General features: G+C 42.6%; 3 protein-coding genes across 7 annotated transcripts in view; all 3 read right to left on the reverse strand.

Moving 5' to 3' along the window:
• med25 (mediator complex subunit 25) overlaps nucleotides 1-7,115 on the reverse strand; it is a 19,740-nt gene extending 12,625 nt beyond the window's left edge. For all 4 annotated transcript variants that reach the window (XM_061090846.1, XM_061090845.1, XM_061090848.1 and 1 more), the window contains exons 1-11: nucleotides 7,005-7,115; nucleotides 5,738-5,887; nucleotides 5,598-5,643; nucleotides 5,372-5,496; nucleotides 5,188-5,286; nucleotides 4,891-5,011; nucleotides 4,555-4,711; nucleotides 3,264-3,388; nucleotides 3,039-3,114; nucleotides 2,425-2,687; nucleotides 977-1,072 (exon numbers count right to left, since the gene is read on the reverse strand). In XM_061090846.1, the coding sequence (XP_060946829.1) occupies nucleotides 977-1,072; nucleotides 2,425-2,687; nucleotides 3,039-3,114; nucleotides 3,264-3,388; nucleotides 4,555-4,711; nucleotides 4,891-5,011; nucleotides 5,188-5,286; nucleotides 5,372-5,496; nucleotides 5,598-5,643; nucleotides 5,738-5,883 (1,254 nt within the window). In that variant the 5' untranslated portion in view covers nucleotides 5,884-5,887; nucleotides 7,005-7,115. The remainder of the gene's footprint in view (nucleotides 1-976; nucleotides 1,073-2,424; nucleotides 2,688-3,038; nucleotides 3,115-3,263; nucleotides 3,389-4,554; nucleotides 4,712-4,890; nucleotides 5,012-5,187; nucleotides 5,287-5,371; nucleotides 5,497-5,597; nucleotides 5,644-5,737; nucleotides 5,888-7,004) is intronic.
• A 9,078-nt stretch (nucleotides 7,116-16,193) lies between these two features.
• Nucleotides 16,194-39,989, reverse strand: syt3 (synaptotagmin III). The gene is made up of 10 exons (XM_061090410.1): nucleotides 39,842-39,989; nucleotides 33,389-33,784; nucleotides 31,692-31,800; nucleotides 30,833-31,009; nucleotides 24,806-24,932; nucleotides 21,443-21,661; nucleotides 20,166-20,286; nucleotides 18,002-18,173; nucleotides 17,160-17,289; nucleotides 16,194-16,283 (listed from the first exon to the last, which is right to left on the reverse strand). The coding sequence occupies exons 1-10, from the start codon at nucleotides 39,987-39,989 to the stop codon at nucleotides 16,194-16,196; spliced, it is 1,689 nt and encodes a 562-aa protein (XP_060946393.1).
• Nucleotides 39,990-65,735: 25,746 nt separating this feature from the next.
• The window catches only part of si:ch211-51c14.1 (protein kinase C and casein kinase substrate in neurons protein 1), a 20,148-nt gene continuing 13,794 nt past the window's right edge, over nucleotides 65,736-72,089 (reverse strand). For both annotated transcript variants that reach the window (XM_061089866.1, XM_061089867.1), the window contains exons 5-10: nucleotides 71,660-71,815; nucleotides 70,638-70,813; nucleotides 69,336-69,456; nucleotides 69,130-69,200; nucleotides 68,911-68,990; nucleotides 65,736-68,317 (exon numbers count right to left, since the gene is read on the reverse strand). In XM_061089866.1, the coding sequence (XP_060945849.1) occupies nucleotides 68,205-68,317; nucleotides 68,911-68,990; nucleotides 69,130-69,200; nucleotides 69,336-69,456; nucleotides 70,638-70,813; nucleotides 71,660-71,815 (717 nt within the window). In that variant the 3' untranslated portion in view covers nucleotides 65,736-68,204. The remainder of the gene's footprint in view (nucleotides 68,318-68,910; nucleotides 68,991-69,129; nucleotides 69,201-69,335; nucleotides 69,457-70,637; nucleotides 70,814-71,659; nucleotides 71,816-72,089) is intronic.

Here is a 72,089-nt window from a genome sequence, read left to right on the forward strand (position 1 = left end):
ACAGTGACTAAACACATCTCCCTTCAGTTATAAGTGGTTTAAAAAAAACACATTCTGAAACATTATCCCACATTTTGCACGGCAATATCTTTCCAGAATAAACAGATTGAAATTCAGCCAAAACATCATCATACTGATAACACTGTGAAGAGGAAACAGCTGATTATGAGCAGCGTTTCCTGCTCCTATTCTTCCCTCTCAGGCTATTTTGCGACTGTACATTTTAATTTGCAAGATTTAGAGTTTACTGAGGTTTTAACTCTTATTGCGGTCCATTTAACCGACTTAAATATTTTTTGACAAAGAAGATGAGAGGATGAGGGTGAAGTCGATAGAGGGGATTGATCCGAGTCTGTCCTACCCAACACAAACACTTAAAGGCCTTACGAGTGTCGCATAAAAGCCATTTAACATCCACTCTCCAAGATCAGCACAGCAACTGTAAACTAAATCAATTTGACCTTGAGCTAAACCAATAGAAATAGGATGGCATAATGATGTGCAATTAATCACAGTGCATAACAATCAATGACAAACGATTATTAAAGACATACCACAGCGGTGAGGATCACAGTATGTTGGCAGAGCAGTCGATACCAACTCAAGTTTTGATTTCAGCTTTCTACCACAGGCAGCTGGGACATCAGGCCAGGAAAGTTAATTAAAAATAAACAGTTTGACGTTTTGGGGAAATATTCACTTTACTGCCGAGAGTAGGATGAGAGGATCAATACCACTCTCTTATCTGTCTCTTAAATATAAATCTGGAGCCAGAAGCTTGTTAGCTTAGCTTAGCATTAAGACTGTAAAACTGTCTGAAGGTGACAAAGTCGGCCTGCCAGTGAAGCTAAAATCCAGTTCCCAAATAATTCCATTGGGAAATTCCATTCTTTGAAGGTATCAGACATTCTGTTGATGGGAGTCCTGTTTTCACTAAAAATTATCTATTTAAAAGATAGACTTTACTGAGTGTTACCTCTTGCCACTCCAGTACGCCAGTCCATGCAACAATCTTATTGGCTACTCCTTGCTGCTGTCCAATTGCATTGCTTTGAGGTCCTGACACACCAGGCTGTCAAATGAAATAGAGGAGGAGGTTACATGTTGTCAACAGGTGCAATTTAAGAACAGAACAGAACCTCTACCTGTCAAACACTTTTGTTGAAGCACATACTCACAAAATAAATTATATTTCTTATCAAGTTAATATAACAAAGCATGTCATTCTGTAGAGTGGATTAAAGTTGAACATCATTCAATATTAGGTTTGGCTCATTTTAGACTGTTGAATCAATATTAAAATAAAATTCATGTTCTTCTACTAGAAAGAAGATTCAATGAAGGAATTTGAAAACAGAAAGAAAACAATGACTGTACCCTCTGTGCTTTTCTAGTGAAAGTGGAACATGTTCTGGTTTTGATCTAATCGTAGTACTAACATTTAAAATTCATTTTGATATCAGACTTCAGACAAGTGTGTTCGTCTGCAAATTCCGCTCTCGGCTGCTGGTGATACAGCATCACAGATCAGTGAAGTCTTGGTTGTCTGACTCAAGACTTAAGCTGGGCCATTTCCATATGATTTAAGCATTAATATTGTTTACAAGGGGGTGAAAACAGCAAAGCAATTCTTCCAGTTTGGAGGAGCTTCCTTTAACCTAGAATTTGTATTTGTTTCTATTTTATATTCACAAAAAAACTGCACACCACACTAGAGGAAAAGCAACACTGAAAAAGCACCTTATTCCAACTTTAAACTGTAACTAAAGCACAACTCTTAATCTAGGTCAATGTAATTGTTTCTTCTGTACATTAAAACAAAGATTAGATTATTTCCAAGCACAATTCCAATGTAAGACACAGGGGACAGAATCTACAGTCCTCGTTCTGTGCAGGTTCAGTTGAAGGTAGCATCCGGTTTTAGCAGTCTGAGCTAATCAAATCAAGCCAGTTTCTTCCAAGTTACTGAGTCTTTTGTACAACTTCCTGCAATGCGTTACGATCCCTCAACTACTGCTCCACAAGGAAACACAGAGAGGAAGCACAGAGGGAATCTGGCACAAAGCAAGACTCCTGTAGAAATGTATGCTCTTCATTTGTCTAGCTCTACTGTACTTGGACACTTGAATAGATTAGGGGATTGCTTTAAGGCCAGTATAGACAGGAAGAAGGATTACAGCAACCAATCACCGATAGGGGTATGTGACAATTATTCTAAGAGAAACTTTAAAAGTGTTAGCTCTAGGTTCTGCTTTTTGTTATGTTTTGGATATATATAAATTTAGGTTCAGGAGTTCAAGTGATAAAACAACATGTGACAATGGCTATAAATTGAGTTAGGTGGTGTTAAGCTTCTGCTCTGGAGGTTTTAACAAATGGTATAATTTCATTAGTTTAATAATATTGATTCTTGTCAGAACTTACCATGTTGGCCTGCACTGAAGGCGCTGTGGGCTGATTCGCTGAGGGCTGCTGCTGAGGTGGCTGCTGTGGTTGCTGATTGGGTAGAGGCTGCCCTGGGGGTGGGACCGGCTGCTGCTGATTTGGAGGAACCTGTTGCTGTGGCATCATAGGCTGCGATGACGTAGTGACCGTCGATATGCTGGGCTGACTGAGCTTCACCCCAGGGACTGATGGGAGGTTTGGCTGACTGTTGAACGGGGGGCCTTGATTGACCATTCCTGGGACTGGAGGAGGAGAGAGAAAAGGGTTAGTCAGATCATACACCATATTTTAAAAAATGAACATTATTGATGGTACGAGACAATAAAGCTCTGATGCCCCAAAACAATCAATTGCGTCAATTTTTTTCTGTCATTCTGGGCAACAAGTGAATAATCTTAATATGCAGAATTAGTACATTGTCACTATTTTGAGAAAACTATTGTCCAGTAAAAGAGACCATACTGTGAAAAACAAAAACTAAAAAGTCAAAACTAAAGTCCCACTAAAAGTATGTGAACACAGAGGAAAGGAAACTAAAATGTTGGCGAACATGAATTGTTCACAGATGCCCACAGAGTCCACTGGTAACTCACAGCGACTCTTCTGGACGTTGGCTGCCTCCACAGCCATCTGTGCAGCCACCTGAGCTGCACTCATGGCAGCCGAATTCTGTCAGCAAGCAGATGAAAGGGAAAACAAAGAAGGGTGAAACTTTTGGGGAAGGAACTTAAACACCACAGTCTGAAACTGAGCCAAAAGCAAGAGGCAGGAATTAAGTCTCCAGTCAGCCTTGCGCTGTATGGCTTCTTGCCCATTACCTGATAAGGGTGGGGTGTGTTTATGGGTGGAGGGGGCTGTGAGGGTCCAACGAGAGGCTGAGAGACAGGTAGCGGCTGCGGAGGGAGGACAGGTTTGAGCGGTCCGGGTCCTCCACCTGAGGAAACTGGAGACAGTCAATAATAGATGCTTAGAACTTTCACACAGTTTGGCAAGGCAAACTTGAGAACATTTAGAATTCACAGTGTGAGAGACCAACAGTGCCTCGTTATTGGTAAAAAATAACACATAATTATCAGGGAATTCTCTATTCATCACTAAAAAGTGTAGGAGTAGCCAATGGGACGAGCTCAAAATGGTTTTATTTATAACAATGGAAACTAACACAAACTTAACACATTTTTTTATATCTCCTGCAGCAATTAACAGATGTAAAATTAGCAACTGGTGACGTAAAGCCATATATTTATGGGGATGTGATTAAAGGAAACTGGCAAGAACGAAACGCAAAACTAAATCAGAGTGGAAGTTGGAGGAGTTTGATGTTGATAGAGGAGGTATTATAAAGAAATGGGCAATTTAGAGCCTCAGTTGAAAAGCACAGACAAAAAAAAAGATGGACAGAATAAGATTCACAACATTAATGCCGGGTTTACAGTTGTCATTTTTAGCCTGAAGAAGTAGAAAACAGCAGAGTACTGTGCTAAGAAAAATGGAAAACTATAAAACTCCATTATTCTGCGTAGTGCTAGAGAAAACAGTACACTAGGCTGAATCATCAATTTAAAAAATCGCTCTCTACCTAAGAAGTTGTCATCTATCTTTATACTGTACGTGAGTTAAGTTAAAACGTCATTCCCATATTTTTTGTTAATTGGCATTTCAGACTAAGTTACAAATAATAACCAAGTTAAGACACCATTGCATTGCTAAAGATAAGATAACAGTGAACTTACAAAGAATTAGGTCATGTGGTATGTGATGGTATACTGTGTGTACCTAATATGGTAAAGATCGGTTAAATCAGACAGAATTGCCCTCGTGTTGGGGGACGCTGTTGAGATATTTTGCCACTCAAATTTCTAATTACTCTAGAATAATTACATTTTCATCAGGCCAGAAGCACTTGCAAAGTTTGGTGAATTTTTGAGTATGTTCAAGCCATCAAAAATGCGATTCAAATTTACTGAATAATCAAATGAAAAGCAATAGGGCTATCAATGAATATATATTATTAAGAATGTCCTCACAGTCTAATGCAACCCTGTTCCTTTCAGAGGACATTTCAATTGAACAAACAGACTGATAGAGGTTTTAATCATTGTTTCTCACCAGGAAGTGAAATTCCTCTGACTAGGACCATGTGGAAAGGGTCCTGGCTGTAGTCTGGATGGGGTTCGACCACGCCACCTCCAGGAGACGCGCGCTCAAACAACGACCTGAGAGCCGGCAGCTTCCGAGGAGCCACCACTGAGAAGTGAATTCCTTTCTAAGAAAAGTAGGAAAATAAAAACACATTCAATGAAACAAAATAATGTTGTTCTTTAATAAGCTAACACAGCGAACAAAAAAAATATTCTGTTCTAAGAATATGTATAATAAAAAATAATGATGCAGTTAATTTTGCAATTAAAGTGCATGATGGAGAAAATATGACACAAAACTTACATCTCTAATGATTTTGACCAAGTTGTCTGCTGTGCAGCCGGTGTAGCTGACACTCTCCACAGCAGGGAGCAGATAAGGAGGAGAGTTACACAGCAGCACACACACCTTGTGGGTTTGACCTCTGGAAAAGGCAAAAAGAGAAAAGGCAAAATAGATGAGATTTTCCCCATGTACCTTCTGTTACAATGATAATAACTTTACTTTATTATGACCAAACAGGACAAACAATAGGCTGAGTGATGCATAGTTGTTGAAAGATAACTTTGTAAGGAGTGTGAAACAGAAAGACTGTCTTACATTTGCTCCCTCATCTTCTTAAAATCATCAAAGAGCTGCAGGGCCACAGAGAGGCCCTCTGCAATTAAACTACAACTTTCTGCTCCACCTCCCATGAACCTGTGTGGGGAAAAAAACAGATAATATTTAATATTTAACCATTTATAATGTCTGCTTTCAACGGCTTATAATAAAAGAGCATTACTGGATGCTGTCAATCCATGAGACAAACTCAAAGGCAGAGCTTGTTGGTGCGTGGCATTGGACGTATGACTCAGGAGCACAGTCCACTGTGTTGAACACCACGAGGCCATACTGTGTTCCTCCATACTGGAGCAGCAGAAAATCAGTTTATTAGTAACATTCAAAAAACACTTTTTTAAACTTCACATTAAATTATTTTTTATTATAAAAAGGACAAGAAAACTCACATCTCCACCAAAATCTGTTTCTGCTGGGGGCCCTCCATTGAAATATCTATAGTAAAGAAAAATCAGAAATAAATCAAAACATAAATAATACATGAATTAAAAGAGAATTCCTTTGAACAGGAGAGCCGCTGTGTCCTTACTCAATAGCTGGAAGAATGTAATTTTTCCTTAAAGATTCAAAGTAGGGTCCAAGGTTCGCTGTCCCTTCGATGACAAACACCACATCGGCCACCTGGTTGGTCCCAGGCTTAGCTGACGGCTCCATGAGTGTCGAACCTGCCACCATGGAACTGGGGAAAGAAGGAGCAGATTTGACAAGTTATGAGATGCCTCCCCGGAAAAATTCCTTCATCTGTTATGTTGATTATCGGCAAAGAAAAGGAACAACTGGGAGAGACGGGCAGCAGCATGAAATCCGACTACAGTGATCGATTGGGTCATTTGAACCACCATTGGATTTGTCCCTGGTCTCAATTAAGGGCAAAGCTTATTTTGATGAATACACTTTTAGCGGGGACCCAGTGATTTAAACTGGTAACATCTCCCTTGACATATCATAGAAAAATAATTCTCATGTCAATTTAAAGCTCTATTCCAGCTCCATATCTATCTTAACAGTGCACTATCCTGAATATAAAAGCATACGAGTGATTATAACATTTAAAGTTGAATCACAAAAAAAAGCAGTTCAACAAAATTGGTAACATTTTCCACCAGGTTGATTTGTAAAGTCATCAGAACATCCAGCAGGTCTTTGGTTTCAGACTGGTTGCTGGGAGATCATTGATCATCTCAAGTAGCATCACAGCATGGTCAGACCAGAGCACGTATTTGTTGATGGGCTGGGAATGATCACGTTTAAGCTACATATCAATATAATTTCGTTCAACACACGTACATAACTGTTTATAATAAAGTAATAAGCCTGGTGATTTAACATGGAACTACCCAACATGCTTTGCAATACTAGTTGAAAAATAGAGCGACTTCATCTTACTGGACATTTTATTCCTCTGATGGCTATACAACCAAAAGTATCACACGTGTAATCAAAGTTTGACTGTTGCAGTGTAACCGCTTCCGGTTCCTGAGAATGTGATCCTACTTAGTGTAATTTGTGGATTAGGTGTGTGCGTATTTGTTGTTCCCAAAAGTTAGTGAGCACTGGGGCTAGCATGCTAACAAGGTAGCGTCCACCCTAGCACCTAAGACAAAGCACTAATGTCCTTATGACTGATATTGTCTATCTATTCACGCGCACACACAATACAATAAGAACACTGCGCGACCACAACAGGGTTTTGACGATGGTTTGAGGATAAACGTCCGGGTACGATTTGAACTAACTGAGCTAAAGCAGCCTGAGCTAGCCAGCTAGCATCCGGCTGCTACATGCTGTGCACTGACCTGATGGTGAGCGGCCGCTTATGTAGACTCGGGCTCAGAAAACACACACAAATAAGGAAAAGCAGAGCTTGAATCGACAGTAGACCGAAGCGGAACAGCTAGCATCAGCCATTTGTTGTATTTATGACGGAAGTGACACAACGACACGCCCACAAAATATGACGTTGGGGTCATCTTGTCCGTCTATTGTGCAGATATGACGCACCGGGGCGGAGTGCTGCCACCTACTGGTTAAAGTCTGCAATCAAGATGGATGCAAAACAAAAAGACTGATTCACAGATGTTTGTTAAATGCTGCTCATCACAAGATTATAACAATAATAACATACATTGTGTTGTTTGATTATTTAAATGTTGATTTCACTGATTTGCTGTCTTGCTTATTGTGAGGCACTTTGCAACCATGTTTAATATTATTCTACAATTATTTTTACATCTAGAAATACAAAATGTTACTAGGTTTTATTGATTGGGATTAACAGAGTTCCTACCTTGGAAAATCTGTGTAAAATCATGATGCAAACTATCATTGTGAAAACTTGTTTTGGTCATTGGGCCAAATTCATTTTACTGAAGACCACAGACATCCAGTATCCTCTTTTATTGGTCGGCAGCATCCACTACATTTAAAGCATCTCTGTGTCATGGTTGTGATAATGCCACATTATCGTCATTTTCAAGTTTATTTATTTGCACTTTTAAATACCAAGGCAAACCAAAAGGCTTGTCATGATACTTAAAATTTATTACATTGAGGTTTGCAAAATGTAAAGGAAAAATAATTCTTGAAAACATAATAAAATAAAAATGATACACAGGGATATAAAAAAAAAATACTGCTCAGAGACAGTGCAGTATATATGAATAATGGTTACAGATGTAAAAATATGGCAGTGGCCAAAAGAATAGCTTTGAAATCTGCTCGGAGGTTGTTGGAGATATTTGGTGCATAAAAGCCTATGTGGGGCTTTTTGCCTCTGGGCATTAAACACAACTGTCTCAGAAGAAATGACATCTGGACGGTTCACAAAATAGGACATTTTGTTTTGGCCCCAAACCATCCAACAGTAAGGTTTTGTTGTTAAAGTATTTTATGAAAAGAGAGAAAATGCATAGAAGTCTGAGAATTGGTAGGATGTGTTCCACTTTCTTGAATAAGCTCATTGTCAGTGACTTTTTGCAAAGACCTCCAACGACACAATGAGCAGCCAAGCATGTTGGAAATTTAAATTTTGTATGCTTTTTCAAGGGATCATATCTACAATCTCTTTGAATATAATTTGGCCAGAAAATTAACTCAGTTAAACTGTAAACTGTAATGCGCAGCCCTTCTGTATTTGAGGGGGCTATTTATTCATGTGCATCCAGCGAAGTTGAATTGATTTCAAGTCTATTTGCTTTTTTTCTTTTCAAACAAATGCCCTTAGCTGTAGATGCTGACATTGAATGAAGCTCGGAAGCGCCAGGTCATCACTCATACAGTATTATCTTGGATTAAACCTTGAAACCTCACTCTTTGTAAGTGCTCCTCCGGTGGCATTAGTCATTACAAAGGTCATCTGTTATCTTATCTGCTTCAAATCCATCTAATGGCCATTCTGAGGCAGACAGGGCAGAGGGCCAACAGATGACTTTCGACAAGGGTAAAACTGGAAATCTGTGCAAGACATTCAAAATCCTTAATGACTGTGAAAAGACTGCATTGCATTAACCACTGACTTTTAAATGATTGCAATGACAGAGACATGATATTCAATTCAGTTTTGCTCTGCTGACCAAGTGTAGATCATGTACGGATGTGTGGTTATATAATAATCTAACTGATGCTGGTGTGATGCTCGGCCTGGATGGGAGAGAGAAACCTGACATGATGCTGGCATTACGTGAACAGCAGCAGAATAGATGCTGCTTCAGGACCTGCTGGATACCCAGCCCCTGCTCGAGATTGACCTTGAGTATGTTTCTTGCATAGAAAGCAGGGCGATGAGGGAAATATGCACCATTCAAAGACTAAAATATTCTGGACAAAACAAGTATAAAACTACGGGTGTCGGCTTAAGATTCACTGAAAGCAAACCTACCATTATGTCCCGTGAGAGACATTCACTGGTGAAATGAAATTTGTATTGTTTGTATGGATAACAGGTCATACTGCTGAGTGTGTTTTCCTCCTTCATGTTTGAAACAACGTTCTCAGCACAAACACTGGAGGTTTCCAAATGCTGTTGAGCCAGATCTCCAGGAGATGTCAGCAAATATCTACAGTAAATACAGTAGATGCTGGTTCTTGATGTTACACATTGTTACTCATAGGGCCTTGCTCTTCCCGAGAGCCGGAAAGCCTTGAGATGGATCTATCTTTAGAATGTATGTGTTATGTTTAGACTAAGTAAAGTTACATAAAGGAAACGCTCCAGGGACAAAAAAGCAACAACAGCCTGATCCTTTGGTGGTATCTCATTTGATTCTTCTTTATTTTGTTTTTAAATTAATAAAACGTGTTGTGATTTGATAGAAACACTGAAGCTGCCTCATGCGTTGCTGGTTTGCAGCTTTTCTATCCCAAACCATATCTCCTGTACAGCACTAAACCTCCCTTAAAGCTTCAGTGTAGAAAACAGGTGGATACTCACTGCACCAGCTCACAAACTGTGAACCCGCTGTCAAATCAGTGGAATACACCAGGGCCTCTAACCTGTGGTTGTAACACATTGGCAGCACTGTTTCTGTGGGTCCAACAATAGCATCATCTCCCCTGTGGCGAAGCCAGCTCATCTGCTCAGCAAAGCAAAGGGCTTCGGAGCTCATCAAACTCAAAGCCTCCCACAGAAACATTGCTACATGTCAATTTAACCCAAATCCTGTGAAGGCCAACAAGCTGTGGGCAAGAGCAGCCATTTAGTCAATGAGCCAGGGACAGGTGACCTGAGAAGAGTTCATCTGAGTAGGGTTTGTGCTTAAGGCTACCTCCTGCATAAATGCAAACACAGACACCCCCCACCCCCCCCTCGCCCCAAAAGAGCTTTTTATTCTGACTGAGCAACATGGCCAAATTAAACTGACAGAATGGCTCATGAATGTTTCTCAGCGTGTGTGTGTGTGTGTGTGTGTGTGTGTGTGTGTGTGTGTGTGTGTGTGTGTGTGTGTTTATGTGTGTTTATGTGTGTGAATGTGCCTGCGTAGGCAACCCTTCACTTTGCAACTCTGATGCTTTATGCTGCTCAGAGGAATATACTGTGTGTCTCGCTGCTTTGAACTTCAACACACACAGTGCCGGCAGTTGCCAAGCAATTACAGAAAGCCTGCATTCCTGGTGCACCTCCGGAAAACTGCACAATTTCTGTTTTGTTTGGTCAGAAAACGACATAATAAAATATGAATGAGGAATATGGCCGGTGCTGCATGTCTGCAAGGTCCAGGTGGTGCGGTGGAGACAATCATTCTCCTGACCGTGGAACCCAGCTGGGAGGCTGAGGGCCAGATGGTCCGCTCACAACAGGTAATCACAGTCAGCATGCTGATACACTGACAGCCACACAAATGGGTTACCAGAACCACCCAGAGCATTTGGGATGCAGGGATAGTAACCCTGTCCTGCCTGTCTCTGGGGCTGTTTCTATCGAGTCTGGCACTGGTGTGGTGCAGCTCAGGTAGTGAGTAATGAACAGAGCTTAAATATGGATTTTCCTTGGCCTCAGTTTCTTAAATAGCATAAAATATTTAATTCATTTGATGAGAAATCCTGCAGTCGTGAATTTCTCTTTAGGGTTCTTTATTCAACGCCGTGGTGCCTGAGACGTGGTGTCAAGGGATGTTTCACAAAAGTTTCTGTTTGTAAGGTGAACATCATTAAGTTCTTCCTTGAAAGCAATTTATAGAGAAGGTCAGATCCCGGGGCCCCACTCCTGTATTAATACACTGTTCCCCTGCAGAGGCAAGCTACTTTAATACTGGCTGAGGTTTCCACTCGCATGCATTCATTGAATTCATTATTTTGAAAGGTTTTGAGTATTATTTATAGTGATGGAATAAAATGTTAAAAACTGTGTGCGGGGCATAATAAGGAGTTTGATGAAGAGGTCAGGGTCCCGTTACGCAAACAAAACTTTGGCGTTAGAGTCACGGAAGGTTTTATGGCGTGCAATCTCATGCTCTTAAATACATTTGAACATAAAGATACATGTAAATATAATAACACGAGTATCACCCAAAGCTACCGCATCCATCTTTAATGATGCCAGGGAGTTCATTATCAATATGTGCTGTATAATAATCAGTTATATTAGCAACAAGAGGTAATGCCTCTGTCAGCCCACTTGAGATAAATCCCTCCAGTGTGATCCAAACAGCTCTATATAGCACACAGACACACACAGACACACACACACACACACATACACACACATACACACACACACACACACACACACACACACACACACGCACACACACACACACACACACACACACACACACACACACACACACACACACGCACACACACACACACACCTCCCCTGGTCTCTAACTTGCTCCCCCTCCCTCCCTCTTTGCCTCTTTCAGCTCACTGAACTGAGTGAAATGTCTTTCCGACTAAATGAATTTTTTTTTTGCACGGTGGGAACGTTGCCATGGAGACAACATCCCCCCCCCCCAGTCCCTCCTCCCACTTTTTCTCTCAACAGTCCACAGCATTAAAGCTGTGCTAACTGCTGCGCTGTCACGTGTGTGTGTGTGTGTGTGTGTGTGTGCATGTGATCACTGTTTGTGTGTGTGTGTGTGTGTTTCCCTCTTCTTGAACTGTTAACCCTGTCAGTATGCTGCAGGTGCCCCATGATGAGTGTGTCTATATACGGAGCCTCTCCTCCTCCACCTCCAGTCTCCACTCACATCCTGCATGCAGCCATCTCCTCTCCTCGCCAGGTTTTCCCATTTGTGTCCTCCTCCTGCTCCACCTCCTCACTGGCATTCTCCCGCTCTTCATCCTCTTTCATTTGTTTAATCCTCTCCCACTCCTCCTCCTCTGTCATTTCCCTGCACATCTTAGCTTGGTCTTCCTCTTCTCGCTCTCGCTCTCTCTCTCTCTCTCGCTCTGTGTGGATTGCTACTACTGGGCCTCCTCACATAAACAGGAGATAATAGCCACATGACAAATAATAATAAGAAGAGTGTTTTTAAAAATAAAAGGGGATGAAACAGATGTGGGGGGGAGGAAAGCACACAGGCCAGGCCTCCGTGCTCCATTTTGCATTTAGGCAAAAACGCGGCCACAATAAAGAATTCATGACAAAGTGGCTGAATAATTACACAGGACTTAATGCACAGCAGAAAGTCAGAGCTTGGTGGTAAAAGAAATTTCAAGTTCATGCTATTTCTGTCCAGGAGTGTCTAACCTTCCATACCTGAGTCACATATAGAGACTATGTGCGTCTGAATCGCTCACAGCTTTGTTTTTTTATATATAGCTCACCACCTGACACGTGACAGAGGCCTCACCACCTTGTCTACCTTCTAAAGCGAGCAGACGAAAAAAGAGGCGAGAAACACGAGGCTGGATTATACATATCCTTTATTTCCATTATCATTGCTTCAGTCACACTGTTACTTACACATTCACCAACATCCTGCGACCTGATACAGCTGTCCTGACTGAAACAATCCCCCCCCCGACTGAACCCCTCACTCAAATTCTCAGCAATAACCAATAAAAAAGTAAACCTCTTGAATAAATCATATATAAAAAACAACGGAAGATCAAAAAAGAATACCAATTCCAGAAAGATAAATACAGCATAAACAATGTTTTTTCATCATTGTTGTTTCTGACCACAGAGATAAACAATTGCTAGGTCTCCATTGAGTCGTCATTAGTAGTATTAGTATCAAGTTCATTGTCAGATTTTGCTTAAAGCATCACTTATATAATTTTTCATTGCATCAAGTTGACATCATTCATGTTAATATAAGCATGCAAACATGTTTCCCCATGACCATTCGGAACTGCACTAACACGAGAAGACAGCGAGAGAAAGAGAATAGAGAGGGAGGGGAGAGACGCGGAGAAACGAACGAGAGAAAGAAAGAGGGCAAGATGGAGGGATGTGGAGGGAGCGGGGAAGAGGGGGAGAGGGGATGGCGGTGAGAGGAAAAATAGAGCGAGAAAGGAATAGGTGGAGGGAGAGGGAGAGGAGGAAAGGTAAGGATCGCTGGGGGAGAGAATGAGTAATCAGAGAGTAATCAGACGGACAGAAAAAGAGATGGGGGGGAGGCAGGCCGAGGGAGGGAGAGAGAGAATAAGGGAATGTGCTGGTTCCACTATGAGTTCTGTAATTTATCACCAGGCACTAACACAAGGGCTAAATAGGGTAGACAAAAGCAGAGACGGAGAGAGACTGGGGAAAGAGAGAGAATTATGGAGCCTGGAGACCGATGGATCGATACCATATCTACTTATACAAGCAGATCAATAACCCCACAGCTGACAAACCCACCCTGAATACTTGCTGGGTATTATGCGGGACGTGTCACCTCCCGAATACCTGATCAACCCGTAAGTCTCGCTGCACTCTCACGATCCAAAGGTAAAGAGAAACAAACACACACACACACAAACACACGTACACACAAAGAACCGGTGTGTGTTTTCGTGTGAAACGATGAGAGAAGGGGCAACGACAGCAATACAAGTAGCTGTAGTGAGGTGTCGTACTGTTGTTTTGCTGAGGTTACAGTAGGAGTCGTAGTAGCAGTGACAGACATGGCTTTATAAGCCTGTATCGGTTCACACAGGAAGTGCAGAAAGATCCAGTCGCCTCTTTTCTCACAACACCTCCTCCCTGATGTCTCGCTGTAAGGGGAACTAAATTTGTCATGATCTGTAGGCCGCAACAAATGAGGCTTTTTTTTATTTTCCTTCTTTTGCATTCCTTCTTTCATCAAAACACACCCAACGATTTAATTTTCAACCAACTGTGCCTTCAGTTTTTTGTTTTTTTCTCGCACATACAGTACACAAATTACTGAAAGAAGTACACGGTCAACACAGTTACTTACATCAGGCAAAGGGTAAGAGAGGAAAGGAGGGTCGAATGATTGGCAGCTGAGACGACATAGACAATACAAACTAATGTCTATGAAAGACAGTGTTCCCCCACCTAGTGCAATGAGGCACGTATAGTACACACATACACACACACACACATGCTCTCTCTCGCAAACTTACACTCACACACACACACACAAAATGGCTCCTTGTAAAGACACGGGTCAGGAGACACGTTTGGCCCCGAGACGAGCGTTTGAGTCTGTGGATGCCGGGAGTTTGGGAAGTGGGGGAGGCGACGACAGAAGAACGGACGAGGGAGGCGGGGAACACAGGAACGTGTCACACACAAGGTCACAGTGACACACCCAGGCATACGCACACACACAGAAAATACAAAACAAACACGCTCACAAACACGGAAACACACACTAATAAAAGCAACACAGACGTGTGTCTCCTTCTAAAGTCTTGTCAGATGAGGATGAGGATGTGGACTCGACGATTACTATTTCTCAGTCGAAGCTGGACGATGACTGTTTTTGAGAAAAGAATTCGATAAGTCCCGGAGTGATAGAAAAATAAAACAGAGTGGTGAAATCCTTTCCTGTGGGATTATTCCTCCAGCGAGTGCACTCCAAACAGATGCTGGTCCGATGCTGACCACAGGCTGCGGTCAACCTGTGTAGATCTACATTAGGAAAAGTCCGCCACTTTGGCCAGAATCAAATAAGTCCAGGTCTCTCACTCACCTACAACATCTCATCCTCAGTGGATGATTCCAAAAATGACATGAAGAAACTCCTTTCCTGTTGAATTTATTTTCTATGACACAAAAGACGGAGAAAAATCATTCGAAAACGCATGACGAAGAGGGACACATTTCAAGGTTGTGTAACATGCTTAGACCAATGAGTCTGTTCTGATTTTTCGCTCCTCTGACATCAATAAAGACCACTGGATGCTTCGTCTTCTTTCCTCTGGGGAAAATAAGCGAGATAAGTCCAAAACCAGATGGTACGGAGCCTGGAGTAGGCGTCCAAAATGGCCGTGAGAATCCTTCAATGGATGCTTTGTCCGTACTGTGCAGGAAAATGTCTGCTTTCCTGTACATTACGGCATTTATACTGTACAACAATGTTGCAAAGAAAAATATCGACATAGTGATTTTCTTCTTTTATAGTCTGTACAAGGGCATGAACCTTTGGTCCTGGTTGAAATGACCATTCTATGATGGCTTTCTTTTTTCTTTTCTTTTTTTTGACGAGAGACCAGTTTGTCACATCACACTCCTCCTAGATGAAAACTACACTAATGTGAAGCACACATGAACTACGCACATACTACAAACTCTGTGTGTTTTTGTGTGTGTTTTTGTGTGTGTGTGTGTGTGTGTGTACGTTATGTGTTTGGTAGATCCCAAATTTACACCTGATATCAGCCCCAATTTTCCGTTGAAGGTCTGTGTGTGTTTGTAAATGTGTAGCTCAAAGTGTAGATTGTGGTAGATGTGTGTTCCGCCTCGGCTAAGTCGGCACAGGACGTGGAGGATTCATTAGCAGGAGCAAACAGCAGCTAGCAGTCGGACACTAGCAGTGTCTCCACGTCTCTCTTTCTTTGATGGAGAGAATTATTCACAGATGAGAGGAGAGAAAGAAACGTCTGGAGCTGGAGAGATGGTAATGACCTGAGGAAAGAGGGAATAAGGGAGAAGAGGCAGATTAGGCGAGAGAGAGACAGTAGGGGGCCGAGAGAATATATAAACAGTATGCAGCACTGTAAGTTTGGGGGAGGAGGGGGCGAAGCGTTACGTAACCTGTGATATCTAGATTATACAGATGCTTCTGCCTTGGAGCTCCTACATCTGACAGCTCCACAGCCTCCTCTTTATCACACACTTACAGTCAGGTCATGCTTTTACAGGCTCCACCACGTCTCTTATGTCAATCTGACTGGGGAGCATCTGCTGCTCACTATGTGAATGCGCACCATACTTCCAGATTCCAACTCAGACACTGCTCCTTTTTTTTTTTAACAGCAGAAATCAAGGCGCTAGTGGAGCGTTTGAAGAGTGGGGATACACTGTCGACTGGAAATGTGTAAAACCAATGCTGTAAAACACCAAAGTGGGGGGGGGGCTCACAGTTTTAATCAGAGTGAGGACTGTCCACGACGATGTGAGGCTTGGGCGAGGACTCTGTGGTGCTCTTCGACACAAATGTACCAATCGCTTTTTCCTGCAGGGAAAGAAGAAATTTCATAAATGTCAATGCCAAACAACAACACTTTTGATTTATTAGGCTGAAATCATTGACAAATTATAAAGGACCAGTGTGTAGGATTAAGTAGGATCTTTCATCACACACGGAATATGATATTCAGTAGATTTTGTGTTATCCTGCTAAAGTCAGAGAGAAATCCATGACTACAATAATGCCCCCCCGGAAAACACAACTTACAAATAAACACAGATGACAACATAACCTCCCCTGCAAAGTAAAGAGTAGGGGAATGACCTGCAGTAAATGGTTAATCTAACCAAGCAGGCTGCTCAAGCTGTATGGGCCTATGTGGTAAAAACCATTCAGCTACTGGGTCGTCCCAATGTCGCCACGTTTCTCCAGTAGCCCATTTTGGAAAAAAACTAACATTGGCTCTACAAAGGGCTTTTCACTTTTTTTAAATTACCTGAAGGCCACCTTAGATATACCTACACACTCGGTGGGATAGGGTGAGAAGAGCGGTATTCACTTTGTTGCATTTGGCAACCTCAACACTAGACATCACTAAATCGTACACACTGGTCCTTTAATATGCAAGTTATAGTGAAACATTTGAAGATTTTGGTAATGCTTATATAAAGTGAACACGTGAATAATTCATCCACCACTGCTAATGTTAATGTTCCAATATTTCAATACTTCAATCACTACAACTCCTGCTATTCTTCAAATTTCACTGCTGCTGCTACTTCTAATGATAATCATATGATGAAATCTGTTTGATTATATGCCCAGTACCAAGCTCCTCATAACATATGTGGTATGAGATCATACTTATGACACATGAGCGATGCACGCACACACACACACACACGATAATATGATGATTACCTCCACAAGCTGATACCACTGCTCTATGGGTTTGCGTGGATTGGCCAGCATGGCCGTCCAGTGCTCTCTTCCTGGGCCTTCCGCTTCGCTGCCTACACGACACATCCCTATAACCTCGTTATGACCAATACTGACACGCAGCAAGGGATGAGGGATGGATGCATGGACAAGAGAGACAGAGAAAGAGAGTGGCCGGAACAGAGAGTATGAGAGGGAAGGGGGAGGAGAGGGAGATGGAGGGAGGATATAAAAAAGCAGAGAGAGAGAGGGAGAGAGCGGAAGACAGGGCTGGTAAGAAACAGGCATCGAGAGTCTCATTTATCAACCTTGAGTATTAGGAAAAGAGTACAGCGGCTGAGGCAGGATATTGAATAGCAGCTCACAAATACACACAGCGCTGTGTAAAAGCTTGATGTCAGCAGGGGGAGCCGGCACGAGCACAAACATAACAAAAGCACACACCTATGGAGATGCCAAATGGAGGGCAGACTATAATAGGGAGGGTTGTGCGTCTATACACAAACACATCAGCCAGCCAAGTGTTGCTGCGAGCGACAGACAAACGCTGGCAGGGTTACGCATCTTCTTCTTACGCCATTAGCATAAGCCATGCGTATTCATGAGGTGCCCGTCTTTGTAAAACAGGGAAGATCCACCAGGAGGCTGACTCATGAGGGGGGGCCCTTCGCGAGTGTTCAACACGGCCGCAACACCACCAACATTTGACGAGCGTGATGCAATTGCAAACATCACGCCGCATGTGCAAACACACATTCAATAAACAGCCCACTCCAACAGTAATGATCGGTCCCCAGAGCATGCAACAATATGATCACACTCACCAGTCGTAGTCCATCACCGCGATGATGATGGAAACACTTTCTATATTTTCATTGGGAATGTCAAACACCAGCGCCTCGTTGTACGTGGGGTTCAGCGTGTTCTTCTTAATGGAGGTCTTCCGCTTTTTTAGCCTTCGCCCGTCGCAGACCAGAGAGGCCTTCACGTACGGGTCTGAGGGAGAATCATAGAGAGACAGAAAGAGAGAGAGAGAGAGAGAGAGAGAGAGAGAGAGAGAGAGAGAGAGAGAGAGAGTAAGGGGGAGAAAGGATGGAGAAGAGGATGAAGAGGATGGAAGAGAAAAGGGAGTGGTGTTCAAAAGAGTATGGAACAGGGGATATAGGATATGAAACGATGAGGAAGAAAGAGAAGAAAAAAAGAGAGGGAGACACAGCATAAGATAAGGTGGTGGTGGTGGGGGGGGCTCATGCAAACACTGTTCACGATCATGCTCACAGGTTTCTGTGACTGGAACATAAAAGGCATGAAAATCAAGTCACCTTAGCAAAGCTGGATTAAGAGCACAAAGAGAGAAAAGCAGCGCAGGTTGAATCACTTTAGTTATCCATTCAACATATGCAGCTCAGTGACAACACACACACACACACACACACACACACACACACACACACACACAGACACACACACACAATAGACTCAATTTTCAATGCTGCATTTTTCAGCAGCGGCAATTATCCTGGGATGACTGTGGCGATAATAGTGTGTGGTCATTATCATTTGAGATCTAATTTCATCTGAGAATTCATTGCCGCTGCAATCATCAAGTCTTTAAGTGAGAGGTAACTAAAGACCAAAACCTGTATATAATAACATTGTTAATTCAATATTAGCATTAGCAGTCGTGTTTGTCTCAGGGGTAAAGCTATCGATGTTTCTCCCTCTATTTCTGCAGAGGTGCAGTAATTGCTGCTCCACCTACTCCACCTAATATGGGAGCACATTTTTACTGGATGTCATTTTTACAACAAATGAAGTTTATAGCTTTGGGTAATATATTCATAATGTATAAACTCTACCTCTATTTCTTGAAGGAAAAATCTACCCCAAGATTCTCTTACGAAATGATCAATCTTCTGATGCTCAGTTCATTCCAGGATTTATTTAGCAAAGATTTAAAGTAATTTACATTTTTTTTCGCCTTTCTGTTTAGCATGCTTCGTCTTCTTCTACTTCAGTTGGTGATTTATTAGGTTTTGAAGAATCGCTCTCAGTTTTCGTTTTGTCTGTAAACTTGATTTCACTCGTAGAAGGAGGAAACAGTTATGATAATGAGAATACATATCAATGAGTCTTCCAACAAAAGAGAGGATGTATTCCTGAAGCTAAAAGCAACTTGTTGGGTTTCTTGTATCTGCTTTGCATTCAGGTTTATTACCTCCGCCTGGGAAGCTATGTTTTCATCTGCGTTTGTTTGTTTGTTAGACGGATTATGCAGAAGCAAATGATTTCCATGAAATTGTGGGGAGGGGTGGGGCACGACATTTTGGTGCAGATGCGGATCAGTGGACAAATTCAAGAACATTTTGTTTTACTTTATTTTAATCAGACCCAGTGAATTTAAAGGGAATGAGGGAAAATCCACTCATTATCTACTCACTGATGAGTAGATAATGAGTGACTGAGGAGTGGGTGAAGTATTTGAGTCCACAAAAGACTTTTGTACAGATTCTTTAAACATAAAAAAATTAAACATAAGATGTCTCCATACTGCTCCATAGTCAAATTTGAAGTGGACTCAAACCCTTCACCCACCCTTCCATCAGCCTGAGTAGATAATGAGTGAATTTTCATCTTTGGGTGAACTATCCCTTTTTAATTTGGTTTCATTCAGGGAAAGGGCCTTGGCGGAGGTGTTTGCTCTAATTGAGACTGCACACTGTGGGGAATAAAAGGTTATGTATATGTATTTGTTGTTGAAAGGTGAATTTTGAATCTTTTTTATTTCTTTATTCCGGGGAACTGGCACCATAATAACAAATGTTTAAAAATATATCTGCAGAGCTACGTGCCAGATGTTCTAAATCAGAATATGATTATAGCAGTGAAGCTTTTTTCTGTCATATTTGACCCTCAAGTGACTTTCTGGTCATGACTTGCTGAATGTCTGGCAGCAGCAGGATGTGTACGAGCGTGTTAATCCGTTACCTGAGAAGCCGGTCAGGTCCATGGCTTTGAGGTTGGTGGCCTTGATGATTGTAGCAGTGAGCCTGCCCGCAGTGGGGAGGTAACACAGCGAGAAATTAAGCTCCCCGAGATCAGCCTTCTCCTGTGGGTCACCAAGCACACACACACACACACACAGACACACACACACACGCACGCACACACACACACACACACACACACACACACACACACACACACACACACACACAGACACACACACACACACACAGACACACACACACACACGCACACACACACACACACACACACACACACACACACACACACACACACACACACACACACACACAGTTAGGGATCAGAAATGGAGCAGAGACACTGCGATCACACACACACTTAGTATCAGAAACAAATGCTAAAAAACGCTAACGGGCAGAGATCCCTTGGTTTTCAATGATTGTGTGTTGCTTGAAAAGAGCTGCTGTGCGTCTGTGACTGACGCTGAGTGACAGCAGGCGTCCTCATGTGGACAGGCAGAGTGTATATAAAGGGGGGTGTTTCTTTGGGGGGCTGCCGTCACTGTAAATGAATCATATGCCAATCTGTCAATGGCCCCGAGTGGAGGAAAGTGCTAAGTAGAGGTGACGATACTCCAGGCTTTTTATATCCCTCCCTCAACTCCCATCTACTGATCCCCCCCCCCCCCCCCCCCCCCCCCGCCTGTGGTCTCAGTGCCACCACGGTAATGACACCGGTGATATTCGGGTCACACTGCGGCGTGATGACTCCTCGGAGGCTCTGAGCCTCACTGATCAATATGTCCCAACACGTAAATACACAGAGTTAGGGATCAGTGTTTTAAACTTATTTAATAAATGAAACGCCATTGCCAAACATTTTAAGACTTTCCTCTATCTAATTTGCTAATAGCCTTCTATGAATATTTCATATAAATCTGCTTGGACACCGCTTGATATAAAGTTTGAACGTGGCCAGCAGTGCCTTTCCAGTAATCTGTCGGAGCTGGTTTTTTTCACCTAAGCAGGCTGAATTAATCCATAGGCCACTGCAGGCAATTTCCAGTCTGCACAAATCATATACATCCTTTTTGCACATCCAACATCTGAACACAACAAACAGTAATGCCTATATTCCATAACATCCCAAGAAAATCATTTAAAGTTTTGCCGTTTTAAAAGTGAGGACAGTTAAATCTTGTGGTTGAACTTCAACAATCTGAGCATTCATTCATTTTGTTGATCTAGTCAAATCTAAAGCAGGAATCTCCTCCTTACCGCGGTGCCCTCCACGATGTCCCTCCACACGGGTTTGTCCCCGCTGCCCTCGCTGAAGTCCAGCAGGTTGTCCACCACCACCTGGCCGATCAGGTCGTGTCTGGAGAAGCGGTCGAAGTCGTACACAGAGAAATGCAGCTTCCTGGAATGTAGCTCACTCAGCGGCACGCCGAACTGAAATGTCTCGTTGAACACTGGGTTTAAGGTCTTTCTGTGAACCTGAGAGGAGACACACACAGTGAGAATTTATAATAACACCTGACAAACCAGGGTAATGCTTTGTGGGTATGGGGGAATTAGGAAAGGGAATCATGGTGCAACAACCAGCAATATTATTTGACATAACATAATTTCACTTCACAGCTCACCCACTACATACTACAACAGTTTCAGCTCTTTCTTTTGACTCTGAAGTTCTGTCAATAAACAGTAATGTCTATTACCTAAGCTGAAATTGCTCATACATATGTTTCAAAAAGTGTTAAAACAAAAAGAAAATAAATATTTTATTTGTTAAATTAATCAATATATGTTATCCACTTAACTTTATCTTTAGCATGTGTGGACCCTTGTTTATGATCAGGTAATATGAAAGAACATTAAAGCTGGCTCAGGGTACTTTATTTTATCATCATTTTACACATTACCAGTTCATAGCTACAGCTACAAAGATAAACCCTTCCTTGCAGAATTTGTTCACCTGCAATAAAAATAATGTCTGCTATATTAATGATAATAAGTTCTCTATATTAAAACACTTTATGTTTTTTGTAAATATTCCATTATTTTAATATAAACTAACTTCATTGCAATTTTATAATCACCAAATTGTTAATGCACTTTGTAATTAATATATCCTCATTAAAACAAAATAAAAAAGAATGAAATAAAATTTAATAATCTCACTTTTTCAATCATTAGTACTTTTTTTCCCGCCAACTTGTTCTACGTTTATTATTTTTCCTTAATTGCAGCAGTCGTTCATATCATTCATTGCTTTGGATACACCAGTATCTAAACTGTACACCAGTATCGTATTCCCTTCTACTTAAATATGATGTTAATATTTTTCTTTATACAATTACAAATTAGTTACCACTCTTATTTTATGGCTGAGCACCTATTTGTTTTTTTCATGAAACTGTTGTTTTTAGATTCAGGACTTCTGCATTGACAAATGTGAGCGATGCTGTTTTGAAGACACAATCCATGATCCTCAAAGACGTTGATATTTTGCTGTTGTGAGAAAAAAAACCCTAATCTGCTGAGCAGTTAAGTCGATTTCTCGTCTCCATTTCTTCAACATAACAAACAGGATGCTTTTATAGAAGTAGAATGGAGGAGTCGCAGAGGATCCTGGATGTGTCTTCACAGACACAGTAACGGCTGTCAAACGAGCTGCTGGAGTTTCAGTCTGTGGCTATCAATGCAACGGTCTCATTTGAGAAAACACCACTTTACCTGAGAAGAACAGAATAGGTCAAAATGCTTTCCTCTCTGCTGTTATGTTTCTCTTTCTGAATCTGTATCGCTGCAAGTGATGTTTTGATTTGTTCCTGTTTCCTGCCCCTGTAAACCACCCAGCTCTTTTTCAGCTCCATCCAGAACAAATAGGAAACATAGAAAGGCATCACTTCCTCACATATCACAAAGCCTTAACACAGACTCCATGGGAAAATAAAAACTTTGATTAACTGCCCCCAGGATGATCACATTGTGCTGAAAGCAGCAGCAAATATATTTTCACATGTAAATGTCATGACTGGGTATTTCAAATTGACTGAGCAGCCTTCCTTCAGAAACAAAACACATCAAGATGCAGAACATTTCCAAAGGGTTTGATTAATAGCGCGGCCGTGCCGACTGAAATGTCCTCGGGCAACCTAATTAACCTTCAGTGCACGGGCTGACCTTGTTCCTCAGCCGCAGGGAGAGAAGTAAATTTCACCTTTTCATGAGACGAAATATCAAATCAAACATGCTTGAACGAAATAAAGAAATGAAACCTGAATTTAAAACTCAATATTTTCTTCCTAGACATGTTCAAGGTGAGGCTGTTCTTTCTTCTCAATGTTTCCAATGGGTAACTGTGTTTACTCTACAGGAGTTTATGTCTTATTGAGACTCAGCGGTGCCTTTTTTCTGACTTCTCCGTCTGTCGCCTCCATAACAACTCAAATAAAACGGATCCTTTTAAATCAGAATAAGCCTGATGGAAAGAAAGCTGCTATAATTTCCTACTCATCATATTTAAGCACGTCGCGGACAGCATTTGCAAATTTGTCTTCAATCTCAATCAGTCTCATGGAAAATTTTTGTAGTGTTTGCTGATTAACTGGTGGGATTAAGGTGCCATGAAATCATTTGGTGCGAATGCCGTCATGTAATAAAGCTGGCGATAATTAAAGCGTGACACACTTGATATTCAAAATCCAACTTTTGTTGCTGCATAAGTGGGTCTGTCACTCTGGCTTATTAGCACTTGATGATTACTTGTTAGCTTTGGATTAAACCGCGGCTGACGGAGCCGCGGCGCCTTTAGAAACCAGGAACACAAAGCCCCGACGTCGACTTGTAGGTGATGTCTATGTCGCTTTTGATGGATAAAAGCGTGAATGGAGAAAGCATTCCGTGTTAATGAGGACGTGATTGAAGTCAGACAATCGTCTAAATTCGAAAATAAAAAGAGTGGTTTATGCAAATGAGCGAAGCATTCATGCTTTTCAATGGCTTTTGTGATTTACAGGAGACAGCCGCACAAAGGAGGAAATAAAAACCAAAGGGAGGAATTTCAAACTGGTGCAGCTTCATCATCACTGAAAGACACTTTACAGTCTTCCCTGCTTTACAGTTCAATTCTGACACTTTTGAGCTTCAGGATTTCTCCCTGGCTTATTCCAAGGCTGTAAAAAACACACTATGTTATTTACGGATATACAACAGAGCACTACAACTCATATTTGAGAAGCCACTGAGCTCATAGGCCTTGAGCCTCTGTGCAGAAAATACATTTTGAGAGAGATTTTCTTTCTTTTTTCGAGGGCTAAGGATACATTTCCAGGTACAGAACATCCCAGAAAGTACTCAAATATTGACTCAGCTGTCCTCAAACACCAGAATAACACAGTGGAGCTGAGTATCAGGGCCCTGTAATAGTCTGAAGCACATTATCTTGAATAAATTATACACCAGATTATATTTACGCCAGTGAAACTGTAATGATTCTCCAGGAGGAGGCTGGGTCATCAGTGCCACAGGAAAACAGCAAGTCACAGGTTGACCACGGTTAAAATGTAGAGGTGGGGTTTTATTTTTCTGTTTAGCAGCCAGGATACAGGTGAGTGTTTTGGGAGTGGGAGGCACCTTGGTCTGGAATTTCTTCTTCCTGTCTGGCAGTAGGTAGATCTTGACGTACGGGTCAGAGAAGCCGTTGGCGTCCTTCGCTGGCAGGTCCAGAGCTTTGAGGATCTTCACCACCAACTGCTCCGTGCTGAGACGCAAACACACAAATAGAAGACTCCATTAGACTCTCACATGCTCGTACAAAAATGGCAGGGGGGGGGGATGGGGATGCACAAAATTACAAAAATACACAAATGCAACCCAGACAGGATCAACCCACACTCACAAACACCTGAGCAGGGCTTTACGCTCACATAATAGCGTGGGTGGTGCTGTGTCTCTGAACCAAGAAGTAGCAAAAATAGTTATTGTGTGTTTGTGTGCGTCATTCCTGCAGCTGTATGCTTGCACTATGTAAATGTAAGCATAGATGTACAGACAGTGAGACAGTGTCTGGATGAAACTGAGCTCATTAGTAATCCTTTACATGGTACCTCTTATTCTATCGTCCCTTTCAACCTCATGCAAACAGCTGTTAACGTGTAAGAATGCAGATGAGGAGACTGGTTAATTAGTCGATCAAAAGAAAGTTCATCAGTTAATTATTTTTCAATATTTAATTATCAATGATATCAATATTTGATTATGGTGGGTTAACGTTGAGCCTTGAGGAAGAAGGGGAATCACAAACGGAGGATCCATTAGGGCATTATTGCAACTTGCAGCTCGACTGAAAGTGGAAGACGCAGTTAAAGGACTGAACATCATTAAAGGGGTAAAATTTAAGTGGGTTACCAGTTACCTTTTATTATCAGTGTCATGTACCTTCACAAAGGAGGTTAAATTCCATCTGCATTTGTTTGTCAGTTGACAAACTACCATGAAAGTTGGTGGAAGGATGAAGTGTAAATTATGGCTCAGATTTGGATCAAGTGACCGACCAGAATTATTGTACATTGTAAGATACATTTCTCTTTTTTTTACATTAAAAAAAATAAATAAATGGATCATGATGAAAAAAAAATCAGGCATATTAGGAGGACTGATATCTATGAGTGTGTGAATCTGGTGCAGCTTGATTGAATTTAAAGAACTGTTGGGTCTTGGCTAAGTTATGTTCTCAACTTGTTGCTTATTTACTTATTTTGAACTATCGGTATCTCATATGCATGTTGATGAATATTTCATATACCATTTACAGTTAAACACACCATTTATCCCTTGTGTAGAATGTTCTCCAAGTACTTATACTGTATATGACTGAAGCTAAACTCTAATTGTAAACATACATGTCACGACTGTGCCTATGTCAAATGTAAAATAAGTTCTCAAGGTAACATCCTCAAAACAGCCATTAGCAAAACTCTCTCTTATGCTAAATGGCATGTTTCACTGCCAAGAAATAAGCCAACATTACAACATTATTACGTACATATTTTTGCCACAAGATAGGATATATAGGGGAAAAATGTGAACCTTCACTAACAATAAATAACAGCAGCATTATTGTCCCCTACAGCAACAAACCAAGCAAATACACAAATGCAAATGTAGGCACTGCAGCAGGACTGCATGTCTGTCTGCCTGCACATACACCGGCGAGCGGGCCGACACACACATGTTTACATTCGACCGCTCCATCCAGACTGTATCTCACGCGCCATTTATTATGCTTTTAATTACCAGATGAAGATGAAAAAGGCTCGGAGGCCTTTAATCAGCCCTCATTAGACTGTGTCTCCCTGTGTTAACCAGTGTGTCAGCACTTCATTAGCTGCTGCAGCAGTGCCGCGTGAACGGTGGGGCTGAGGAAGCATCGGCAGGGCAAACAGCATCAGTGACCCCGGCGCTGATAATGTCTTCTGTGCACGAGCACCGACCACAAACAAGACGCTTGTTGACAAAACAAGCGTGGCCAATCGCGGCACGTGTTTACCTCTGCATCACATCCAATTAAGGCAATTAGACAAACATGCCCACTCTGCAATCACATCAAATCAGGGAGGTGATGTACAGAGCAAACTGTAGCAGGAAATTACATTTCCAGCTCAGCCAGAGACATATTTTATTTGAAAAACCCTGACCAATTCAATTATGTGTCTAATGATCATTTAGTCCAGTATAATTTCGTGACGTGTTGGTTGTGGAGACTCAGCCGTCACCAGTGCTCCATGTAAAAATAACACAACACGACGGGAAGCTTGTACACAACAAAAAGAGACACCTCTCTCCTGATCATTGTGAAGTTTCCTACAGCTGTTGGTTGTTTTTTAACAAAGACACGCTTGCAGATTTCCCTGCACTCGCGTGTCTCATTACAGCACAGGGAGTCTGGAACAAAACCCGACGCATTTACACAATCTCTGAGGCGTGCTGCACAGAACATACCTGTGACTGCTGGAGCACAGCGCGTAATTCACGGCCTTATTCCTAGTGGACAATGCCCGGAAGCTAGCTGTTATTCCCATGGTTGAAATGTGTCGGCTTTTAATGGGATTGTCAATAGAAATGCCTTTCCCGGAGGGGCTGAGGAAGATTGACACTGTTGTTGTGACTGCTGCTCCCGATAGCGCGGTATCACACATTAACATACCAATCTTATCCCAGTCCCAGCACTAACACACCTCCACATGTGTCTCTGCACACATAAGCACACACTCGTCTTGCAGCTACATCTCTAACCTTTCTCCTTTATTCCTCAGTCGCTCGCTCTCTCCTACTCCTCTCACTAAAAACGATTCCCCTCCAGTGTAATGACAGGCAACTACAGCACGACATAAATTATCCTGTGACTTTATAAATGGGGAGAGAAAGGACACATGAATGGTTTTCATCATTACCCTCCCTCGCCATACAACCCTCCTGCTAATTCTCCGTGTCTGCATAGCTCCGGCTATAACACAGTCTGCTGTTATTATGTGTTGACAGGGGGTGCTGTTTAAAGTGGCTCCCCATTTATTATTCATGACTGAAACGGCCTCTCGCTCCCTCTCGTTTCTGACCATCAGCACTTTCGCCTGTTGTAATGTTTCTACATGTCGGGGCAGGCAAAAAAAATGGGCGACTGCCGGCTGAGCTGCAGACAGTGAGCTGCACGCTGTTCCCCACGAGCCGCCGCAGCTCACAGTGTGAACACACGTCCTCGCAGTCCTCACAGCATGGCACCCAACCAATTACTTACTTACGTGGACCCAACTTCCAGCAGAGAATGTTCAACGAAGAATTCTCAAAGGAGGCCAATGAAAGGAGCTACAGCAAACTGTGCCACACAGTACATTAAAGACATTACCGCTGCCATGTCACTTACATTTAAAAGAACCATTTTTCCTATACTTAAACATGAATTGATTCATTTAGTTGTATTACCACAAGCACACACGAGACCACATTGGAGCCATGTGTGATACTATCAACATATTAAGATGTGTTTTTCAGAATGATTATGAATCCGATGCTCAGTGCAACAAACTCGATTTTCTTTGTGTCTAGTGAATAATGCAGAAGGAGATTATTTTGGTCAGACCTGTTCACAGCGACAGGGACATTTCTGGAGCATTCAGGCGAGGGGCGGTGTCTAAGCAGAGCATGCAAGAGGAAGGGCATGCTGTATCAAATCTGACGTGTACATTTCCTCGGAAAAAGGGTAGTGGAGGCAACACATTTGTTCAGATGTGGCAAACTTTGCAAAACCTACCCCCAGGAGTGTATTTCACCCGAGTGATGAACCAGTGAAAAACAACCTTCCAACACGGAACAAAAGCCGTTTTCAGACATGAGCTACTTCGACTTTGTCTTTCACATTCGAGGAACGCAGCAGGAGATTGTGCGGGTCAGACATTCAACAGGAAAATATCAGGAACATTGTTGTGGAGCCTTGGTAGAGCAGGCAGGAGGCAGGACATCACACAGGACATGTTTGGTTTACAGCACATCCACCTCAACCTTTTTCCAAATTCTTTGTTGTCATGCTCCACGTGGTTTTCATCCCGATATATTCGTATCGATTGTCTCATTCTACATCTACATCACAAACAACGCACGAGATCCCATTTATGCTACATCTCATGCCACAATTGTGTTCTCTTTTTCCCATTAAGGATGGATGCTCCAATGCTAAGTGCGGAGGATAAACACGCTGAAAGGTATTTTCCCAAGAAGCACCCTGCTCTCTCTCTCTCTCTCTCTCTCTCTCTGTTGTGCGCCATAAAGAGACGCCGCAACACCAGTGTCTGCTAGCAGCCGTCTGACTGAAGAAGTGTGATCAAAGTGGTGCAAAAACAGATGCATCAACATTCACAGCAGACATGCACAGCCATAGTGTAGGCAGTAACACCCAGTGTTGGATTCATCAAACGGTGTTCAGGTCTCGTTTAAAGGTTTAAATTCTCCTCACAGCGCTCTGCTATCACTGTAACCAACACAATACTGACTATCTGTTTGTTGATTTTTTTTTTTTTTTTGGCCTGCTACGACTCCATGGACGGCAGTGTCGGCCAGAAGGCATTGGAGATAGAATATATGTGGCTCTGTGATAAAAAGTCAAAGGTACATTAGAGTGTTCATAAAAAAAAAAACACACAGAGGTAAACATTATCTGCGACTCCCTAGGTGCATCTAATCACTGAGCTCAAAATTCTTCAACATGAGCCGATAAGCCGAGCGACAGCTGGATGTGACTTCTGCTGAGAAAACTGATGCTGCTTAAATCTGTTCATTTTAGAATTTCGGTGTCATTTGTGGGTGAATTCTTCAACTTGGTGCTCCGTTACCTTCTGAACTCTCATAACAGAGTCTCTGAGATTTGCAAATGCTCGGATTCGAGTTTCTGGCTTCTTTGCCGTGACAATGGCAGCAAAGGCTTGTGGGTAGTGTTATAATAAGATCCTAATGTTGTACCAAAATTAATTGAAATCATTCAAACTAGTGGCCTGAACATAAACCCATCGAGTCATTACATTGGTCCCATGTTTCTTTATTAAAAAATGATTAATTGTTAATACTGAAACCAGTGAGTCGTTTCTATGTTTGCATGCTAATGATAGCATTTAGCTCAAAGTACCGCTGCACAGCTCCACACTAGAGCTCGCTAACACGCCTGTAGGCTTCATATATTCCAGACATTTTTTGTTCCTCTCATTCCAAAAAGATGTAATGAAATTGATTGGATCTGCCAAAAGTACCGGATGGCCTCCGTGTTATTCAGTAAAACCAGAACAAACAAGTAACGTAGATCACATCGATTGACGGTGAACACATATTTTTTCACATGTGGCAAAATTAGTAACCCCAGCTCACAAACTGCTGAGAAGAGGATCTTCCAACATGACACTAAAGCAATTTCCAGACAACTACTTTGACTTTGTCTTTTACATATGAAGAACAGAGCAGGAGATAATCTGGATCAGACATGTTCATATATAGGAGAACTTCTGGAACATTCAGGCGATCACCTTATCACCAAAAGCTCTCGAATAACATTGTCTTTCTAAGATGACATCTTCCTTTTGAGTTTATATATGCATCTACATATTTGCACTCTTCTAGTTTTGCACCCGTCGTGTGATGGACACGTCATCAACACGCCTACTTGCCCACATTTTCCACACATTTACCAGGGGGCGTTGGCGGGAAAAATGTCCAGAACAACTGACTCCTGAAAATGTCTGGACATTAGTGCACGTCTTACAGCAGCATTCGTGCTCTGTTTTTAAGTCGCCTACAGTCAGCAAATGTCAAAATAATTTTTCCAATTTATAATTCTGAGGATACCTGGCATGACAACAACATGATGTCTGGTAACTCTCTGGTGGCTTATACATTTCTAAGTCTCAAATATATGAAAGCTTGTTTTGTCAATCTAGCTCCTGGTGGGAAAATGGGAATAAGCATCACACACACAGATGCAGATGCAGAACCCTAGGGTGAACATGGTGGTGCTGTAACAGTTCTAATCTATGCAGGTAAGACTTTAGATCTTAAAATGATTCCTGCCAATGAATTAATATTATTATTATTATTGAGTAGTTGGATGTTCGGGTGTAAACCTACTTAAAGGCGTAGCGCAGGAGGAAGCTGATCTTGCCACAGTTGTCGCCCTGTTTGCCTTCGCCCTGGTCGCCCTTGGGTCTGTAGAGCTCCGGCTTGATTTGCCCAATACTGGTGACCTGCTCCTTCTCCTCACCGTGGAAATCCGGACTGGAGAGCTGGTGAGTCATGGGCTTGGGCCTAAACAGACACAGAAGAGCTCAGAGGGTGAATATTAAATGGAGAGCACAGTACAAACACACACACACACACACACACACACCCACAAACACACACATACACGTACTCTGTTATAAAGCAGCTTAATCAGAGATCCTCTAGTGGCTAAAATCATCTAAATGAGTTTACCCACTGTTTACACTGCATTTACAAAAGAGTTGACACACCATTTCTACATGCACTGAACTTTTAGTTAGTTGTATGATGTTGGTTCTGAGTTAAAACCACAAATTACACAGAACTACACAGCAGAATGTGCTGCATGGACCTCGTTGAATTATCTGAAGATCGGAAAATATCAAAAAATATAAATAATATGCTGTTCTAGATGAGACCAATTTGGACAAGCTCAAAACAAAAGTGATTTTTTTTGCTTTTACGGACCCTTAAAAAGAAGCCTTCATTAGAGGGAAGCAAGATTAAAGCCAGCATCTTCTAAGAGCAATACCATTACAAAACAACTATCAGGTCATTTTTCCTTCATGTTGTTTTTAATCAAGCCTTTTCCCATGGATTTCCCCTTTATTGATCATGAGCCTGAGATTAAAGCCCAACCCTGGTTTTGTTCACTGTTACATCTCAGACTTTAAAAACAACACACAACTAGAAACTGCTGGATTTGATTAAAAACACATACACTGACCGTGGGGTGACCGGCTGCTGGGAATGAGCGTTGGGCAGGTCTTTTGGTGGGTGGGCTCCACCCTCTGGGTTGGGCACATCCGGAGACGTGGTACTCAGCTTCAGAGTTCCTACCACAGGGGAAAAAAACAGATAAAATCCTTCTTTTGTGAGCGCTGCTGTGGAGTCGCTTGTTACAGCGACTCTAACAGAAAAAGCAATGTGTCTTTTCGTAACCCGGGGACGGCATCATTGATCTCATTGATTTTATTACACTGATTTAACAGACACTGATTTAACAGCGCAGAGGAGGAGAGAAATGATCAGACGTATTTACAGCAGCAGAACGTGAGCCAGCGTGAGTGCAGTACAACCTGAAGACATGAAAAGAGCGAACATCCAGCTTCAAGACAGACAGCCAGCAAATATTTGACTGTGAGCGATGATAAACAACCTGCACTGGTGTTGACAGCCAGCACAAATACAACAACAGAATCAACTCAGAGCTGCTGCCTGGGCCCATCTGTTTAAAACATCATTTTACTGTGACATTCGCTTTTGCTGTAATTGTTTGGGTTGATGTTGGACTTTTGTAGCCGATTCCAAACACACCAACATGTACCTGCTTATTAACTCATTTAATTGCTTGGTCTATTGTGGATTTGGTCTATACAACATAAATAACCGAACACTGATAGTGAATGCAAGTGAAACTTTGTCTAGAGTCCAAGGTAATATAATCATATATCTCGTTTTCTCCAAACAACGGCTCAGAAACAGACAATATTAAATTTACAATCATGTAACACAAGGGAAAGCCGCCAGTTCTCCCACTTGAGATGTGGTCAAACTGTTGAATGAGTGACGTGAAGCGGCTTGATGCCCACCAGCTGATTCAGCAATAAATCTGAGTATGTAGTCCTCATGTTTGACGATTAAATCAAATGACTTTGTGTAATGTGGAGGGGTCGTTTGCAGTAACAAATCCACACAGAATTATGGGCCAATGCTGCAGCTTTGGCGAGCTCATTGTTCGGGCACATTTAGTCTTCGGTTCAGTTTCACTGCTCACATCAGCCTCGTTTCCAGCAGCGGCAGCAGGCAGCAGTGTTCTGCAAACAAGCTCTGAAAAAACTAAACGGTGAAGAAAGGTAAACGTTTAGTAGCTAAAGAGCCATATTTTCTCTGGAGTTTACAGAGACCGAATGCACAGCTGAAAGGAAAGTGAAAGGTGGGGCCATAATCACCAGGTGTCCACACGTCTTCTGGCTGCAAACACATTATCCAACAACCTTGTGAGGTGATTAGATATCGGTCTGTTAGTCTGTTAGCTGCACCTTACGGCCAAACATTCATTATGCAGCTATGAGGAATAAACAAATCCATCCTTCAATAGAAATGTGGGCAATATTTGTTGTAGCTGAAACTTTTTACTTCTGCATAACTAAGGGTCTGTAATGAGAAACTAGGCCAGTTAGATGCAAAAGTGATAGTACTGGTGTACTGAAAGAAAGTATATGTACTGGAAGAAAACCCATTTATATGAACAATAATGGTCAGTATGCATCACAGTGGTGCAACACAGATACATTACTTTTACTGTATGTGGATAAATGTGCTGAACTCACTGCTGTGAGCTTATTAAGAGAAGAAGTTATCTGCCACATCTTCACGGTCAGACTGGTACTGATAGTGTCTAATGTCAGCTACCTTTCTCACCAGCGTTGTTGGGGTAGGAGTCCATGTCCAGGTAGGAATGCTCCTGGGTCTCTTGTGGCCCACCAGCAACACATCCAACTTCCCCCCTCTCCAGCCCCACCAGGTCAGAGAAGTGGGGGTGGTGCTGGCCCTGCTGGCCCAGTGAGGGGTAGAGCGAGGACGAGGAGTGGCCCTCCTTCCTCTGCAGCAGAGGCGGCAGGAGCGACGACCCCCCCGTGCCGCCGAGGCTTCCGACGCCGGCGCTTCCGGGCAGCAGCCCCGACGTCAGGCTCAGGCCTCCGCCCTCCTTGTCCCGCCATGGCAGCCAGCAGAGCTTCCAAGAGACGAAGAGGGAGACGGAGAGGAGGACGATGCCGCAGAATGTCACGATGACCGACAGCAGACTGACAGAGATTTCTGCAGAGGGCCAGGGAAGAAGGTAGAAGAGAGGAAATACAGAATCAAATGTTTATTTTCACTCAGAAGGAAGAACCATCTCAGCAACAGATAAGCAACCAACCGCGACGAGACGGCAAGTGAATAAGCAGCGAGCGTTTCAGTTAAAGCCTTCAACGCACACAAATGAGTCTTGCGTGAGTGTCTGATCCCCTAATGGCTGCGTTGTTTTTGTTTCACATATTTATTTAACGCTCATCTAATCAAATCATATCTAACAAACAAAACACAGTTTCTAACCAATCAAATGTACATTAATGTGAAAGGGGAGGCAGAGGCAGCTGCTGTAGTTGTGGATTTTATTTCCTGTGTACTGTCTTTAGCATTAATAGCTAGCATGGCACGTAAGCATGAAAGCTGGCTCTGGTTTGTCCCAAGCATTAGACTGGGATTCAGTGTAAAAACCACAAATGTGAAACTCCTGATCAGAGTTAAGAAAAAAATCAGAAAATCACCCTTGTCAGTAAGTTGCATCATCTCAGAAACATGAATGCGGGTTTAAAATTTCTTGGCAATCCATCCAGCTGAAGCAACACAACCAATACTGCTGTGCTGCCAGTGACTATGTGTCCTGTATTTACACATTTAAACATTATGCAGATCATGGGCCTGACAAATCAACTGTAGACCATGCAGCCGCATCCCCAACACCACTGGATGTCAAAATTACACATTATGGAGCAGGAGAGGGAGCCTGCAGTGGGTATAAAATCATATATTGCAACCATCCCCAGGAGCTCATATCCCACGTTTAAATCCTGAGCTTAAAATGGGGGCAAACGTCGGTGGAGTGGATATTATTAGGGGAGGAGAGGAGGTGAGGCGGGTGAGTCGGATTGGGGGATTTTGCAAATAATTAAAAGAAAAAAAGAAAATACTAACACCCCGCGGGGATGCCTCCTTTCAATGTCGGCCTGTTTTTCCTCATGGTTGTGAGCGTTTTAATCTGTAACGGCTCAAGGATTGTGGTTGAGGGGTGGGGTGGGGCGGTGGGGGGGTGGATGTGAGGGTGGGGATGTGGGTGTTTGTGAGGGTGGAGTATGACTCATTGAAATGGTAAAAAAAAAAGAAAGTAGGCTACTAAAAAGAAAAAAAGCGCCGTTTCAGCACCAGACTGCTGGACAGCTCCAGCAGCAGCCTCCACCAGAGAGGGAATGAAAGAGAGAGTCCACGTCAGCTCCAGAGCTCGGGAACTTTTTGTAATTTCAGCCTGTGGTTTGGAAGGACACGACTGCATGTGTCTGAGCTAGGGTTGCAAAGGGAAAGTTTCCGGTAAATTTCCGGAAACTTTCCAAGTTTAGCTCGGGAATTTGGGGAATTTTGAAAAAATAAATAAATACGCAAATTAAACGCTGAGCAATAAAAACATCATTCAAAACTCAATTTTAAAGCTGTATTGAATGCAGCATTCTTCCATCACATGCACAGATAATTCCCAGCATCCTTCACTCTACAGCAGGGCTATTGAGGCCTGCTGTAGTGTGCAGGACTTGTCAGGTAAGTTTAGATGATATTACTGGGGAAAATATATTAGCATGCTGATTGAGGATTGTTCATCTGTTCATCCAGACTATTTCCATCCATTTATCCATCAATTGTAAAATATGTTTACAGATGTTTCCAATTGTTTGGCTAACTATTTATATCTCTGGCATTGCATTAGTAACTTTTTTCTCATCTTATTCTACAGAACAATGCCACGTGCACTATCTCATGTATGGAGACATTTTACCCCATCCAATGTAGAAGGAAAGGCTGTGTACATTTGCAAATACTGTGCAAAGACCTATGTTAAGAATGACAACGATGCAGAAGCATATAGCATATAGTGCCCAAAGTTTCCTCAGGGCTCAAATCAGCCTATAACAAAACAAAATGTTTATATTTATGTCTGTATATGACAAGGTAAATACAGTTAGTATAAATTATCCACAACATTTCCAGTTTATTCCTGTTAATTCCCGTATATTCCCGTTAATTCCCGTTAATTCCCATGGAAAGTTTCCAACTTTGCATATTCCCGGAATTTTGCAACCCTAGTCTGAGCGTATGATATGTATATGAATGATGAATTCATAAATTGGTAAATACCCAAAACGCCTATAAATAAATCGACAAAACATACATCGAAAAATTATAAATATACTAAAGCCTTTTTCTTTATGAGCATGTTACTAGGGTAAAAAAGTTATCAATCATAGACCCCAACGAACTGTAGACACATAGCTCTGAACATGAATATTCTATGTAAGTAGACCAGGAAGAGAAGATACAGATGCAGCGTCTAATGGGGATTTTTCCCTGTCGCCATCCAGACCAGGGGCCGACTAATTAACAATTCCTCCAGTCTGTGGGCAGGACAATCATTGCTGTAGTGTACTTAACATCTGAGGATAATGTTTCCCGACCCCTCCCTCCCACCACCACAACACGCTTTGACAGTGTCACACAAATGGCTCCTTTTTTCCTGAACCCATTTTTTTTTCTTCAGTTTACTCAAATTCAGAGCGAATGACAACGACATTGTTAAATCACACACAAAGAGAACGAAGTTTTATCTGTAACGGAATGAAAACACAACAGCAGCAGTCAACCCTCGGGCCCTTGGGTATGTCCTCTGGAATTTTGTTCGCTTCCGTCTTTTCACGTCCCTCCCTCTCTGTTTCCTCTCTCACACTCTCCTCTATATAATCCCCTCCAACACCCCTCATTCCTCGCTGTCATTTCTTTTTCCATGCTCTCTGCACGCTCCGACTTTCCTCCTCTCCCGGCGACTGCCTCTTTTGTTTGTCACCCTTACCTTCTCCACCACCTCCTCCGCTGCAGCCTCCCTCTCTTCGCTCTGTCTGGTTTGAATTATTCATCAGTCTGTGTATGTCATTAATCAGCACTTGTTCAAAAGATATGATTGGGGGAAGGGGGGGAAGGGGGGGGGGGATGGGCGATGGGGGACATCGATCTGTCACGGTGGAGAACAAGAAGGGGTGGGGAAGTGAGCGACAAGAGACGGAAAAGGAGAGAACAGGGGGAAGCGAGAGCGAAGGCAAGACAGTACGTGACGCTGGAGATCCGGAGACAGGAGGATGGAGAAGTGATGGAGCGCCAGGAAAGGAAAAGCAGGCAAGGGAAGGTAGAGGACTAGGTAGAAAAACAATCAGGGAAGAAAGGACAGTAGTGATGAATCGGAATGGAGGAAAAGGAAATTAGATCCGAAGCAGAGAATGGCCTGCAGGGCTGGGATAGACGGAAAAAGAGGGGTGAAAATGGATTGGTGAACATGTTGGAACGGACATATAAGCTGACTGGGTTTATTCCCCTTTTCTTGTTTCCTCAGAGGTGGAGGAAGAAGGGGGGGAAGACTGATAAAGTCGATCCAACTACCACAGCATGTGCGAAAGACTTGACAGTGATATAGAGCAAAACATAAAGAGGGGAGGGGTTTAAGGATAAGAAAGGTTAATGTATCGATCTGGAGGGGGTAAAACCCAGCGAGGAGGCAGAGGAGGAGGTGGAGCGCGGCTGGCAGATCAGGGTTCGCTGATAAGACTCGGCTGTGATCAAACGGGCACAGGGACTGTCGGAGGCCAGAGCACTCTCCTCCATTTCTCTCTCTTTAGGGCAGTCACGGTGCCTTCCCAAGCACTGATCCTGCCAAAGATCCGTTGCTAATCCACAAAGCATAAAGAGCGAGTCAGCGGGAGGGAAGGTGGGTGGGACGGAGGCCTCTGAAGAGCCACCGAGACTCCCTGTCAATCAGCGACTGATGCAAGTCCACCGGGAGTTTTACATTGCTCCACATCAAACACTTCTCTGCTGCTTACACAAGCCATTTCGTTGACAGCTTTCGGCGGTCGCAGTCCTCGGAGGGACTCAGAGACTTCCGTCAGCAAACACCGAAAAAGAAAAAAAAAAAAATCACAGCTGGCAAGCGGGGGGGGGGGGGGGGGGCAACGCCTCGAACCACGGTGTGCCATTTCTTCACAGAGCCATCCAAATCTCCTGAGGCGACACGCAGCCAATCCAGGCTAATCTACACTGAGCCACAGATATCCACGCTAATCTGCATAACAGTGCATTGCATTTCCAAATGCCTCAATGAGAAACCACACAATGCACCCTGCACACGGTACACTTCACAATGCAGCAACATCCATCTGCTCAGTTTGGTAAAAAAAAATATATATACATACATATATATATATATATATATATATATATATCCATATATATAAATGTGTGCGTAACCTAACTCTATGATAACAATCTCCGGGTTCTACTGAGACTCTTTTGAGGCTCGTAAAAGAAATGAGATGGACTTGTACCGTTGCCATTTCAATCTAACAGATGAATATTTCATAGTTTGTTGTTCTGAGTGCAAAGTTTTGTAACTTCCTTTTAACATAAGCACTCCTTAGCATTTGCCTTTTCAAACCGGAAAGTCTAGCGTACACTCATGTTGCTGGCAACCCTGAAAATGATCTGTTCACGTTATATGTGTGGGTTTTCTGAATGTTATTGTTTCCACCACAAAATCACATTAATTCAAATCAGGGTGGAAAACTGGAAATCTTCACTGAAGCCCAGAAAACAGTTCTGAGTGATCAGTTACAGCGAAACACAAAATCTTTTGGTATCAACGATTCGCCCCCTGCAGGCTTGAAGGGTGTCTGTTAAACTCATGGTTTTGTTTCTAGCAGAGCAGCTCATTCTGATGCTTGACAAGCTCCTCTGGAGGTTTTCACACCTCTTCCATTGTTGAAGCTTACATTCCACCTGACACGAATCCAGCTGACCACAGCCTCTGTTCTGAGTGACGGAGGAATCTACTTGCTGTTATAAGCCACCTTTCAAGTCTGCAGGAGATGACCCTTTACTCCTACAGTGGGGTACTGCTGTAGGCAGGATGAGACCGGCTCGACAAACTGTGGAGTCCTTTCAAAACAAACGCGATAAAAGCCCCTTTTCCATTTGTGATACATGAGCATACAGGCAATTGCCTGGGGCCCCGAGCTAAGAGGGGGCCCCAGGAATGGCTGATATTCTGTGATAATCTGATAAACCTACAGCAATGACAAGTTTGTGAGAACCTGAAAGGTGGGGTTAGCAGCTTTATTCTAATACTTTATTTATCAAAGTCTGCTCATATCTCCTCACTAGCTACATGCTGTGCGTACGCTGGAATAACAATCTGGTTTAGATTCACAGCCCCGGCTCTGTTTTTGCGAAAACAAAGAAAGCTGGACTATACCCGAGCAGCATGACACCTGTTCCAGCCAATTAGCAACAAGGATGTTTGTGCTAGTACACAGGAATGTTATCATTCCTACTGTTGGGGGATGGGAGGACGACTTGAAAAAGTGGCTTCAGCTTACGTAACACTGCTTTCTCACAAGTACACACAGTCATTTCCGCAGTTTTTCGTCCGAATGCTAAGTACAAGCACCACAGACTGCAGCTCAACCACGAGACGAAATAACAAATGGATGAAGATCTCCATGAACATCTGCAAGCTGTATCAACTACATCGATCAACAGTGCAGATACCATCATGAGTTAAGATGAATGAAGAGGTTCCTGTCTCTGGTTGACAGGCGGTAACATTCATTCTCATTTGTTTGAATTTGGTTCAGTATTCTGTTGTCCCATCTGCTAAGGTTTGTGGTGGCTTATTCCAACTATTTGAGATCTGTGATTTGCTTGGCGATGCATGTTAATACCCTGTATGTGGGGGGCTGACCAGGCAGTGAAAAGAGGGGTGTATTTGTTTTCAGTTCAAATATCAACAGTCGTCCTCCTGAAGCATTTACCCCAGCTTTGAATTCTATCTTTCAGCCATATACAGGACACAACACCATGGTCAGATATCCCCTAACGAGGCCCCATGACACTAACTTTGTAGCTTTGTTATTTTGAAAGTTTGGTTGAAGACTAAAATGTCTGGTGCAGGTTTATACTTTAAGTTTAGTGTTATGTTCTGTATGTGTGTGTACTTTCACACTCCGGGTGGCGGTGAGTTACCTGTGTCCAGTCTGTTGCGACCTCTCAGCAGGTAGGTGAACTCCTGGCAGCGTTCGCTTTGGCTGTAGCCCCTTGGGGAGTTGAAGCACAGCTCTTCCACCAACACCAGCGCCTTCTTACACAGGTCTTCATCCCAGTCCCCCGACATCCTCCAATCCGCATCGCACTCTCACCAGCAGTCAGCCAATGACAGCGCAGCCCTCGCCGCCCTCACCTATCGGACGGCGCTCGGGTAAGTGGAGTATTGGCCCGGTCCACCTTTTACAATGTGTGAACTGAGGAGGAAGCTGAGTGAGGGAGGCAGCGACGGAGGAAGAACACAAGCAGCTCTGCAGGGTGTCTTGGTCCAGATCACAGAGACCAGACTGAAGTGTCCATGAATGACTGAGCGACACCCACCGCCCACACTGAAAAAGATAAAGGGAGAGAAACTGGCAGCGTGAGTGTAAGAACATAAAAGTGTACAAATCAACTTTTTGGCAGATTGGTCACCTTAACCATTAAAGTGGGAACACCGATGCCAAAACCATTGGTGTGTCCCCGATAGATCATTGGCTTCAGTGCTACATAATATTGCTTTAGCATTCACTATACAAAGTGGTGCGTCTCAGGGCCTGGCATCAAGTACAAGGTGAGAACATTTGGTCTTGTTGCAGTCACGTGTCTCAGTAAAGCCACAGTTCAGCGTGGGTTGGGTCACTCTGTGTCTGCTTCCTCTCGCAGTCCAAAGACAGGGCTCAGGTTAATGAGAGCTCAAACCCCGCCCACAACCCTCAAAAGCGGAAGCTATATAAAAAGATGGAGGGATGAGTGGTTGGTTCAGTTCACCCAAATTATCCAAAGAAACTCATCAAACCACTTGTCCCACCAGAGGCTAAACATTTGGTAGAAAATATAACTTGATTGAACAACATTGACAACAACATCTGTGGATTTGATGTAATTGATTAAGGGATTGTTGAACAACAAAACACAACTCACGGCTTTGCTCCTCAGCGTTTTTTTCAAATCTAAAATGAATTTTCATTTCCCCCTGTGCAGGGCTGGCGTTGAAAGGCTTTTGGGCAAATGAAGACACCGTACAGTCTTTGTGTGGCTGGAAGAACCAAACCCGATGAGTTAATGAACCTTAAATTACCCCTTGAGGTACGAATAAAGTATTCTGAGTCGAGCTGAATTTAAAAGTGGCTGAAAGCTGCAACGTTATGCTCAGTTGTGTATTGATTCGTCTAGCGTTCCAAACACAAACCTTCCTAACACATATTACACTGAGTTAATCATTTATTCTCCCAATTTCCTAACGGACATGTTTCATACCAAAGGCCTCATTTTCACTAATAAATAAAAGTCAATCCTCATACTTTGAATAGCACCAGATAATTCAGTTCTCACTCTGCGTGGTACTTGATTGCACAGAGCCATACTGGCAGTGACCTCCTGTGGAGCCAGTGACGAGTTGGTGTCTAAAACTGACCAATGAGTCAATCATCCTGACACTTTATGTAAAATGTCCATGCAAAGCAGTGTTTACTGTAATTACGGGGTAATTTAGATAATTTTGAGCTGTCAAATCAAATCCATGTGAGAGTGAGGGACACAGGCTGCTCAAACAAAATCCAAAAGATTAGACGAAACAGATTAAGTGTCTCGGCTGAAAGAACCACCAGCTTCCACACATTCAGCTCCACAGTTTCACCATTAACTGTCGATCTAAAGGGGGATGGATTCCAAATGAAAGCATTTTATTTGCTTAAATATGGTTATAAAGCCAGATTTAAGGTGTTTTACCTTTTGCAAACCCGAGCGGGGACTTTCTCTACATGTAATGTTTTCTATCCAAATGTATTTGGCTGAGAAATGGAAAGCTATGCCTGCAGTGCATGCATAACCTTTAGCTTGTTATTTTCCTCTAAATGTTTCCCAGCCCAGAAACGGGCGCCGGGAGACTAGTTGATCTTTTTGTTTTTCCTCACTTGTTTAAGTTGGTGACGGAGACGAGCTCTTGGTGGTGCAGCTCCAACAAGAAACTGCGGAACTCGTCGCTTTCTGTGGTCTCATCAGCGTTGATTTGGCGTCGCCGGTGGATTTGTGGAGACTCTTTTTTTTAAGCTCTCCAACATCACCTGGAAAAAAAGAAATCAATGAATCAATAGGACACACAGAGACACGTGCAGCAGAGACAAACAACAGCAGGAACAGCAACGTTTTGAGAGGGACAAAGTCCTCCAAAACATCAGATTAAGGAATAATTAACCGCATTAAGTCTGACTGTCTGAATGTGTGTGATCCGAGTCCTTTCATCGAAGAGAAACTTCTTTAGCATACTGTCTTTATTTTTGAACTCATTCTTTCGAAATAAAAGCGGGTCAATGCCCAAACTCCAGTTTTTCACAGTCTGTGAGGCTCGTGGGACATTGTCTTAGGGGAGTTTATGCAAAGTTGCCCCTAATAATACAGATTGGTTGCAAAAAAAAAATCCTTGTATTGAATGTGCCTTGCCGGGGAGTCCTGCACATGCCCTGATCTGGATCGAGAATAAATCACTGGAAAAAAACAATGTTCATGGTGAGAGGTCAGCTCACTTCTCCGCCGAGATGCTTTGTCCTTGTAAAGCGACGGGCCTATTTCTCAGGCAAAGGGCCTGGTCGACAGGGGAAGGGCTATTGATCATTTGATGTATGTTGCTCTGTGAGGTGTCAGTGTCAGTCTTTGTGCATTGAGTAGTTCCTCCCCTGCAATGTCCAACTTATGTGTCCATCTGTCTTCCGGCCATCAATCAATCACCGCATTAGGCAAAGACACATTTCACTCCCAACGAGAGCCGAAACAAGAAATACTTCCACTCCCCCTCAGAGTTTCCTGTCTCTCCTGCTGAGGACAGGATCACACTCCTCCTCTCTTGTCTCCCGCTCCGTCCTTGTCTCTTTTTGAGAGGCTGATTGTCACATTAGGATAGTGTGTCAGTCTAACTCAGTCTTACTCAATTTATTGCAGAGTCCGTTTATCTGTCCATCACAGCACAGCCTACCGCAGTGAAGTCAATCCCAAATAAGCGAATCAAAAAACGCCATCCTCACCCAACATCCGCACGCTGGCGCTTCTCTTGAACCCCCCCCACTGCAACCCTCCCCCCACCCTTCACTCCCCCCCCCCCCATTAAGATACTAAATCTGTCTGAGTGACTTTAAAACCCAGGATATCTCAATCTGAGGAATGGCTGTCTGGCACAAAAACTGGCCGCCTCAAATGCCAGCGAAGAGCATCCGAACGGAGGGAGAGGAAAAGAAGAGAAGCACGAGACGGACAGAAAGAAAGATTGTGTGGTTAGAGACGGAGGGAGAGAAAGAAGGGGAGGGGAGGGATAAGAGAGATGCTGACATTAAATTGGTGGCGAGACAGATAAAGAGGGAGGGAAAGAAATTGGAGTACAGATGGGCAGAAACAAATCACATAGGCAGCCGCCGGCGAGGGTGACACAGCAACAATGGTAATCAAGGGTTTGAGGATGCAAGTTACAACGGGCCACAATATTTACCGCGGCTCGTTATTTACTGATAAATGCGTCTTGGGACACGTGTCGACCAAACTGTCCACTTAGAAACCTTCATGCCCAGAAACACACTTTTCAACTGAAGTGCTGAGAACAACACTAAACCTCCCACAGATGCTCCCATTGACTGCTGCTCTGCCTGGGATCAATAGTCCCGGGGAACAAATACGCCACAACACAGACCAGTCGACCAGTAAGGTCACTGTCCAATCGGGCAGATGAGACCGGACCACCACGTGCAAGGTCGCCATCTAATGACAAGATGGAGAAAGATGAATCTGTGTTCGCAGGTCGTGCAATAATATTGTCTTTTGCATACTGTCTAACAATAACATTACCATCATATCATCAGTGCTATTACCATCATCTTGCCACTGCACCTTATCTACCTATTTATCTGGTGTTTCTGTTTTTGTTCTTTCTACCTCATTATTTTTTATTTTATTCTATTGTATTTTATTGTATTCAAATATACCCGCTGCTATGACGACTTAATTTCCCTTCGGGGATGAATAAAGTAATCCATCTATCTATCTATCTATCTATCTATCTATCTATCTATCTATCTATCTATCTATCTATCTATCTATCTATCTATCTATCTATCTATCTATCTATCTATCTATCTATCTATCTATCTATCTATCTATCTATCTATCTATCTATCTATCTATCTATCTATCTATCTATCTATCTATCTATCTATCTATCTATCTATCTATCTATCTATCTATCTATCTATCTATCTATCTATCTATCTATCTATCTATCTATCTATCTATCTATCTATCTATCTATCTATCTATCTATCTATCTATCTATCTATCTATCTATCTATCTATCTATCTATCTATCTATCTATCTATCTATCTATCTATCTATCTGGTTAGTCAGATCATGAGCAAAATCTGAGGGAAACACCTGAAACAAAATTCAAAAGTCAGAGCTGCTGCGAGTTCACCACTTCACAGGAGTCCTTGAGCAAGACACTGAGGCCCCTGGCCGGCCCCTCCTGTTATCACTTAGAGACAAGTGAATCAGCTCAACATCTCATTTTGAATGGCTCTGTCCAGCCGTTACATCCTCAGTGTAGTTTACAGGCGATAAAGCAGATGAGGCGTCTATGTTTGTTCTCCCTTATAATGAAGGGATCATTCTTGTATTTGCACAGGACAGGGAGATTTGGAGCCGCCATCAGGTGCATGGAGAGCAGAAGAAAATAAAACCCCTAAAATCCAATACAAATTAGAGTGAGGAAGCACATCCAAAATGCAAAGGAAAAAAGAAAGTCGACACAGTACTCCTGAATCTTATTGCCTGGGCATACACCGATAAATATTTATCTCATATCGAATGCACTCCCTCTCCCTTTTTTTTGAGTAGATGCATTGGATTTCTTGGCTATTTGGCTCGGAGTTCCTCACACAAGAATTCCTCTGGTTTTTCCAACAAAAACAGTCAGAACGAAACAAAAATCCTGGAACGGGCACGAATCTGAATACGATTTTTCAAAAAAAAGGAAAAATCAAAGGGGCTGCTTTTTTTTTTTTTTTTTTTCAGTAACAAGGATCATGTTGGAGAGCGCGCCGGAAACCCGAAATCTGTCTGTGGAATCTGTCTCCGAGGGATGAATCACACACCTCAGCTTGGTTTGGGATTTACAGTGATAAGGCATTTGAAACGCTGCTGCCTGCTGAATGAGAAGCAGGAGATGCTCACCACCGCCCTGTGATCTATTGCAACCCTATATCATCATCTGGCTTTTAGTTCCTAGTGTCTATGAAACACTGAACACTTTCATAATTGCAAAATTTAACTGAGAACAGTCGGACTGGTTTTTTGTGTGTGAACATAATGCTCCCGTAGACAAAGGAGACTAATCCATTGGATATACCTAATAGGATGTTTCAAGCGGATTTCATTGAACCTGCTTTCAAGTCCTCTTATCTGCTGCCACGCTTTCTCTTTTCTTTCCATCTGTGCCTAGAAGTAATCTTTAATTGAACCTCTCATCCTTGCCCCGAATGCTTTCTTTGTTATTTTTTCTATAAAGTCTGCAAATGTGCTTAAGTGTTTCGGCAAATTTGACACTTCCGATGTCTGTGCTTTCACGACATTTTTCACATTAACAGTCTTCCCTTTAAATTCACGTCGGTTCCTAGCTGCTGCTACGCCGCAGACGGGCGACTTGGCCCCGTGACCCGGCTCCTCTCTGTTCCACACTCTGATGCTGTCGGCTCCGTTGCACCCTGCTGAGCCGCATCATGTTGTGTACCACCTCGAATCGATGTACTTTTGTACCCTTAGATCATCCGCCATTTTCCGGGACGGCCCCCTGATTCGTGGAGGTCGTGACCTCGCTCCACCGGCTCTGGCATATCCTCCCTTTTGTTTTGCATCACTTCCTTTCAAGGCCACGGCGAGGTCTGCGTGACACAATGCTATCATCGCTCCTCTCTATGCTTATTCGTCTGTGACGGATTGATGCACAGGGGTAAACAGATCGGGCTACTACAACCCATCCTTCTGGTTACTCCAGTGGAGCAGTGCTGTGTTTCGAACGGGACACAGACGGCACCGTATGAGGCCAAGATTGAGCGTGGGGATATTAATGTCTATTGACTAGAGGTAATGGCTTTGCTGAGCCTCGGCCTTGAGGTTGTTCCAATTTAGCCCGTCCTATAATAGCTCCTGGACACCCTTTCAGCAAATAAATAACATGAGATGGGAGACAGGGGGCCGTAATATCTGTTTAAGACCATATATCTCTATAAACATGCACTCGGACATGCACTCGCGTCCGAGCAAGATCTTTTATCTCCACCTATTTCTATCGCACAGTCATTCACACGTTCAAAGAGGCTGTTGGTCAGGCTTTCACAGCTTCTCAGCACATTGGAGCTGCCAGGGTCTGAATTATCTATAACATGAGACCGGAAATAGAAAGCGAGTGGCCGTGGAGCCAGGAAAAACCCTGAGATACTGGTGCTGCTCTTCCTGTCTCCTGCACACAGCCAATGGAGCTGCAGAGGGGGACCTATTTACAGACAGGGAGTGTAATCACACACACACACACACACACACACAGACCACGGGCCGCCCTCACTTCATTTTTCACCTCCTGCTATGTCAGAGTCGGTGAGTCAGTGGGTCTCCTTTCTCTCTTTTGGAGACACCAGAGGACCTGATGCCTCTCTGATGGTGGGGTGTGGGTGGAGAGGAGGGTGCAGGGGATGGGGATGGGGAGGGAGGGTGGGGGGGATTACGCACGTCTTACGCACGTCAACCTGTCTTCTGTGTGTTTTTTTCGCGTGCTCGTGCGCGCACCCTCCCTCCCTCCCCACTGTCTGTTCGGCTTGCATCTAATAAGGGTTTTGCGTGGGATCAAGAAAAAAAAGAAAAGTTAAATCATCCTCATCAGCACCAGTGAGGAGAGCTGCCATTGATCCGCTTGTGATGCAGACATGTTACGTGTTCTACAGGCTTGTGCACCCTGTCTATGTGGACGGACTGTACATGCATGTCCACTCTGTGTGCTCGGGAACATGGAGCCACCGATGGCAGAATGCAAAAATGTGTTGGAGGCACGATTAACACACATGTAATATTGATGGAAAAAACACACTCATGCTGCTGGATCCGGGGCAGATCCAGCGTCAGTGCACCGTGCGGGATCTGCGGGATGGAAGCAGGTACATACATGGATGACGCGACGCATCGCCGCCTGCAGGAGCCCACCACACACAACATGGGGAATGTCTCCCTACCTCGGCGCTGCAGAACCCTCCGCCTCCCTCTCTCCGTCCGGCTCCCGATCCAAGAGCTGCTCCGCTGTTTTAAGTCAGATGCGACGCTGGTTAAAGGGGCATTCCGCCCTCCTCCTCTCCATCCCTCTATCCGCCGTCCTCTCCAGCTCCTCTCTCCAGGACGCACCGAGCAGGAAGAAGAAGAGGAAGAAGAAGAAGGAGAAGAAGAAGGAAGAGATGGTGTAGACTGGGAGGGAGAAATGAACAATATGATATCTCTCCCCTCCCCTCTTCTCCCTCCCGTTTCCTGTGTTCTTCTCTTATATTTTACCCCCTCCTGCTGTTTTTTTCCTCCTCTCTCTCTCTCTCTCTCTCTCTCTCTCTCTCTCTCTCTCTCTCTCTCTCTCTCTCTCTCTCTCTCTCTCTCTCTCTCTCTCTCCTCCTCTCTCTCCTCTCTCTCTCTCTCTCTCTCTCTCTCTCTCTCTCTCTCTCTCTCTCTCTCTCTCTCACTCTCTCTCTCTCTCCCTGTTCTATTTTTCCTCCCTGTGCTCTGAATACTAATACTGTGTCTTTCCTCTCACTGCCTCCACAGCCCGGCCAGTGCTAAAGACTGATGTGGGGCGTGCAGAGGGAAGGAGTTTGTGTGTGTGTGTGTGTGTGTGTGTGTGTGTGTGTGTGTGTGTGTGTGTGTGTGTGTGTGTGTGTGTGTGTGTTACTGGGAACCAGGGGGTGGAGGGGGGGGTGGAGGCTTAATGGCCACTCTCAGCCCAGAGGGTAGGTGGTTGGGAGGGTGGGTGTGTGTGTTAGAAGGCTCCAGGATCTTGTTTGGTCTTATTAGAGCTTTGATTAGATAATAATACTTCTGCGGATGCCCCTGGGGAGGTAGTGGTGGTGGTGGTGCTGTTGGGAATGGGTTGGTGGTTTTGGGGGTGGGAGGGGGTCACACAAAATGCTTATTTACAGTAGCGTCCAGCAGATGGGAGGAGGAGGAGGAGAAGAAGAGGACATGCTGGATGTCGGGCAGTGGAGAGATGGAACGGAGGGGCCAATTTTGGACATGGATCTTGGCCTGTTTGTGTGTGTGTGTGTGTGTGTGTGTGTGTGTGTGTGTGTGTGCGCACCATGGAAACCTGGATGAGAAATGCAGTAGAGGTATACAGAGGCCATGATCTAGTTAGAATGAGACAGTCTTATTGGAGTCATGATTAGATTATGATATTCCTGCAGGCCTCATATAAGTAGAAAGGAGGCACATACAAATGTTTCTCTGGTTTATGGTAACATCACCAGTGGGAGAACAATGACCCTCCGTGCTCGGTCTGGGATAGATTTGGGTATTGTGTAAAAGTGCTTTTCTTTAAAGGATATATAGCCAATACTATTTTCACAAATCTGTGATCAAAAATGTTTTCGTAGGAAGACCCTCCCCTCGAGGTTTTTGCTCCCTTCAAAGTGTCACCTATAAACTCCAAGGGGGTTGTGAAGCCGAGTGACCCTTCAACCGGAACCTTACTGAACTGAATAAAGCTACCCTGTATATGGTAGACCTATCAAAAGAACAATCCAGCTAGTCCCATCAATATCCTGTCAATCATGACATTTCACCTAGTTTTGACTAATTACAACCAGACTTATAAGTTACTTGATCCAACATCGATGTGATAACCAGAAGCAAAAATGATAGAAACCACTTTTGAGAAAAAAATTTTGATGTGTACTTTTATTTTGGCCCATGTCCCATCTGCTAACATGGAGGAGGCAGGGTTTATGGGCTACACTGCAGCCAGCCATCAGGAATGATCAAGATGGTCTAGCTTCACTTTTGGAGAGCTGTTTTCTATCTGAATAGACAGTCTAGGACAACATTGTTAGCCAAGCCCTGCCATGCTGTGTCTCAATGTGTTTTCCGAGGCTTAAATAAATATTCAATCAATCAATCACAACACACACAGAGGGAATGCAAATTGATTCATTGCTCAGGAATTAGCCACTAATAGCCATATTCAAATTTAAAATATGGTGTCCCTCAGGGATCCCTTTGGGGTCATTGTCCAATAGAATGAGAAGAACTCAAATTCAGCCGCAGTTGAATTTGTACAGTAGATTAGGCTTTAATTTCGGAATAACATCCAAATCATCATCAAAAGAAAAAACAAAACGTTAAATTTATCAGCCAAAAAAACAAGATGGTCTGTGGCGTAATGGGGAGTAATCCCTGTTTCTACTCTGCCAGATTTTTGTTTTCCATGTGATATATAGCTGATGTTTCCAGGATCACCAATCATTGTCGGCATTGCCTCATTTGTTACCGCGCTGCAGATATTTCTCCTTAAAGCTACCTTAGGTCCTGTTGTTTCCCTTTACAGAAAAATAAGTCGTTGGCCGTGATTGTGGTAAGAACAGGAAGCTTGCGCATAAAGACTTCCAACTGTGAGTTTTGTTGTCAAGATAGAGGCATGCACTTTCATATTTAAAGACAGCTCACTGATGAATTAATCATTCCCCCAGACTGTGCCCAAAACACCTAATGGGGCACACAACACAGAGAACATCCAGGCCTTATTAAAAATGCTGCTATGGTAATTTGACATGCATTTGACTCAACCGCTGTTATATAATCGCATTTTTTTTTAAAAAGCTCTCAAACTCGGTTTTATGCATATAAATACATGCAACAGAATAAGGTGCACTTTTTTGAAATAGCTTAAGTAAATCCAATTTAAAAGGAGAGAAATGAACATGAGAAAGATTTAGAATTTTTTTGAGAATCCATTGATGACATATCGGAAGAATTCAAGATCTTCCTACCGAGCATTTATAGCGATCTACATTAAAGTCTTTATCAGGCTGACAAAATAATAATAGTGTCGCTTCTGATATCTAACAATTACCAAATGGACAAAATTGTATCTTGAGAATCCCTTAGTGTGATAATTTATGACACTGACCACATAATAATATATTCTCTGCCCCACTTTTCACACTGACAAAGATGATAATATCCTGTCCGTCACTGCATATTCCCCCCAAAGAATTAAGCAGGAATGGGTTGTGGCAGGATATTATTGTAAATTGAAAAAAAAGAAAAAGAAATGGACAAGTCCATCGTAGCTCGATGAATTAACATCTCATAATTATGTGTCAACCTTTTTTGTCGTCAATGTGAAAACAGTGATAGCAAGGATGGAAAATAGCTGTGTTTGGAACCCTGCAGCGAGCGATGATTGACTGATGAATGAGAGTCAACAGAGACCTCTGTTAGCTGTCACAGCAGGGCATAGAGGGACGCTGAGACGCACAACAGAGGTGGACAGGGGTGCGTAGAGAGGAGACCAGGATACAGAGGAGAGGAGAGGAGAGGAAAGGAGAGGAGAGGAGAGGAGAGGAGAGGATAGGAGAGGAGAGGAGAGGAGAGGAGAGGAGAGGAGAGGAGAGGAGAGGAGAGGAGAGGAGAGGAGAGGAGAGGAGAGGAGAGGAGAGGAGAGGAGAGGAGAGGAGAGGAGAGGAGAGGAGAGGAGAGGAAGAGAGAGGAAGGAAAATTAAACAGATGCGACCGAGAGAGAGGAGAAGGTAAAAGCTCGGCCGGGGGCAGCAGCCACTGTCAGCCCAGAAACCTTGTTTCCTCTAAAACAAGCTCCAGCATGACAATATCTCGCTTATATGGGGCAAATTATCCCCTCTGACAAGTGCACACAAAAGACACTTAGGCAGTTGTTTTACACACACACACACACACACACACAAACACACAAACACACACACAGCAAAGCACTGAAACTAGATGCATCTAAACATCACAACACATGTGCCGATATATTAGTGGTAGTTAACCAAGCGATGTGCAAGGGGAGAAGAGAAAGGTTAAGAGCGACTTGTTGTTAACAGCATAAGGCACAATGTTATTTTAATGTTGAAGTTGCGAAATGTATTAAAAGGTTATTTGCGCAACCCATAAGTAAAAAGGAGCATTAGGGGGTTTTCAATGTCCCCCAATTATTTTTCACACTGACTCACATTATAATTTAATGAGATAACAAGAAGCGCCAAACTGTTTTAGGCCTCCACCAACCAATGCAGTAACAGTCTACATACATTTATTTTCCAGACCCATATGTGGTCAATGTGACCTTTGACCTGTGAGCGTGGAGAAATGAATCTTTGAGTTCAAAGTGACTCGGTGTAATTCAAAGAAATTCCCTGAAGGCAGGTGAGATATCAAGCTCAAGAGGCCGAAAACATGTTTTGTGAGGCCACCATGACCTTGACCTTTGACATCAGTCAGTTTATCTGGGAGTCTTAGTGAACATTTGTGGAAAAAGTTATAAATAGGTAACCTATTTACAAGGCAAAAGGGCTTTGTAAGGTAACAGTGACCTTGACCTTTGACCCCCAGATTCTAATCAGGTCATTCGGAGTCGTAGGTTGGGTTCATATAGGCCATTTTGATAGGAACCTTCCTAGCCGGGTGAAATGACCTGGAAGTATTTCAATAGCCGCCATTTTAAGAGCTGTTCAAGTGTATAGTTCACAACATCATCATCACAACGAAATACAAATATTAAAGTTATTTTAACCCCTTCACTGTGGAATGGACACAATCTTATTTTTCCCTCCAGTTAAATAAGGTTTTATCCTCACATTGTTATAATATTTCAATATTTCAGTCCTCTTGGTTTAATTTTTAATTAAATCTGTTTTGTTGTTAATTACCTGTGAGTAAGTGATGAATGAATGTTCCCTCCGTCTAAACTGAACTGCTATTCTAATTTGGACAGGGAACTTTATTATTACTGTCAGAACACAGCCTACAGCAGAGAGTACTGCACATTTTGTAATTCTTCTGATATAAATAAAGTTGTTATTTAAAAAAAAGGCAGAGTTTAAACAAAGCAGTTATTTCGCCACACCGTGGTTCTCTTTTCCTAATTGCTTACAGCTCCTACTTCACATCTTTCCTTGACCCTGTGAGATATCCCATCAGGGTCAAGGAATAATAGTTAGGAATAGAGGTTATTTTGACTTTTTGAACGCACCTCAAGTGAATGTTGAACATGAGGTGACCCTGACCTCTCAACTAGTTTGTTTATGGATGCTCATACCAAATTGAATTAAATTCCCTCAAGGTGTTTGAACTGTTATGTTCCCAAGACCACAATTGTTTTTTATAAGATAACAGCTACCTTAACCTTTGATCACCAAATTCTTATCAATTCATCTTTGAGAAAGTCCCCCAGGTGTTCTTGTGTTCACAAGACACAAAATGTTTAATAGCAAATAGCAAATGTAACCTTTGAACACCAAAATCTGATCATAGGTTTAACAATCTCTGGTGAGAAATTATTATAAATATTTTGCTGTATCTTAAATCCAAGTGAAGTGAGACGTGAACTTTACACTCCTTTAGCACAGAGCTGCAGGGGACAAAACACACCAGGTTGCATATTAAGGTTAATGGTGGTACCAACATTTGTAAAAACCCCAGCGGTTTGCTACACTAAACTTTTTTTAAGAGATGCCTCAGGAAAAATGTCGTGAGAGGGGACATCTCTTCCCTTCATTTATCCTCAAGGCAGCAGTTCTCCACAGGCCTTTTCTCTTTTAGGGTAATATTTCCTTCGGGGAGACTCTCGACAGACAGATCCTTTACTGTTCAATTTGACACCTGTTGTTACCTAAAGCAGTATAAGTCAAATGAATAATGCATCCTCCCTGACAAAGGTTGAGATTAGCCACTTCTGTGACACCAGCCCACAGACTCATTGTTGGTTATCGTCACATTACCTCATCTCAGCAGCTCAATAGGGACAAGGCTCTTTCATGGCACTGCCAGCTTTTTTCTACGGAGCGCTGATGACTTCTTTCTACTCGTCTTCTTCTCTTCCTAATTGCATTTGTATGATGGTCACCTCAAAATATTAAAGCACTTAAAGGGTAAAAGAACAGAACTACGCACACTGTAATGGAGACGTTAGGATCCAGAATAACCAAATGTACAGTATAACCATGGAATAAAAGCAAAGAGGGATTTATTTGATATGAGCTCCAGTGGTCTGGATATAGGCACTTCATGATTTCACCATGATCTTCTTATTATAAAGGTTGAGCCGAGCATGATTCTGGGTCTGTGCTTTTATACTTAATAGTTAAAGGAGACATATTATTCTCATTCAGGTTGATACTAAGCTCCTGTCTCTTTAAGGCCCCCTTAACTTGAGGGACTTTACACAAACAAACCTATACAGCACAATAGAGGAAAGAAACACTGAAAAATAATCATATGTCTGCTTTAATACAAACTTCTGCACTTTGATTTCTGACTTGTATAGTAAACTAGCAACACCTTCAGACTCTTGAGTGTGGTGAGATTGAAGGCCCCAGAATTGTCATCTGTGGTAATCCTCTAGAGCTGCTAAGGTTTACCACCATAGACTTATTGAGGCTGACTGCAAGACAATCATTCCACACAACCAGTACTTTTCTGCAGTGATTGTTCTTACCTTCATCAGCCATGTTCCCTAGCGTGATACTATGACTCTCACCAGAAGAAGGGGGCGGGCTGTCCCTCTTGGCAAAGCAAGAAAAAGGAGAGAGACACAGACATCTCTTTCAGATCGGTGTGTATGCTCTGTCTTGTCCTGCCAAAGGGGACAGACAGTCAAAGTTGCCCATAGCTCACCAAGTTTTATTCTCTCAGCAGCACCAAAAAAAAAACAGAACATCGGTTGCATTTAACTTCTGCCAGACAGATTCCTGTGGTGAAACAATACAACCTGCTGCTGTTCCTCAAAAAGTAATTATAAGACTTGGAAACATCTAAAAAGAATGTTTTGAATATAACAGGAGGAAAACTTGAGAGTTGACTGGTAAGAATTAACAGTGAATTTAATAATATATAATAAAATTGAGCTTATAGGCATTGTTGGAGGCAGACGAGCCGGGAAACAGATAGGCAGTGGTTTCAACACTACTCAGGTAAACAGGCAAAACTCAGGGACCACAGAGAGAATAGGGAACATCAGGGAACTGAGCAGACAAACCGAAAAGAGAGAAGAAGGAGCACTGGACTGAATACACAGGGGAGGTAGAGATGACTGAACACAGGAGAAACACATCAGGATGGAGCAGACAATCACAGAGGAGGGAAACCGGGACACGTTCAATCTCAAAATATTTTTTTCCACAGTTTGTGGGTCTAACAACAAGAGGCTCAAGGTACATTTTGGATCGTTTGGTGGGTGTGTCTAATAATTCCTAGATCTGCCCCCTGATCCAGGGATTAAATGTGTTGTTTCCCGAGCCATACCCTATGCTTTCACCTTCCAAATTTCATGGTAATCTGTGCAATCGTTATCGTGTAATCCTGCAAGGAAGTAAAAAATGAAACAATACGAAAACATGACCATCTTGACAGAGGTAGAAATCCAAATCAATGACCAAATACAAGGAAGGAACAGTTCCATTGCCCAAAGTTCTGAAAAGCAAATGTTAGCCAGTTTAAAACTGTCTGACTTTGGTTGCAGTGTCTCTAATGTTCCCAGTGACTCCCTCTCCTTTCTCGGGTTCATGTCTTTGCTCATTAAGTATAACCAGTTATAATTTGTTAAGTGGGGATTAGGCATTTATTGTTGGTGTCCAAATTGCAGTTGCATAGGGAATAAAAAAAGGCGAGTTTAATGAGTCAAGATTTACGTTTGCCAAATATGGACAAATTGAACTGCAGCAATTTGAAGTCAAGTGAGTGGACTGGGCCTTTAACATCAGGCATGATACTGCTCACACTGTGGACACTGTAAGCTGCATGATAGATCTGATTGCAAATGCAGCCCCACACATTAGCAATAAATGAGCACAAACAAGCCACTTACTTTGAGAGTTTATTCGATTTACTCCAGCTTAATCAGGTAAATGAAGTGCTTGTTTGTGTAATATAAAGTTTGAAACTTAAGTGCAAAATTAAAATTGGATTCTGCCACACGCAGCCCACGCTGACCTATCGCAGTGTCACGCTGCATCGGCATTTCCTGTCTCATGTGATTACATGTAGTCTGTATGTATTTGCACTTTCTTTGCCAAAAGTCTTCTCTGATCATCCTCAGGCTGATCATGATGACTTGTTACCATGACAACTCTCTCATAGGAACAATCGCCCACCTCTCTCTCTTCCTCTCTCTCTCTCCCTCACGCTCTCCTTCTTTCTCTCCTTCACTCACCATCCTTCTCTCTTTCCTCTATTACTCTTCATTGTCTCTGTCGTGACTTGTGACACCCCCTCACCAATGAGCCGCTGCCATCCCCCACTTTAATTTCTCATCAGAGCATTCAATGCTTTCAAGATTTGATTCTTTCTTTCTTTCTTTCATTCACAGCTGCTGGCGAATAACCCCTCCAGCAGCCACAGTGAGTTCAGCCTCTCAGCCGGACTCTTCGAGGAGTGGGGGGGAATCTTAGCCTGCAGCAGTGTGGACAAGCCCTGCACGTGATGTGTTTCAGGGTCAACCTCAATGTCCTCTGGTGAACCCCAGTGGCCGGAGCCAGTGGTTGAGGTTTTAAGTAGAGTCTCACAGAAGCTGCTCATGCTGAGGTCAAGAGTACACAGGGCTGTAGAGTGTGAAGAAGGTGACATGGAGCTTACACCACCTGGCAGGGCTGCCACTGGGGCAGCATGCTGTTTCTGTTGCCAGTGTATTTTTATGATGTGAGTTTTGAGCGTTGTATGTCCTCAGTGTGGTAGAGTGTGCAGAGGTGGGCTTGTATTGTTGAATTTTTAATCCAAATTTGCCCTTCACAAGAAGACATTTCTTGAGACAGCACTGAGTTTCAGATAGCATACAGATGTGGGCCATTAAAGGCAATGATGTGGCACTCCTTCTTGTAGCCCGTACAAAATGGATGTGAACCTAAAGCGGCGCACTTGTAAAATAAAAAATGTGGACATGATATCCCAAAACAAATGTAAAATATGCAAGTGTAATTGGGATGTGACTACGGCCCAAATATAACCCAAAATAACTCAGGTTCTCTGGCACCTTTTGGTTTACATGGCGGTATTGATATGGTTTACTCGTGGCCCGCATCTGGTAAGTGTCATAATTCGGCAAGGTTACTTGGCTGGATGAGAGTGTGGGTCAAATCTTGGCCAAATCATTTTGCTATGTGGGTTGGAAGTAGTTTTTTGTCTAGATTACACAAAAATTACACAAAAATGACGGAACGGATTTTCACAAAACTTGGCGGAAAGATGGGACATGGACAAAGGGCTGGATCCAGGGAAAGTTTGACTAAAATCGTAAAAAACATTGAGAGTTACGCCATTTTTCAACATTTTCCCCATGGGGATAATTTAGGAACTTTAAATCAATAACAAATCTCAATCATTGCATTAAAAGAACTGATATCTATGGGTGTGAGCACGTTGGGTGCAACAGGACTGAGTGGCGTTTGTTAGCTGGTGCATTTTGCAGTGTAAGGGCCAGATGTTTTCTTCAGTATTTAACGGGGACCGGAAACAGAGCTAACGCTGTTTGGTGCTGAACAGGTCCAGGTACAGTTGGGTTTTTATGAGCTTTTTACCTTCAAAGCGGTAGAAAACGGCAGCATGAATGGGGTGAGTTTGATTTAAAACAGTAAAGTTTATGGGCCAGGCGACTATAAAACACCTCAACACTGAGGGTAGAGGCAGATTCAGGTGATAACTCAACAGGGTCGTTACTATGGCGACCCTTTATACATTGTCGAGTCATTTTCACATTGTCATTCAATCACTGTTATTATTATCAGTATTATTATCAGTTTAAAAAATATCTGTGCCCTCAAGTTGACTTATTTGTTGTACTCCCATTTACTCGTAAGTCACTTGAACTGTCCTGAATTTAACAAACATCCTCTCGTACTTCATTTGATTGATGATAGTTTAGTGACGCTGCAGATCTCCATGCCCTCTGACTGGACGATGTATATTCTGTGTCAGTCAATGATTTGACCACCTTTATGAATATTTTGAAGGCTGCAAACATCAGTTTATAAGGTGGGAGAAAAAGTTCGGATTCACTGAAGCCTATGTTGGGTTGATTTTAGAGCTATTTTGAAATGTACAAGGTTTAATTTCTTATCCTTTCACTGTTCTTTCCTTTCTTGTGTTGTCTCTCCAACATTATTAATGTCTCATCCCATCCTGTTTCTTTGCGCTACAGAAGCCACTGAGCCAGGAGACTAATCTAATCATTTAGGGCTGGCTCTTGAGTAGTAAATAATTTTCTTGGCATATCACAAGGTTTGTCGGTGTGTGTCTGTGTTTGTGTTTGTGTACTATTGTGAGTATTGTGTTTTCCACCTCACTCTTTCTCGTTTCTCACCACAGCGCTCCACACACCCTGAGGACAGCAGCAGTCCCAAACCAATTTTTTTGCTTTTTGTCCTCCCTTGTTCTACGGTGACACACCATAGTCTATATTTCATGTCACTCCGACTAAACTGCTCTGCTGTGGAGATGTCCACTTTAAAGCTTGATGCACTCCTTGTGTATGGATTTGACTGCCATGCCAGCAAAGCACTTTGCCTTGAGAGAGGAATTAAACCCCCAAGGTTTTTCTATGATGGATTAAATAGGGAGGGGAGCCTAGAGGGCCAGGCTCCTGGGAGGGGCATTACCCAAATATAGAGAACCTGCCAAATGCCAACAGGGTGTGGGCGAGGAGGCTGGCCTCTCTGATGTGTGTGTCTGTACATGTGGGTGGGTGCTTGCATGCACCATGAGGATTTCTACAATGTGTGTGCAGGAATATATATGCCTGGCCTTGTATCTGTGTGCATTAGCTCGTGTGCATATTGTGTTCGGTAGGTGCAAAATCAGGGGGTAAAAAGGAAGTAAATGTGTTTATAAAGTAAAAAGCTACAATAGAATAATAAAATATAATAATAGTACTCGATTTGCAGAAAAATGTAACATAGCAAATACGCAAAAATGAATGTCAAAGGCAGAATCGCAGGAGCTTACCAGTTATTTAACAGTGATGAATCATTATGTTCTATAGTGAACTGAATGATGTGTAAATTTGGTCAGTAGTAAATAACAGTAGTTTAACAGCAGTGTAATGATGGAGCGGTGCATAAGTCAAATGATTTACAGTTACTAACTCTGATGTGACTGGATCTAATGAATTTGAACGTGGTTGCATAAGGAGACTGTTGGGCCTTGGCAGAGGTAAGCACATTCTAGTTTAATCATGAGTGTAAGCAAACAGCCCAAAATGGATGATTTGTTCAGATTCAAATTCACAATATTACAATTGTGCATCAAACTTACTCATCTGTGTCTTTCAGATGTTCGGTTCAGGGTGAGTGAAGCGACAAACAGCAGGTATTGCGCTCACTGACGCTATGAGGCAGGGACGGGGGATTACACCGGAATGGGAATTCCAAAGACCCAGAGCAGAGCCGAGCGAGAGCCAGAGGAAGGCTTTTGTTTGCCACGTCTCACATGTTTTGTTACTCAGGCTAATGAGCAGCAATTAGACAGCAGCCAATTAACTCTGGCCACCAGACTGAGACCGAGGGAAATGAAAAGAGGAGGAAGGAGGAAGTAAGTGAAGAGAGATAGAGTCACGAGCGCTGATATCTGTTAGAGATGTATGTGTTTGTATGTAATTGAGAAATTAGTTGTGTGTGTGTGTGTGTGTGTGTGTGTGTGTGTGTGTGTGTGTGTGTGTGTGTGTGTGTGTGTGTGTGTGTGTGTGTGTGTGTGTGTGTTTGGGTGGGTGGGATGGTGGGCCACTTATTACTCATGTTCTATGGACCTAAGTCAGAATTTTCTTTCTCATGGGAACAAATGTGAACCCACTCAAAATAGATCATTAAATTTAAAGGAGAGACACGTTTATGTTAAGGTTAAGGTTGGGATATGGTTGGGTTAAGGGTTAGTGTTATGCAAGTAGTAACTATTTTTACGATTTGAGTAAGTAAATCAAATCAAACCAAAAGTGGATTTGGCTCTTTTGGTTCTTGTTTTACTCACAGGTCCCCAGAAGTTGCCCTGGAGCCGGGAGTCAGGCAAGACCCCACATATCGATGGCCTATGTGAATATGAGGCTATCGATATGTGGGGTCTTGCCTGCGTACTACTTTCCTTTACCTTGCCAAACAACCTTTTTCGGTCAACTGTGAGTACCAGGAAGTAAGTATTCAAATATGTGTCGATTTAAATGCAAAGACTATTTCATTCTACCACAAAAACATGTCTAAATCCAATAGAAGACTTGATGTTGAAAGCGTTTGATGTGATTCTTTATATTCTCTCTCCAGATGAGAGGTATTGTAGAAATGCTGGGTCAGCCACCTCACCACCTCCTCAAGGCTGGAATATACACCCCCCATTTCTTTACGGAGGACGAGCACTGGGGCGAACCAGAGTTGTGGATGAAGGTTTATTAACCAGTTTTTAATCGTTTTCTCCCACTAGGACTGTAGCTCTTTTTAAAATGTTGAACACATTATGAAGTTTCTGCCAACATGTTCTGTTCCTGTGGAACCCAAGTGAGTACAAAAGTTGGACTGGCAACAAGGCCGAGGAATGGACGAGTGATATTAGAAGCCTGGATGACCTGATCACAGTAAGTTGTTCATATCATTACTAAAGAAAGAAGTTTCTCTGTTGTTGAGAGACAGGAAGTAGTTCAACTGTTACCTACTCTGTTTTAAATCCAGCTTTACCCAGTGCTGAATGAATCCAGTGAGTTCCAGGACAGGAGAGCAATGGTTTCTTACAATGGTCCACCTGATGGATAACATGGAAAGCCCATAGTAAGTAACTGGTCTTAGTCGTAGCTGTATTAATGGAATGAGTTGTTGATTGATTGTTCACTGACTAATCAGCTGATTTCTGTTTTTTTCTTCAGATTAATGGATTGTCTGGACAAAATGAGGGTCTTAGATTTGGAGGACGAAAATTATGAGAACTTTTGCTCCAATAACGTGGCTGAGGAAGAGCCCAGGGTGGAGGAGGCTCCAGCTGTACCACATTCAGGTGACACAGGCTCAGCCGCTCTTCTCTCCTGTGACAGTGGTGAAGACTTGGATCACCCATGCGATGGGACTACAGCTGCAGACAGTGATGACACAGGCCCAGCCGCTCCACACTCCAGTTACGGGGTTGAAGACCTGGATCACCCAAGTGATGGGACTGCAGCTGCTAACGTTGATGACACAGGCCCAGCTGCAGAGGAATCAGCTGAGAGCCACCACGTACCAGATTCAGCTCAGGAGACACAGCTCTGTGAAGAGACTCGTCATGCTGAAGTCAGCAGTCCGAAAGAAGATGAGGATGTTTATGGGCAGGGTTGTGAAGAGTGTAAAGATAGTGTCCAGACACAAATTAACGGAGATGTTGGACCAGTGTAAATAGTGTAAATAGTGAAAATAGTGAAAATGAAAGGTGAAGTAACCCTTTCATGTTGTTGTGTTTACCAAATTTTTTAAAAACCTTTAGAGACATATGTATAATATAGAAAAAGGAGGACAGATAAAATATCTTAATACAGTAACCTTCTGATGTGTGTATTTCTAAGTAAATGTCTATTTGAAGAAAGGGAAAAGGATAAATGTAAATATTTTACATCTTGATTCCAGTCTGAGGCCCTGAAGGTCAAAATGGAATAAATAATAATAATAATATTAATAGAAAGACTAATTTCTACTCGCTAATTATTTGTATCTAAGGTTGAGAGAGAAAACCAAAGAACACACCATCTCCCGACTTAAATGTGGCCACATGACAAACTAACAACAACCAAACAGACTTCAAGAATCCATGTGGTCCATTAAAATCATCACATAATGAAGAACCATGATGGGATGGCTGCTGTATTCCTTGATGCACCCCCAACCTGCTCCAAAGTCTGGTTAACTGAGTTTTTCCTTGGTCCCACCTTCTTACTGACTGTGTTATTTTTTCTATTTTAAACAATGTTCTTTGTTTCACAGTTTCTTTATATAGAAATTCCAAAGAGTTGTGTAGCGCTGCCTTCATTAACACATGCCGCTGCAAACACATAGATTCACTTGGGGAGCTGTGTAAGCTCATGTCACATAAGTGCTCTACATGACCATCTGGCTCTCACTGTCAGACTGGAAGCTGAACTTACGGTTAACTCTCTTGCTGCCAGCATCTCCCTCACGTCCTCACAACACACGCACACAACACACACAACACACACACACACACACACATGAATACAGGCCACACTGTTGTTGTCACTGTGGACAGCTGAAGACAAGGGGATCCTTGGCCAGTGCAAACTGAATAAATGTACACTTCAGACCACAGAATCAGAAATATAAATGATTAATGAATCGTTGATGGAGATGCTGTGTGATTGTGTATCTCCTCTGGCAGACACTTCGCTGACCAGATTGTGTATCTGCTCCAGGCTGCTGATAAGAGAGCAAATGGTTAATTTCTCATTCTGAGTGCTGATGCCGTGTTCCAGCTGAACCCTTTGGAGAGTCGCTTTCTATCACTCTCCCTCTCACACACACACACACACACACACACACACACACCTATAAAAATACACTGTATTGTAGTGCTAGCCGAGTAGTCAGCTGCCCTCACTTTAATTAGGCTAATTGAAATGCGAGAATAACCATTTTCTTGATTGCTCATTATTTTGGGGCAGTTTGAGATGAACAGCATCCTACACATGCATGCAGGCGCCAAGAGAGGCGGACTCTCCTCTCTCTCTCTCATATAACCCTGCTGTCTCCTGCAGATGGATGTGGCCAATGCAGGCCAGGGCCGAAAGTCTCCTTGCTCGCCCTGCCCTGCTCTTGCCTCCTTGCACCTTTGGCATTCTCACTGCAGCTTCACTACCCCCCCACACCGCTGGCCTTAGTGTTGTTTAAGCAAGAGATTCAAGTAGGATTTCCAGACGTCCTTGAGACAAATGGTAAGAGACAGTTTGTGCTTAAGTGCTCTTGGCAGGTCTACAGGTGGTTGGGTGGCTTCGCCTATGTTCTCACTTACTCTCCACACCCCCACAAGCAGGCCCGCTGGTGGCCCTTACCCTGGCAAGAGCTTCCCTTGGGTACCTTACAGGGAGCAAGGGAGAACCAGAGAGAAATAAAGAGAAATGGCGAGAGAGTATTTAATGGAGAAAGTAGGAAATATTAACACACATCTGGAGCAAGGAGCTGGGGGAGTGTTTGTGTGTGTGACTGTGTATGACAGCCTGAGAAAATGTTCATATGTCTTGTGTCTCCCTGACAAGGAGGTGAGTCATCCCCAGAACACACTCAGACACACACATAGGGCTGTGCTCAAACAAGCATGCAAACACACACACACAGACACACACACATATACACGCACACACATCTATATCGTCTCATATACACTCACGCATCCAGTTCTCGACCAGTCTGCACGGGGCCAGATCACATGGTCATCATTAGCTCTGCAGAAGCGGCTGCAGCAGTGTGCAGTAATATTCGCCTCATGATGTTACTTCAAACATTCATCACATGTACACATTACACACACACACGGAGTCATTTGCCTTCGAGGAGCTGTGTGATTTCCTCATTAACTTCTCCAAACGTAATGAGTCATTGAACCGAGTTCTGTGGCTCTGTTAATTATGGCCCCGCTCAGCAGCCCTCTCCATGGCAACCTAAAGTTCTGCCTGTCACCACATGAGAGATGAGGGAATAAAGACGTTTTCCCATTACGCTGTCACCCCAGTGCGCACAAACGTATTTCTCCTCCACAGGCCCGCCGAGGGCCGCGCTGCTGATCTGTTAGCGCCCTCTGCTGGAGGAGAATAACACGGGGCCGGTCGTCCTCAGCATCAGGATGCAGAACATGTCAACATGACCTCAGCAGCACGGCGGCTGCTAATGGAGCCACATCAGCATAAACAGCAACATGTCCGGCTCCATGAGCAGTAGGGAAGTGATTAAAGCTGAGGAGGAGGGTGAGAGTGAGTGTCCACATGTTGACCCTCACTGAGGTCAGAGGTCAGCGGCAGTACTTATATAGTGTGTGTGTGCACGTTTGTGTGTGTGTGTGTTTACTCTGCAATGACAGCAAAAAGTGAAGTTTGGTGAAGGACAGCCAATGAGTGTAAATAAAGCTTCACGACCTGAAGGCTCCCCAAAAGTGAGGCCATAGCAACTTGATTGCCCCCTGGTGGTTGGCTGCAGTGTAGATCATAAATCCCACCATCTCCATGTTAGCAAATGACACATGGACCACACAAACCCAAAAAATCAAAGTGCAAGTTATACAGATTTTTCTCAAAGGTGGTTTCTGTAATTCTAGGTTGTTCTTATCTCATAGATGTTTGTTCATGTTTGTGATTAGTTTGGTTTTTATTTTTTTATTTGATGATATAAGAATGAGGTGAAATGTCATGATTGACAGCTGAAAGTGACTCGTGATTGGTCTACTGATGGAATCTAGTTACCGCAGTTCCATCCCCGATCCCTACTGCACAGGCTCCGGCTCCAAATGAGCAAGATGGCTGCGTTTGTACTTGGGACCTCTTTGCTTCTTTTCTGTATAGTGGAAGGAAGTGGAGACGTCCATGTTTATACCCAGACTATGCTTCAAATTATTTATTAAGTTATTTGATGCAATAAAAATGTCATTGACAGATAAGACTGACTCACGATTGGTTGCGCGTGCATATCAGCAAAACAGCACTAGAAATTATTTGTTCCTTATCCTGCATTATTTTAATTATTTGTTCTATTTGTAAATTGAAAACAAGTGTCAGTTTTGTTCCGCAGGGCTCCACTTCCAAACACTAAGTGTGATGGCTCTGGATGCCAGCGTACTTCCTGGTAATAATCTTTTCCTTTAAAGGGTTCTGTGGATCAGAGCCAAGACATAATACAGTCTACACCTTAACAGACCTGGCAGAACACTTCATTGCGGGAAACAAGCACTCAGGTCGTGGACTCGGTTTGTCATTCCCCATAAACGTGCTCGTCTGCTTGTTGAAAACAAGATGAAGGATGACTCTTGACAAAGTGACTTTTTCCCCACTTGCCAGTCGACCGCCGCCTGTGGCCTTTGTGCCACTTCTCCCCGCTAAAGTGCAGTTTAAGGTGTCATGAGGGCTTTATTCATCGGTGAGAGTCGGTTTGATGGATTGTCGTGGGTGAATCTGCCTCTGCGGTTCTCACAGTGTGCAACTATCAGTGGAGTCAGTGAATGTAAAAGTCAAATGATCCATAAGGGGACGTGGTGTCTGTTCTTCCTTACAGTTGATAAATTGAAAAAAGGTTAACAGCAACTGAAATATTGTCAATTTATAATCATTTTGTAGCAACTTTTGTTTCATTTGAAAAATTGAAGTCTGTTGTCACAGTATATCAATTTTTTTTGCTCATTATATTGACTTGTGCAGCTCATATATTCCATCAATTGGATTTTTTATTTTCTTTATCATTTAATAAAGTTTAATTTGAACAAAAAGGAGATATCACAAATATTGTTTTATATCAGTTACGATTGAATAAATATTGTGACTTTTGCTGGGAAGATACGATCACAAGAAAAAGGGCTTGCGAGGATGTTGCTAGTTTATTTAACTATGATCTACAGCTGGGGAAACAAACTCAACTTAACAAAAGCATAATTCTCTATGTTTTAAACTATGAAGTCTATATACATTAGTGTGGCAGTAAGAGTAGAATAAGACCAATTCTCTACAATAACTGTTTATTTTTCACACTTCATTGTATAGTACAGGTTATAAGAAATACATTATAATCAACACACAATACCATCAGTATAAAAAAAAAACAATAGTGGACAGTGTGACAATGTCAAAAGGTGTCAACCTATAAGCAGAGCCTTAGTTCTTCATTCAACTGTTTGGAAAATGACTTCCATGGACAGATTCAGGTTTAAGTGGAGAAGCTATGGAAAATACGACAGACTCCCTGTTCACCTGCGAACCACTGAACACAGTAAAGCATACTTAGCCACAGGGTAAAGTCCCTAGCTCCTTAGTAGAAAGAAATAGGATTTGTTTGCATCAAAATGATCGATAAAAACAGATTAAATCACTTTGTGTAATCTGTGTTCACCATCTTGTGAAGGATTTCCTGTATTTTGTTACTAATAGCTCTATCACAGGGCAGGGCATCAACCGAGTCTGTTGTTGTGATTACAGATAAGTCTCTGTCTGCTGCAAGCAAGAAAACTGTCATCAGGTGAGGAAATTCCTTCCAGGTTGACATCATTATCTCCCTTGCTGCTGTGGAAACAAATTCCTACATGCCCCTGTCAGCTTGTATTTACAACAAAAAAGGGGCCCTGGGTGCATAGAGTAGAAAGTGAATGTAACAAGATTTAACATTGCACTCACGCACTGGTATAAGGCATTGTGCTTGGCTGATGGCCATGTGTTGATATCAGGCTGCATATGACTCTGTGCTGGCATCATTGAGATAAAGAGCAGCATTTGACCTGGACAAAGTTCCCTTGACACAGACACAAGGCTTAAGTGACTGTGTGTGTATGTGTGTGTGTGTGTGTGTGTGTGTGTGTGTGTGTGTGTGTGTGTGTGTGTGTGTGTGTGTGTGTGTAATAATATCCACTGGCAGAACTAGGACCAGACAGATGATGATGGCATGGTGATTCAACAACTCCCCCTTTGTCTCATTCAAACAAACACACACAATTTCCTTCTTTCCACCACAGGTTCAAAAACACTTATTCTGCTGCTTGTGTAACGGTTGAACATTTTATTTCCAAAACAAGACAGTTTGCAAAAAGAAAGTGTTCTTGGGGAATATACATGACAGGCACAGCACATACAAGGATACAGAAGAAGGCTATAAGGACAAGGGCAAGGCAAACCCTGAATTGTATTTATGGTAAAGCAACGCATGATTAGATATTACACACAGACAGGAAAACTATTTGTTCCCCTTTACGCATCTCAAAAAGGAACAGTCCGACATGTTCAGAAATATAATTGTTTGGCGTCTGCTGAAGAAGAGTGACCAGTTTCCTCTGGAAATATTCCAGACATAGATTACTTTAACATTTTTAGAGCAATTGGTCTAAAAATAGTTTCCTTTTTAACTCCAATTCATGTGTGTTCATTTGTTTTTGGGGGTGGGGGGGGGTTGAAGCTGAGACTATATTTAAAGCTGGACAATGTCTCTCCACTTCCTTCCACTTCTTGGTCCGGCCTTCAACCATTAACATGGAGGCAGGATTAATGACCTATACTGCATCCAGCCACCAGGATGTGATTGAGAGGCTGTTACGTCCCTTCTGGGAGCTGTCACATAGTTCATCTATATTTATGGTTTTAATTTGAAGCATGTTTTCTTTATATTTTGGTTTTTGCCCTTAAGGGCCAACTTATGAACACACCTCCAACCGACATAGAGGCCCATGATTATTTATTTGGAGTTATGTTCCTGGATCTCTGATAATTGTAAGTTTATTTATTTCTTTAAATCCTGTTTTGCTCGGCACTCTCTGGGGAAACGTCTCGGCTCTCAATCTGCTAAATGCTCCTTTTTTCTTCACCAGGTAGTTTCTTACTGTGCCAGACGGCTTTTTGTTGCTGAGAATATAGTGTACTGGGGCATTTTTATAGCTTTCTTGATGAAATCGGCTGCTTGCTGCAGATGAAATCGAGGTCATGAGAGGAGTGGGAGCGAACCAAAACAATAGCCCCAAGGCAGGAAACCAAATCATCCAATAAAGCTCCACAGAGCTGAAAGGAGCTGCAGCGTTGGGTCATAATTCTTTAGGTTTGCAACAAGGATCGGGCTTTTTCACCCCTTCCACATAAAAGTATTCACTGACAAATTGTCAAAGTAATATAACATGAGTAAAATATTGATCATAACAAACTGTAAACTAAGAAAGAGAGCTCCTGGAATGTGTTGCCGTTACACAAGGCTGCAGTTATTCTCTGTACTTGGGATGAAATGGACATCTTTTTTTTCAAAATAATTTTATGTACAGCTGCTTTCAGATATTCCTGAACTACACAGAATCTGAAAGTCTCGGAGGGCTGGATGTGAGAATGCAAATGTCAGAGAATCTGGACTTGCTACATAGTTTCTCCAGCCAGCCCCCCTGAGGAAGAATTCTGCAAAATGAGCCAATGTAAGAACACAGCAGAGGATTCTCTGGAGGACTCGCCTCAAGTGAGCGTGATGACGTTTCTAACAAGAGGCAGACGCAATCAAATAAATACGAAAAATAATTCTATTTCAGGATAAAAAAGTGATGCCACAGACGTATAAGACAGACACCAAGATGTGAAGAAAGCTTTGGTGGAAAGAGCCGAACATGGTGTTGATGTAAACAAACACACGTGATCTCTGCAGTGGAATTAAAACGTTACATTCTGCCTCTGCACCAACCCAAAATGGAAAATCTCCAGCTGGGTCTTTCATATTTGAAAGGAAAACTCAAGAAAGTCCAGATCCAATTGTGCCGAGATCCTCCAGAGTTCATGTCTGAAAATGGCTTGACTTAGGGCGAAACAACAAACATCCACCTTCCTCAACATTTCAGCCTGTTCCTTTAAAACACGGAAGCACAGGTCACAGCTGAGTGACTCCACTCGTACAGCTGCTTCAGATTCATTATAAATCACAGTAGGAGCATCACGTTCTTCATATGTCGTGAGGCTTTGTGAGCCCTTAATAGCAATGTGTTGAGGTGCAAGTAAATGTAACAGCTCAAAGAAAATAGCACTCCTGTAATGCAGTTTCAGCACCAGATGTTTAGATATATATATAAAGTACCTTTGGACTCCAGCATATTTTATCTTTTTCTACATTAAAGCATTGCTTATCATATGGCTTCAATACAAGGGGTGAATGCACACTGTATATATTAAAATATTTGTCAAAATCCTTCAAGAGAGTACACTTTCAAAACCTCGACATGCTAAACTATCCTGTCGTCACAGACCACATCTGTGGCTAACAGCTGCTCAGTGTTGTTCTTTAACCAGGCGGCCACTTCCACAGTGACATGAGGCACGTGACCCAACAGGACCTTTCATTCTCAGACGACTCGCGAGAGCTACACCACCACCTCCACGTAGTTGGCGGGGTAAAGCCCCTCCCCCCCGTCGTCCTTCATCCCCCGACACCAGCCCTGATCATCCTCATCCTCGATCTTCAGAAACTCCTCACCTGCAGCGAGAAACAGACCTTTCATTCCTCCTATAATAATCGAGGTTGCAAACACTTTTTCTCCTTTCCAAGAAAGAGCTAAATAGCTTCTCATTCAAATGAACTTGTATTATGTTTCTAACATTTTACAAACAAAAAAAGGCTATAATAAAATGGACCAGTCTTAAAAATGTGAATTTTACCTGAGCAGCAGTCAAGAACTAACCAAAAACTCAAAGATGTTCAATCCATTATCGATGACTACGTTTACATGGACACCAATAATGTGACTCTTGACTATTGATTATCATTAATGATACATTAACGTGTTAATCAGAATAGTGGTGTTTATGTAAATTTGAGTAGTGACAAGACCAGAAAATAAATTTCTGGCACTTTAAAACTCAAATTTACAGCTAATGAATTTATAATAAAGCGTTGTAGGTTAAACTGTGCTAGTCCACTAAGCAAGCTTAAGAAACAGACAATAATTACACGATTTAAATATGAATCAAGTGCATTCTAAATGACAGTCATTTCATCCAATAGACACAGTGCTGCTCCATACTGTGTCAGGTCCTTGGGATACGCAGTAGTGATGAAGTTGTGTTTACCTGCTTTAAAGGACAGCTCATCCGTCTCCTGTCCAACATAATCATACAGAGCTCGGACTCTCACTCCTCCAATCATCACGCTGGAGGAAATAAAAGTGACAGAAAGAGAAAATGATCATACAAACGTTTGATCAACAAAAAATACACAACTACACAGCACCACAACACTGACGCCCGCAAAACAACTTGCTTTGGGTTAATTCTACAGAACAGTCTCACCTCTTTTCTTTTGTTCCTTTCTTTTCTACATCTTTCTTCCCCTTCTTGGCTTTCTTTGCAGGTGTCCATTCCTGAAAGTCATGGAAATAAAAAAATAAAAAAATGACTCATGTTTAACTGCCCGTGAATAAACATACAGTGAAGGATGAGGCGTCACATAAACTTGAGTTAAAGACAATTGGTGAAGAAAAACAAACAATAAGAACCTGGAAGTGAGGCCAGTCTGTGGGCATGCCAGGCCCGTAGGTGTTTTTCCACCAGCGAAGGTCCTCTTGCTCATCGATGGCCATCAGTGTGTTGTGGAGCTCGTTGTACACGGCCAACACACTAAACGCATAAGAAAACTCAGACTTAGATTTGAATCATCATTTAGGAAAGAGTGTTTAGAACAGAATTCAATTCTCGTCGCAATACTCTTACTCGTCACCCTGACCCTGCTTTACGATTTTACCTTCACTATTAATGCAATTCAAGTTTTTATTTGTGTAACAAAACCTACATCATCTCAAGGCACTTCACATAGCAAAGTGGAGACCTTACAATAACACAGAAAAACAAACAGTTTCCACAGAGAGCAAACACATGCGGTCACTGTGACCTTTGATTCCTGAAAACTAACCAGTGAATATTTGAGTCCAAGTGACAACTGGTCAAAATATGAAGAAACTCCCTAAAGGCAGACTTGAGATATGTTCACAAGGCCAAACATATGATTTGTGAGGCTACTGATCTTTGACCTCCCAAATCTAAACAGTTAACCATGAGTCAGAGCGAACATTTGGGCCAAATTTGAAGAGGATTCTCTTGAGGTATTGTGACTTCAAAAAAATTCTAATCAGGTAATCCTCGAGTCAATATATCCAAGTATATGATCAACATAATGCGTCCGGCCACGAGCTGTCAAAAGCTAGTCAGGAATATTAAAATAATACTAAAATACCAATAGAGTAGGTGAAATATTAAATTAATCAGCAAGTAAATAATTGAATAAATAAAGGATTTATGGGTAAAACAGTGTCAGATGTGGAGACAGAAAAATAAATACAATTCAGTTAAATGCCTGACCAAAAGGGTTACAATGCATCACAGTGGACATAATATAATAACACAATGAGCAGGAATGTTGTTCATGTAAAGTGAAGCTTGATTTATTGGTCTTTATCCTCACCAACTGTTTCTCTGAACACTGTAATAAAAGCTTGTCCAATTGCTGCCATCCAGAGCTTTTTGAGTGTAAATTGAGTGTTACCTAAAAAGTAAGCAGATTAATAGAGTCTATAACGTCTCTCATCTACCAAACACCCCCCAGTGTTTCCTGCAGATTATATAAAATAATTAGGTTGTTGTCTTGGCTATGGTTTTCTTTATTAGAGTAGAAGTGAGTCAGTGAGACACACTCGTCTGTAGTGGAACAGCTTTTAATTAAGGTTAAATTAAGGGAAATTATTGAATTTAACCCACTTAGCCTTAAATACCCAGGCAAGGATACCACAAATTGCACATATCACCTCTCATTGGTAGTGATGTCCAGATGTTTGTTGATGGAGAGGAGGGCCTGCTTGAGGAAGACGATCCTCTTCCGCTCCTCGTCCTGCGCCTGGTCGAAGACAGATTCCATCTCTTCCATGTAGCGGGGGGCGTAGCGGTTCACCTCCTCCAGGACTTTCTCGTAGCGTACGCGAACCTGTAAACATCAACATGAACGTTGTCATTTTGACTCACTGCTCACATACGCTGACATTAATACTCACAAACTTATTAAAGGTTTCAGGTAGATCCCAAAGATCAACTCTGAGGGTTCAACTAAGACTAGTATGACAAAGGTTAAAAATCTTTAGACTCAGCTGCCCCTTTATTAGGTACACCAGTGCAATACAGCCCCTACCTTCAAAAAATTATATTTGTTTTTGGAGCATAAAATCATCTATACTGCTCATCTTTTGAGACCATGCAGCCTTTGTTTTTTGGCATTGTAGACATCCTTAACTAGACTTCATTGTAGAACAGCATTAGAAAGCAGAGGGGGATCCAATAATATAAGTATATGTCATAGCTAGAACAAAAATGAAACAACACATTTTCACACAGTTTTTTAATGTTCTTATTTTGATGTAGTTCTCAGTGTGGTGTCCCATGTTCGCTTCCCCTCATTCAGACATGAATTACATATTCAACACACAAACTACATTTTTATTTCACTCCACTTAATTCAAAAACAATGACTTAACTACTTTTCATCTTACAACACTCAGAAGCCAATTTTCATAGTATTGTTGAAACCTGCATGGTTTACAGGCGTGTGCTAGTTAGTGTTGTTGTTCTGTGCGTTGTATTGGCGCCAACAACAGAGGAAAAGTATTTGCACAGGATACATATGCAAACCCCACACACACACAATAACAAAGCTTCATCACACTACTCCCCAATCAGACAATTGGCAGTGAGGCCTGTGAAACAGATTTTAAACAATACACGCTTTCGGCCAAAAAGCGAAACGAAATCTAAAATAGGGAAGAAGTGGATTTCATACCTTATCCGCTTCCTGCTGAGCAAACTCTCTCTCCTCCAGGATCTTCTTCTGTTTGTCGATGGCCACATCCGGATTCCCCTGAGCGTGTGTCTCTCGCTCTCTGGCTATCTGCTCCTTACGGCTCACCTTGTGGTACGCCCTCCTGGCCGTATCCAGCTGTGGAGCAACCAAAGCATGCATCTTGTAAATGTGAACACAGTGATGGCTATAATAGGACGATTATGGACAAGCAGTTTTCTTAGGAAGCACTTTACATGACACAATCAGCTTCACCCGTTGTGATGACCGTTTCCACAGCCACACAATCAAAATCAATGGTAAGTCAAACTCGTTACATGGATTCAATTTGAGCTGCACACTCACATCATCACAGGTTGTTGTTTTCATTGTAGTGACATTAGTTATTAAACACAACCATTCTTTTAATGTT

This window comes from Limanda limanda, chromosome 17, assembly GCF_963576545.1.
Source record: "Limanda limanda chromosome 17, fLimLim1.1, whole genome shotgun sequence".
In the NCBI taxonomy this organism is placed as follows: Eukaryota; Metazoa; Chordata; class Actinopteri; order Pleuronectiformes; family Pleuronectidae; genus Limanda; species Limanda limanda.

Coding starts and splice junctions, on each gene's coding strand:
- syt3 (XM_061090410.1), bottom strand. CDS start 39,989: ATGTCGGGGGACTGGGATGAAGACCTGTGTAAGAAGGCGCTGGTGTTG. Junction 33,785..39,841: donor TCGCAACAGACTGGACACAG/GTAACTCACCGC, acceptor GGCCCTCTGCAG/AAATCTCTGTCAGTCTGCTG. Junction 31,801..33,388: donor CTCCTACCCCAACAACGCTG/GTGAGAAAGGTA, acceptor CCCCTGTGGTAG/GAACTCTGAAGCTGAGTACC.